We start from the raw sequence: 71,107 nt of genomic DNA, 5'->3' as shown, positions 1-71,107 counted from the left end.
TTCTGGTGCCTTTGGGGGTCTGCTTCTGGTGCGGTCTTCTAGTGCCTTTGGGGGGTCTGCTTCTGGTGTGGTCTTCTGGTGCCTTTGGGGGGTCTGCTTCTGGTGTGGTCTTCTGGTGCCTTTGGGGGTCTGCTTCTGGTGCAGTCTTTGGGGGTCTGCTTTTGGTGCGGTCTTCTAGTGCCTTTTGGGGTCGTCTTCTGGTGCGGTCTTTGGGGGTCTGCTTCTGGTGCCTTTGGGGGTCTGCTTCTGGTGCGGTCTTTTGGTACCTTTGGGGGGTCTGCTTCTGGTGCGGTCTTCTAGTGCCTTTGGGGGGTCTGCTTCTGGTGTGGTCTTCTGGTGCCTTTGGGGGGTCTGCTTCTGGTGTGGTTTTCTGGTGCCTTTGGGGGTCTGCTTCTGGTGCGGTCTTCTGGTGCCTTTGGTGGTCTGCTTCTGGTGCCTTTGGGGGGTCTGCTTCTGGTGCCTTTGGGGGTCTGCTTCTGGTGTGGTCTTCTGGTGCCTTTGGGGGTCTGCTTCTGGTGCAGTCTTTGGGGGTCTGCTTTTGGTGCGGTCTTCTAGTGCCTTTTGGGGTCGTCTTCTGGTGCGGTCTTTGGGGGTCTGCTTCTGGTGCCTTTGGGGGTCTGCTTCTGGTGCGGTCTTTTGGTACCTTTGGGGGGTCTGCTTCTGGTGCGGTCTTCTAGTGCCTTTGGGGGGTCTGCTTCTGGTGTGGTCTTCTGGTGCCTTTGGGGGGTCTGCTTCTGGTGTGGTTTTCTGGTGCCTTTGGGGGTCTGCTTCTGGTGCGGTCTTCTGGTGCCTTTGGTGGTCTGCTTCTGGTGCCTTTGGGGGGTCTGCTTCTGGTGCCTTTGGGGGTCTGCTTCTGGTGTGGTCTTCTGGTGCCTTTGGGGGTCTGCTTCTGGTGCAGTCTTTGGGGGGTCTGCTCCTGGTACGGTCTTCTGGTGCCTTTGGGGGTCTGCTTTTGGTGCGGTCTTCTAGTGCCTTTTGGGGTCGTCTTCTGGTGCAGTCTTTGGGGGTCTGCTTCTGGTGCCTTTGGGGGTCTGCTTCTGGTGCGGTCTTCTAGTGCCTTTGGGGGGTCTGCTTCTGGTGTGGTCTTCTGGTGCCTTTGGGGGGTCTGCTTCTGGTGTGGTTTTCTGGTGCCCTTGGGGGTCTGCTTCTGGTGCGGTCTTCTGGTGCCTCAAAAGTCCTTGCACCAGCCCTGCCACCACCAAATCTGCGGTGGAAGCGTCAGTTACTTCAAGAGTCCTTTTTACAATGAGAAAGACCTCCTCAGAGCAGTCTTTTGGGTGGGTGAATAACCCTTTGCTCTTGCTGTTCTTTAGGTTCTGGGGTTACAGGCACACTGGTTTCTTCTTCCTGCATATCAGCTTCAGTTTCCTCAATGAAGGATGGAAAGTCTTAGGGGTCTGTTGTCAGCAGGTAAGATTGAGCGTCTTCCAACTCTTCAAAAGGTGGACTTTAAGGTCCAAACTCAGGATCCTCTGGCCTGAGAGTCACCTCAATCACCTTGGGAGGAGAAGAAAAGGGGAGGTGGCAGGCCCTGACATTTGAGATGGCCACAGACAATCTTTCTCTTTATCCTCTGTTTTCATCTTCAGAAACGGGTAGAGAGTGAGATACAGTCACTGGCTGGGATCTTTGTGAGTCCATGGGTGTGAACTGTAAATCTGGCTCTGGTGGCACGTTGTGGAAAATGTTAGATGTATTTTTATATGTATTGTCATAAGAGTCCCCCTGCGTTCATTCTCCCCTAGCCCGCGCTAAAGAGCTGACTGGGGCAGACTGACACTGGTTGAGATCCGTTAGGTAACGCTAACACCACTTGATCCTACCGTATTTTTTTTTTTTTTTTTTTGCAAATCTGTTTATTGGAATTTAAACAGTGAACAAGCAACCAAAAGCAAAACAAAACAAACAAAAAACAAAAACACATACATTGGTCACGATTAGTGTTACAGGCGTGACGTGTATAGAGTTGCAATAAAAGACAGTGCGTTACATACAAAACATGTTGGAGAATTCAAGGCATCACACCGGCCATAAAGAGCCGTCTCCATGTGCAGTAGGACGACTCAGAACTAAACCATGCTACTCAAATATACAACATTTCCACTAGTGCATATTCCTATTTATCAACAAACGATAATGCGTTAAGTAGGCTGTGGGTCTGAGGCCGTGGAGGCATCCGCCAGCCAGCTGGACCAGACCTTGTTATATTTTTGCGGGCAACCCCTATTAACATAGCAGTCTTTGTAGAGAGGCAGGCTATCGTTCACCAATTTTTTCCACAGGGAGAGAGGAGGAGGAGTGGGCTTACGCCAGCTGAGTGCAATGGCCTTGCGGGCATAGAAGAGAAGTAGCCCAGCTAGGATGCGCTGCGCCACAGTGGGAATTAGATGGTCTAGCAGGCCCAGTATGCAAGTTTCTATAGAGAGTTGGAGCGATATGGAGGTGACCTGTGTAATGACCCCTAGTATCTCCTTCCAATAGTCGACAATGGCTGGGCAGGTCCAAAAAATATGAATGAAGTCCCCCGGTATTGTCCCACAACGCCAACATCCCGGGGGGAGGCGGGGTTCATTTTGTGCAATCTGTATGGGGTGAAATATGCTCGGTGGGCCATCTTAAACTGTATCAGCCGATCTCTTAGGGAGACCAGGGATCTGAAGGGGAAGTCCCACATGTCATCCCAATCATCATTATCAAAGGTGGGAATGTCTCGCACCCACTTATCTCTAAGTTTTCCCAAAGTAGGGAGGGAGGTCATTACCAAATGGGAGTAAAGTTTTGAGGTGGGCTTATTGTCACAGCTGGACCTGAGGAGGCCTTCCAGTGCGGATTGGACAACCAGGGGGGGAGAACTGGAGAACTGGCATCTGAAGGCATGGGAGAGTTGTAGATACCTAAAAAAATAACTCCGCGGGACGTTGAAATCAGAGATCAACTTGGGGAGCGGAGCCAGCGATTGGTCAGAAATCACCTGGTCCACTGTTCTAATATTGAACTTAGTCCAAGCATGGGGTTCAGGCAGTTTGTAAAACTGCTCCAGGGTGGGGTTTCGCCACAAGGGGGCAGCTGGAGAAAGTGCATTGGTAGGGTATTTTTCAATTTTAAGTCCTGCCCCCCATGCACGTAACGTGGTGCGCATGGAGGGGGTCAGTGGGTACGGGGCCTTTGGGCCACGATAGAGTAAAAATTTCAACGCCTCCAGCGACCCCCAACACCGCCGCTTCAACCAGGGTGGCAGGGTTTGTCTTATCAGGAGTGAGCCACCAAGCTGCTGTAACCAGCTGGGTGGCTAGAAAATATTTGTACAGGTCAGGGCATGCCAGTCCTCCCTGGGAGGACGGACGCGTAATTGTTGACCATCCATACCTGGGGGACTGGTTTCCCCAGATGAAGGAGGCAAAAAGACTATGCAGGTGGGAGAAAAAGGATTTGGGAATCCAATGTGGAGATTGGCGAAGTAGGTAGATAAATTTCGGTAGGATTATTTTTATTTTTATCAGGTTTATCCGCCCTAGCAATGATAGGGGTAGCGACTCCCATGCCTTCAGACGCAGCGGCGTCTCATGAACCACTGGGGATAGATTTAGGGGTACGAAGTCCGAAGCCTGCCTCGAGACCACAACCCCAAGGTATCTGAAGGTCTCCACCCACTGTAGGGGCACATCAGGGGGGGCAGTGTCGCGAGCTGCTGGGTCTATGGGGAACAGAAGTGACTTCGACCAGTTAACCTTAAGGCCCGTGATCGTGGAGAATGAGTCAAGAATTTGTAATGCCCCTCTGAGTGAGGAGTCCGCATCGTTGAGGAAGAGAAGGAGGTCGTCCGCATACAGGGCGACCCTCTCCTCCAGCCAGCCAACACGCAGGCCCCTGATATGCAGGGAGGTACGCAGGGCCTCCGCCAGTGGTTCCATTGCAATGGCGAATAGGGCCGGAGAAAGAGGGCAGCCCTGCCTCGTGCCCCTGGTCAAAGGGAAGGACCGTGAAAGACTCCCCCCCAACTTAATGGCTGACGTGGGGTGCCTATAGAGCGTCTGAAGCCACTTAATAAATACCAAGGGGAACCCCATTCTGCGGAGGACCTCCCAAAGAAAAGGCCACTCTACAGTGTCGAAGGCCTTCTCTATGTCTAGGGAGGCCACCACCCTGGAACCCTCAGTAAGGTGCTGAGCATGGATGTTAGTAAACAGGCGTCGTAGGTTGATGTCAGTGGCTCTATTAGCCATAAAACCAGTCTGGTCTGTCTCTATCACAGACGGCAGTAGGGGCTCTAGTCTCGTAGTGAGCAATTTGGTAAGAATTTTGAAGTCCGCATTTAGGAGGGCGATAGGCCTATATGAGGCGCAGGATGTGGGGTCCTTAGGGGCCTTGTGGATTAGTATTATGTGTGCATGGCTCATGGAGGTGGGAAGGGTGCCCTCCGCCAGACAGTGAGTATAGAGCTGGGCCAGCTGGGGGGCAAGCAGGTCCCCGTGGGTTTTGTAGAACTCCATAGGGAGGCCATCCGGACCCGGGGATTTCCCTGCGGGAAAGGAGCAAATGGCCCTCCGAACCTCCTCCGGGGTAATGGGCCTTACCAAATTTTCCCTCTCGGCGTCCGAGAGCCAGCCGAGTGCCAGGGGGTCCAGCCAAGGTGCCAGGTCCTGTGGCCTGAGATCCGAGGGCAGTACGGAGGTATAAAGGGAACTATAGTATTGCCTAAATGCATCCAATATGTCTGGAAGAGAGGAGACCGATTCACCCGAGGGGGACACCACACTAGGTATCACCGTCAGGGGCAGGTCGTGCTGAGCTAACATTGCCAGGAGACGACCGTTCCGGTCCCCTTGTTCAAAAAATCTTTGCTTGTTGCGGTAAAGATCCAGTCTGGCAAGTTCTGTGAGGTGGAGGTGTAAGTCTCGTTTCGTCGCATTAAGGGCCTCGAAACTAGAGTCAGTGGGGTCAGCTGCATAGGCCTCAGCCTGGGCATCTACCTTGCTCTGTAATTCAGTCGTGGTGGTGGCTTGTTCTCTATGGATCCCAGCTATGGAGGAGATATAATGACCTCTACTGAAGGCCTTTAATGCGTCCCAGGTAACCTCGGGGGAGGAGGACCCTGCATTAATTTGCCAGTATTCGGTAAGGTGGGGCGGGATAGTGTTGACCAAATCGGCATGGGAGAGCCAGTGGGTTCCCAGGCGCCAAAGGGCCGAGGTTCGGGAAGTGGGGGAACGGACCTTAAGGAGGAGGGGGCAGTGGTCCGACAGCCCGCTGGGCAAGTACGTGGCGTCTAACACGTCCGATAGCATGGCTGGATTGGCAAAAGCTAAGTCGATGCGTGAGGACGTTTTATAGGTGGTGGAAAAGCAGGAGTAGGCCCTAGTCGAGGGGTGTTTCCATCTCCAGGCCTCCGTCACTCCCATGGCTTGTGCCCAAATGGTTAGGTCAGGGGAGCATTGTTTGGGGGGGACCGGTCTGTCCAAGTCCGGGGCTAGAATGGCATTAAAGTCACCCATAAGTAGCAGCCTAGCGGGGCAGTACGGGGTAACCTTTTCCAGGATAGTGTATAAGGTGGATGCTGAAAAGGGAGGTGGCAAGTATACATTTACCACAATATATCTCATTCCCCAAACTGTGAAAACCACTATCACGTATTTGCCCTGAGGGTCGGTGTGAATCTGCTCCACTGCACATGGAAGGGATTTGCTAATCAGCACCGAGACCCCCCTGGCATAGGTAGAGTAGGAGGCATGAAAGGCTCTCTGGATCCATGGCTTCCTCAGTGCCAATAGTTTGCTGCCCATAAGGTGCGTCTCCTGAAGCAGTACTATATGGGGGGAGTGCAATTTCAGATATTTAAAGAGAACTGCCCTTTTAAATTTAGAATTGAGCCCCCGGACATTCCAGGATAGGATATTAAAAGAGGACATGTCACGCGTGGCCATCAGAAAGTGCCACTATTATGTCAAGGAGACACACCGGAGCGTCAACATCATGCACCAAGAGCCGCCTAGACCCAGAGAGCCCATTGTAGGAAGAATCGTGACCAGACAGTAACCATACAAACAAAAAAGTAAATACATTAACAAAAAACAAACATACCCTTGGTGACCGCGAGGGGTCAACCCTGCCCATAGCTGATGGCATCCCTGAAAACTGGGGAGCGATCAGATTGGGCCTATACCCAAAAAATAACAATTTAACCCCTTAAACTGTGCACGGTAGCAGTCCGATGCCGTGCGTGAGAACGTATAAAAATCCTCCAGGGGGCAGTCCGCTGCAGGTCAGCAACAACACTGCGTGCTAACCCGAGTGCCACAAGGGGAGAAAACAAAAAAAACGAAAAACAAAAATCCCCCCAAAACAGGGGGAAAATATAGCTTCCGCGGTGTATTCCAGCCGGGATGGAGAGGTATATCCCCGGCACAACTTCAAACTTCACCGAGGCAAGCCAGAAGGAGGGGGGAGCAACAACTTATCTTGTAGAGTTCCTTGTGGATAGCTCGCTCAAAATAGGATTTCGTAGACAGGTAAGGATGAAGGGCCGGTACTTGGGCCTGAAATGACATAAGAGATCAGAGTTTGCCCGTCAGTTACATTGCTGTCCCCCAGTGAGCCTCAGTCGACCCCCGGGCCTCACGATGGAACGGTGCACGCCACCTCAGCGCCGCCCAGTAAGCCAGGCATCCGCCTCGGCCGGCGTGTCGAAAAATTTGACAGTGCCCTCATGCTGGATTCGCAGGCGACTAGGATAGAGCATGCCGTATTTAATATTGCGGTCCCGTAGTCTGCGCCTAACATCAGTGAAAGTCTGCCGTTTTCTCTGTAGGTCCGGGGAGAAATCGGGGAACAGCATGATGCGTGCATTACCATATTGCAGATTCGGGTGCTTCCTGGCCTCGGCGAGTATACGATCTCGATCACGGTAGTTGAGGAAACGCACCAAGAAGGCACACGGGGGCGCGCCCGAGACAGGGCGACCCATCGGAACGCGATGTGCACGTTCTGCCACATACGTAGGAGGGACATCAGTCAATCCCAGTAAATCCTTGAAGAAGGCTTCCGCAAAGTCCGCAGGGCGGTCTCCCTCCGAGCCCTCAGGAAGGCCCAGTACCCGAACATTGTTACGTCTCATTCGGTTTTCGGCATCGTCTGACTTCGCCACTAAGGCTTTAAGTGTGTTGCGTATGTCCGTGAGTTGGTCGGCGTGCTGTCCCGTTCGATCCTCCACCTCCGAGATCCGGTGTTCAGATTCTGAGAGACGCCCCCGTATTTTATCCAGGTCATTACGGATAAGGTTGCACTCCTCTGCCAGGTGATCAATCCGTACCAATAGAGATGTCCTGCTGCTTTCAATCGCTGCTAAGATCATGCTGGTGTCACCTGTGGGAGGCTGGGGTGAGGAGGGCGTGGGAATGTCAGCTGGGGAACTGTCATCCATGTCGACCAACAAGGCCTGCAGCTTCTGGAGCAAGGCAGGGTCCCCGCGGGGGGGGTGGGGCTGCAGCCTGTGCCCTGGGCAGTTGCACAGGTTTCGGAGGCTTCTTTGAAGGCATCAGATGGCTCCCCGGCCGGAATAAAGCAAGAGATGGGAACTGCGGAGACGGGGGGGGGCCAGCAGGTGGCGTTATTGCTTAGTAGAATGGTCGCTATGTGCAATGCTGGCGGTGCGGACAGTTGTCAGGAGAGTCCGTAAGGTGGCAGGGCCTCAGATGTAGAGGTTGCGGGCGGCAGTTCCAGCCGAGGGGGCAGTTCAGGTGACAGGGAGCTACAGGAGGAGGAGTCAGGGGGACCAAAAATGTACTCAGGATGGCTGGGTGGAGCAGGAGAAACTCAGCACGTGGCACTGGAGGCAGGAAGGAAGGTCACAGTATGCCCGGGAGTGGAGGCTGATGCCCTACGCTGCTGGCAGGCCAGGGCGTCCGTAGAAGGGGTCCGGAGCAGGTACAGAGGGGTCAGGAGAGTTCCTGGGTGTAGCAAGATGGTCGCCAAGCACCACAGAGTACTATGCAGAGGAGCCACGGCACGGCTGCAGAAAATAATCAGCCAGTAGAGGGGTTATAGCACTGAGGGAGGCTGAGAACGGACCCAGGCTGTGCAGAAGGCTTGTAGCAGAGTGCAAGGCCGCAGCTGGGTGTACCAAGATGGCCGCCGTACTGGGAGCAGAGTCCAAGCCCAGGCCAGGCCCGACAGCACACTGGGCGCAGCAGGAGGATGGAGGGCTAGTAGGGCGGCCAGGGATGTCACCAGCGGCGTCCGTACGGCAGACGCCGGTCGCGGCGGCCGCCCGGCGGCGTAGGAAAGTGCGGTGGACTGGAGGCTGCACTAGGCCGCACTAGGCCGCACCGGGCCGCGGCCCCGACGGACGACACCGGGGGTCCCACAGGCCACCAGGCCCCACCGGAGGTGCAGGGGAGCCGGCCAGAGGACAAGGGAGGGCCCCTTACCACAGCGCTGGTCCAGGAGAGGGTCGATGGGCAGGAAGACGGCCGGGAAGATGGCGGCGGTCACCAGCGTGCAGGCTCCCAGCCGAACGTGGGCCAGAATCCGCACAATGGACCCGGCAGCAGCAGCAGGCAGTGGAGGGAAGCAAGTGGGTACGATGGATTCCGTTTTCAGGCTGTATATGCCAAGGATTGCAAAGGATGGGACCCAGGATGTCTGGAGCTCTCCACAGAGACGTCCTTCGCCGCTCACATCCGGACACGCCCCTCGATCCTACCGGATTTAACGAATATCTATTAGCCTGAATGATTTTTGGCCAGAAAATTTGATAAGGGGGGCTAACCCTTCCTTATGTACCACCTAATATCTCTATTTTGATGTGGAATATCTCTGAAATGATGTGAGATCAAACGTTAAAACCAATTGCTCTTCCCGGATCTAATGAATATCTATTTTTCAGGGCTGGTTTAGCCCTTACTTCTCTGGGTTGGCTGCTCAGCTGTCGGCTAATTGCCAGCTCTCATCTCTCTCCACAGTTACCAGCTGTTCCTTATCATGCTCGTCTGACCTGCCTACTTAAAGCTGTCCAGCTGACTTCATCTCTGCCTTCGCCTTGGTCACATCACAAGAAACCATCTCCTGCAGTTCTGTTTAAAGACTGGCTTGCTGACATCCCTTCTGGCTCCTTTTTCCGCTTGCTGCTGTTTCACTTGGATCCCTGACTTCTGGCCTGGCTGATTACCCGATCCGGTTATTGAACTCTGGCCTGGCTGACTACTTGATCGGGTTGCTGGAGTCTGGCTATGCTTTGACTACACTTTCTCTACTTACCTTTTTATTTTTATTTAATAAACAAGTGTGATTTAATTGTACTTCTGTCTCGGTCTGATTCATGGTTTCTGACACTATTAGCCTGAATGATTTTTGGGCAGAAAATTGCATGTGGGGGGGCTAACCCGTCCATATGTACCATGTAATATCTGTATTTTGATGTGTAATATCTCTGAAATGATGGGAGATCTAACATTAAAACTACTTGATCTTACCGGATCTAAGGAATATCTATTAGCCTGAATGGTTTTTGGGCAGAAAATTAAATAAGGGGGGCAACCCCCCTCATTATTCACTTAATAAGTCTCTAATTATGTGAGATTGAACGTCAAAACCACTTGATCTTACCGGATCTAATGAATATTTTTTTCTGGCCAAAATTGCATGTGGGGGGATAACCCGTCCATATGTACCACCTAATATCTCTATTTTGATGGGAAAGGAGATAAGGGGAGGGGGCAGCCCCCCTCATTAATCTCTTAATAAGTCTCTAATTATGTGAGATCTAACATTAAAACCACTTGATCTTACCGGATCTAACAAATATTTATCAGCCTGAATGATTTTTGGCCAGAAAATTTGATAAGGCGGGCTGATGACGGGTTAGCCCCCCCTGCAAATAACTGTTAATATTGCTTCTTCTGTATGAGATCTAACGCAAACAACAGTTGATCTAACCTGATCTAAAAAAGATCTAACAAACTGAATACAATTTTTTTTAAATACTGTACATTGTAATAAATCACAGCAGAGGGAGGCTAGAGGTTACAGAAAGGTCACTGTGCAATACAAACAACCAAACATTGAATACCAAAAATGGTCCTCAGTTACCAAAAAAAGCCCGGACCTTCTAGGCTAAATATTATCCTTGGAGGCCAAAAATGGGCCCCAGTGGAAAAAAACAGCACACCCAGCTATTTTTGGTCACCGACAGGGGCGGACTGACCAGTCGGTCACTCGGGTGCCGCCCGAGGTCATTAGGTGCCCGGCCCGGTCTCGGCCAGATGAGAGGCCACTTGAAGCGGATGTGCCGTATCACATGCCGCGATCATGCCGATTACAATACTGCAAACGTTACTTCTAACGGCACGCTGCTCCCCGCCGCCCCCTCCTTCCCTCCCGTCCGTCCCAGGTGATGTCACAACGCATACCGTACAAGCACCTGGGACGGACGGGAGGGGAGGAGGGGCCGGTGGGGAGCAGCGCACCGTTAGCAGTATTGCAATTGGCATGATCGCGGCATGTGATACGGGCACAGCAGAAGAGTGGAGGGGCCGGCAGGGAGCTGCGCCGTTATTATCGGCATCTGGTAAGTGAAGCCTGGGCCTGCCACAAGTGATGGGAGGCGGCAGTACAGAATGCATGTGGCTCCGGATCCCCCAAACCTACAGTGTCCCCCTCTGTGAGTGCCCCCCCGTTTGTGAGTGTCCCCCTGTGTGTTTGTCCCCCTGTGCCCCCGTGTGAGTGTGTCCCCCTGTGTTTGTGTCCCCATGTGTGTGTCCCCCTGTGTGAGTGTCCCCCTGTGTGTGTGAGTGTCCCCATGTGTGTGTGAGTGTCCCCCTGTGTGTGTGTCTGTCCCTGTGTATGTCCCCCTATGTGTGCGTCCCTGTGTGTGTCTCCCCGTGTGTGTGTGTCCCCGTGTGTGTGAGTGTCCCCGTGTGTGTGCGTCTCCCCGTGTGTGTGTCCCTGTATGTGTGTGTGTGAGAGTGTCCCCCTGTGTGGTGAGTGTGTGTCCATCTGTGTGTGTGTGTCCCCCTGTGTGTGTGTGTGTGTCCCCCTGTGTGTGTGTCCCCCTGTGTGAGTGTGTCCCCCTGTGTGAGTGAGTGGGCGTGTCCCCCTGTGTGTGAGTGTGTATCCCCCTGTGTGTGTGGTGTGAGTGTGTGTGTGTGCCCCTGTGTGTGGTGTGTGTGAGTGTCCCCGTGTGTGTGTGTCCCTGTTTGAGAGAGTGTCCCCTGTGTGTGTGTGTCCCCCTGTGTGTGTGTGTCTCCCCTTGTGTGTGTGTGAGAGAGTGTCCCCCTGTGTGTGTGTCCGTATGAGTGTGTGTGTGTCCCCATGTGATTGTGTGTGCCCCCCGTGTGAGTGTGCGTGTCCCCATGTGTGGTGTGAATGTGTGTGTCCCCCTGTGTGTGTGTGTGTGTTTCTTCCCCTGTGTGTGTGTCTCCCCCTGTGTGTGTATTTCTTCCCCTGTGTGTCTCTCCCCCTGTGTGTGTGTCTCTCTCCCCCTGTGTGTGTGTCCCCCTGTGTGTGTGTCCCACTGTGTGTGTCTTCCCCTGTGTGTGTGTGTGTGTGTCCCTGTGAGTGTGTGTCCCCCTGTGTGAGTGTTTTCCCCTTGTGTGAGTGTCCCCCTGTGTTTGTGTGTGTGTGTGTGTCCCTGTGCTTGTGTGTGTGTGAGAGTGTCCCCCTGTGTGAATGTCCCCCTGTGTGTGTCTCCCCGTGTGTGAGTGTCCCTGTATGTGTGTGTGTGTGAGAGAGTGTCCCCCTGTGTGGTGTGAGTGTGTGTCCACCTGTGTGTGTGCCCCCTGTGTGAGTGAGTGTGCGTGTGTATCCCCCTGTGTGTGTGTGTGTGAGAGTGTATCCCCCTGTGTGTGTGTGTGTGGTGTGAGTGTGTGTGTGTGTCCCCCTGTGTGCGGCGTGTGTGAGTGTCCCCGTGTGTGTGTGTCCCTGTGTGTGTGTGAGTGTCCCCCTGTGTGTGTGCCTCCCCTTGTGTGTGTCTTCCATCTTTGTGTGTGTGTGTGTCTCCCCCTGTGTGTGTGTGAGAGAGAGTGTCCCCCTGTGTGAGTGTGTGTCTCTGTGTGAGTGTGTCCCCCTGTGTGGTGTGTCCCCCCTGTGTGTGTGTGTCCCCCTGTGTGTGTGTGTGTCCGTGTGAGTGTATGTCCCCCCATGTGATTGTGTGTCCCCCCCGTGTGTGTGTGTGTGCTCCCCTGTGTGAGTGTGCTTGTCCCCCTGTGTGTGGTGTGAGTGTGTGTGTCCCCCTGTGTGTGTGTGTCTCCCCCTGTGCGTGTGTGTCTCCCCCTGTGTGTGTGTGTGTTTCTTCCCCTGTGTGTCTCTCCCCCTGTGTGTGTGTGTGTCTCTCCCCCTGTGTGTGAGTGTGACCCCCTGTGTGTGTCTCCCCCTGTGTGTGTGTCCCCCTGTGTGCGTCAGTGTGTCCCTGTGTGTGAGTGGTTCCCCCTGTGTGTGTAAGTGTGTCCCCCTGTGTGTGTGTGTGTGTGTGTGTGTGTGTGTGTCCCCCTGTGTGTGTGTGTCCCTGTGTGTGTGTGTCCCTGTGTGTGCGTGTGCGTTCTTCCTCCAGTTTCCCCCTGTGTGCTCCCCCCGTGTCTCCCTGTGCAGGTGTGGTGCCCAAGGGGGCCCCATGAGCTTCTATTGCCTGGGGGCCCCATTAGTTGTCAGTCCGCCCCTGGTCACCGAGGACCTTTTTGGCATTCAAAGGTCAGGAGTGTGCCTTTTTTAGTCACCAAGGACCATTTTGGGCATTTAATCACTTCAGCGCAGGACCATTTGGCTGGCCAAAGACCAGAGCACTTTTTGCGATTCGGCACTGCGTCGCTTTAACCACTTGCCGACCATTGCACTCTGATGTACGTCCCTACTTTGGGAACAAACAGAGGCATCTTTAGGGGGTGGCCGTAGTCTGGGACCAGTAGCCCAGAGTCTCGGTCCAGAATGCAGGGAACAGGGGCAGACTGAGCCTTGGTTGGCTCCAGCTCCAGCTTTAGCTCTGCCCCGCTTCCACCCGACTTTACTCTTGGTCACTGATTGCTATAGCCGCCTGGCGGCTAGCAACCATTAACGTCACTGCCCACTGTGCCCACACTGCCCAACATTCAAAGCAGAGGAGGATTGCACTTCCTCCTCCTCCGCGCTAGTGCTCGTGGGGCCTGGCCTACGACTTCTGGTCTGGATTGTCCCGTAGCTGTTATGGTAGCGTGGAGTGTAGAGCCCAGGAGGGAGAGAAAGGGAATGACGCCGCCACCCTGAGCAGCATTCGCAGCGGCTCCCTTAGCCTACACTCCTGCAATCTTAGTCCTCTCCCAGCTTGCTGTGCTGGAGCAGGAAGAAGGCAGAAATGACAATGCGGCGGCCGCACCACATCAATACCCACTTGGACGGGCGGCTCTCCTCTTCTCCTCTGGCTGCCTTGCACACCAGAACCACGGATGAGCTGCTGCTGTAGTACCTGAACACATGAAGTCTATCTCCTCCTGGTCAGGTAGGTCAATCAGAGTTTGTATGTCATGTCCCCCTATGTGTGTGTCCCTGTGTGTGTCCCCCCGTGTGTGTGTGTCCCCCGTGTGTGTGTGTCTCCCCGTGTGTGTGTCCCTGTATGTGTGTGTGTGAGAGTGTCCCCCTGTGTGGTGAGTGTGTGTCCCCCTGTGTGTGTGTGTCCCCCTGTGTGTGTGTGTGAGTGTGTATCCCCCTGTGTGTGTGGTGGGAGTGTGTGTGTCCCCGTGTGTGTGTGTGTGTCCCCCTGTTTGAGAGAGTGTGTCCCCTGTGTGTGTGCCTCCCCTTGTGTGTCTCCCCTTGTGTGTGTGTGTGTGTGTCTCCCCCTGTGTGTGTGTGTGTCCCCCTGTGTGTGTGTACGTGTGAGTGTGTGTGTCCCCCATGTGATTGTGTGTGCCCCCCGTGTGAGTGTGCGTGTCCCCATGTGTGGTGTGAGTGTGTGTGTCCCCCTGTGTGTGTGTCTCCCCCTGCGTGTGTGTGTGTGTGTGTATGTTTCTTCCCCTGTGTGTGTGTCTCCCCCTGTGTGTGTATTTCTTCCCCTGTGTGTCTCTCCCCCTGTGTGTGTGTGTCTCTCCCCCTGTGTGTGGTGTGTCCCCCTGTGTGTGTGTCCCCCTGTGTGTGTCTCCCACTGTGTGTGTGTCTTCCCCTGTGTGTGTGTGTCCCTGTGTGTGTGTGTGTCCCCCTGTGTGTGTGTGTGTGTGTGTCCCCCTGTGTGTGTCCCCCTGTGTGAGTGTTTTCACCTTGTGTGAGTGTCCCCCTGTGTGTGTGTCCCCCTGTGTGTGTGTGTGTCCCCCTGTGTTTGTGTGTGTGTGAGAGTGTCCCCCTGTGTGAGTGTCTCCCCGTGTGTGTCTCCCCGTGTGTGAGTGTCCCTGTATGTGTGTGAGAGTGTCCCCCTGTGTGAGAGTGGGCATTTAATCACTTCAGCGCAGGACCATTTGGCTGGCCAAAGACCAGAGCACTTTTTGCGATTCGGCACTGCGTCGCTTTAACCACTTGCCGACCATTGCACTCTGATGTACGTCCCTACTTTGGGAACAAACAGAGGCATCTTTAGGGGTGGCCGTAGTCTGGGACCAGTAGCCCAGAGTCTCGGTCCAGAATGCAGGGAACAGGGGCAGACTGAGCCATGGTTGGCTCCAGCTCCAGCTTTAGCTCTGCCCCGCTTCCACCAGACTTTACTCTTGGTCATTGATTGCTATAGCCGCCTGGCGGCTAGCAACCATTAACGTCACTGCCCACTGTGCCCACACTGCCCAACATTCAAAGCAGAGGAGGATTGCACTTCCTCCTCCTCCGCGCTAGTGCTCGTGGGGCCTGGCCTACGACTTCTGGTCTGGATTGTCCCGCAGCTGTTATGGTAGCGTGGAGTCTAGAGCCCAGGAGGGAGAGAAAGGGATGACGCCGCCACCCTGAGCAGCATTCGCAGCGGCTCCCTTAGCCTACACTCCTGCAATCTTAGTCCTCTCCCAGCTTGCTGTGCTGGAGCAGGAAGAAGGCAGAAATGACAATGCGGCGGCCGCACCACATCAATACCCACTTGGACGGGCGGCTCTCCTCTTCTCCTCTGGCTGCCTTGCACACCAGCACCACAGATGAGCTGCTGCTGTAGTACCTGAACACATGAAGTCTATCTCCTCCTGGTCAGGTAGGTCAATCAGAGTTTGTATGTCAGGGACCAGGTCAGTGTGTGTCAGGTAGGTCAGTGTATGTATGTCAGGTAGGTCAGCGTGTGTCAGGTAGGTCAGTGTGGGTCACGTAGTTCATCCTTTTTTCCCCACAAATAGAGAGGTTTTTTTTTTTTTTTAAGGTATTTGATTGCCTCTGCAATTTTTTTTTTTTTGCGATATAAACGGAAAAATCTAAAAAATATTGAAAGAAAATTATATTTTCTGCTTTTTGTTATAAGAAAAATCCAATAAACTCAATTTTATTCATACTTTTAGGTCAAAATGTATTCAGCCACATGTCTTTGGTAATGTTAATAAGTGTATATTTATTGGTTTGCGCAAATGTTATAGCGTCTGAAAACGATGGTACATTTTCTGGAATTTACGCATCTTTTAGTTTATGACTGCCTATCTCATTTCGTACAAGGTTGCTTCAGCTGTTGCTGTCCGAAAAGGGTCATCATACAGGCGTGCCATAGCCTTGAAGAACTGATCCAAGGTATTCACAGAAGGGCTGCATTGTTCCAGCAGGCCATGGGCCCACGTCTGGGGATCGTCCCTCAACAGTGAAATGGTGAACCCCACCTTGGTCGCTTCTGAAGAAAAGGTCTAAGGTTGCAGGGAGAAGTAAAGAAAACATGAGTTCTTGAAGGATCTGAATTTCCTTCGGTCCCCATAAAAGTGCTCTGGGGCTGGGACCCGTGGTTCTGGAGAGGTTGAAGTTGTAAAAACAGGAACTTGACCAGAGGAGGTGGGTGGTTCAAGAGTGCTGCAGGTGTTCCTTCAGCCAGAGATATCTTTCTTGGAGCTCCTGAATAGCTGGAGTAAGGGCCTTAACTTCTTGTAAAATGGCCTCCATTGGGGAGTCACCTCTGTCGGCCTCTGGCATGGCTGGATTATACTGTCACGATCAGGAGTGAGGCCGAGATGCTGAGAGGGCTCTCCTTGCGGCCGAGTGCAGCACAACCCTGAAGATGACACAGGGATGCAGTGCCCACAGTAGCACAGGTTGCCAGGTAGCAGCAGCAGAGGACAAGAGCCTGGGTAAACAAGTCTCTGGGGGCAACCGTGCTAGGAAGTCCAAGAGCGGAGCAGCAGAAGTCCAGAAGAGTAGTCAAGCCAAGCCGGGATCGGGTGCAGGGAGCAGACAAGGAACGTCGGGTACAAGCCAGGAGTAAGAGCCAGGAGAACAACAGGAGCAGGTCGAGCAAGCCGGGTCGGTACACAGGAGATCGGATAGCAGAAATCACGGGTACAGGTACACAGGGGAGCTGACAATAATCCAGCGGTGCAGCACTGTCAGGCGAACGTTTAAATAGGCGAGGTGCCCAGGTCACGTCGTGAGCGCGTTGAGGCGATCGTACGGCTACGTCGAGTACGTTGCGTGTTCGTATCAACACCGCGTATGCCCGCCTGGTTAGACGTAGCGGCCGTTCGTCTTGAAACTACCTTACGCTTCCGTAGGCGCTGACGCGCGTTAACACGAACCGACCTCGTGAGATTGCGCCTATTTCCCTGACAGTTGGTAATACGCTGAGAATAGAAAACATTGTCTATCAGCATAGAGGTTGCCCTGATAAATTTGAAAAACTATGGGGGCCGTGGCTGGATACTAGTTTTTTTTCTGGATAAAAAAAAAAGAAGGTCGACAACTTTATGTCAAACAAGGGGTCCGCTAGCAGGAGGAACAGACGCATTAGTCTTCCCAGGGGATCAGTTTTCACTGATCTATGCTTTTCCTCTAGTTCTGATACTTCCGCGCCTTGTCCGCAGGATTAAGCAGGAACAAGAAGAGGCGATTCTGGTGACCCCAGCCAGGTCCCAGAAGATCTTAATTTTTCAAGATCATAAAGATGGCAGTAGGAGTCCTTTGGACTCTGCCATTATAGCCAGACCTTTCTTGCACAAGGTCCGGTATTTCATCCAACTTTATGGACAAGGAGTTTATAAAAAGATAAAGATAAGACTCTATAAAAGATTGTGGGTGATCTCCTTCAGTAGTGTCTACTTTGACTAATGCCAGGAAGCCGGCTTCCACAATTACTTACTATAGAATCTGGAAGGCATAGGTTTCTTGGTATGGATCCAGGAGTTGGCACCCCAGGAAGTATGTCAATAGGCAGGATTCCTGCCTATGTGATCTGAAATGAAGCTGGCCTTGACTTTTATCAAAAGCCAGATCCAGGCCATGTCAATGTCTTTTCCTACGGCCTGTTGCTTCCTACTCTTGGTGCGTAGCTTATTCAGGGGGTAACACAGTTTATCCCCCATATCAAGGCACCTCTAAATACTTAGGATTTAAAATTGGTCTTGTCGGCTTTGTTAAATCAGCCGTTTGAACCTTACGAGAAATTCTCTTGGTTCTTTGACAAGTAGGATAATCTTTTTTTGCTTGCCATTTCTTCTACTAGAAGAGTATTGGAACTAACGACTCTGTCTTGTAAGAGCCATATTTCATCATGCATAAGGATGAGGTGGTTTGATGTCCTCATCCTGAATTCTTACCAAAGGTGGTAACAGGTTTTCATTTAAACCAAGATATTATTCTTCCCTTTTTCTCCCCAGAAGCCTTAATCTGGGGAAGAGAAAGCACTACAGTCACTTGATTACATCAAGTAAGAGCGATCAGAATCTATTTAAATGCGACCGCTGAGATTCGCAAAACACGGGTTTTGTTTGTACAGCCAGAGGGTCCAAGATATGGACAGGCAGCATCAAGAGCCACTATTTTCCAAATGGATTTGTCAAGTGATTGATCAAGCTTCAGCTTAAAGAAGAAAATTCTTCCTTCTCATATTAAGAGCACATTCATCCAGGGCGATTAGTGCCTCTTGGGTGGTGCATTATTAGGCCTCTATGGCTAAGATCTGTAAGACCGCAACTTGGTCTTTGGTTCAGACGTTTATCTGTTTTTTTCAAATCGATATTAAAGGTCATGAGGATATTGCCTTTGGGCACAGTATACACTGCAGACTGCAGTATGAGTCCTCTGGCCTGCTGTTTCCTTGATTCTGTCTCCCCCCTTCAGTTGCCATTGCTATGGGACATCCCACATAGTTATTACTATGGCTCTGTGTCCCCTGATGTAAGAAAAGAAAATAGGATTTTTAAAACAGCTTACCTGTACAATCATTTTCTTTGATGTACATCAGGGGACACAGAGGTCCCTCCCTTCTTCTTCTTATACACTTTGCTTGGCTACAAAACTGAGGACTCCCAATAATGGGAGGGGTTACATGGGGGAAGTTCACGCCTTAAGGGGCGTGCCAGTGTCCAGCACCTGATATGTCGATATAACCCACATACCCTGTTTCCCCGAAAATAAGACCTAGCATGATTTTCGGTGATGGCTGCTAACCTTCAATCCTGTGTCTGGGTTTTGCTGGAAACTTGCAGCCTCGAGTTCTCATCCCAGGAGTCAGGTGGGCTCCTATCAAGAGGTCAGAGTGTGTATCTGTGCAGTAAAGCTGAACGATTCTGGCTAAAATGAGAATCATGATTTTTTTTGCTTAAAATAAAGATCACGATTCTCGCTGCGTAACATCATCTTTTACAATATATAAAAAAATCGGGCTAGCGTCACTGTTTTTCTATTTATTTTTTATTTGTTGAAGTGTATTTTTTCCCAAAAAACTGTGCTTGAAAGACCCCTGCACAAATACAATGTGACATAAAATATTGCAACAACCGCCATTTTATTGTGTAGGCTCTGTTAAAAAAAATATATGTAATGTTTGGAAGTTCTAAGTAATTTTCTAGCAAAAAATACTGATTTTAACTTGTAAGCAACAAGTGTCAGAAAAAGGTTTAATCTTTAAGTGGTTAAACTGACCTCATTTACACAAAGTTCATCCCTTTCATCTCTAAAAGTACTAAATGTTACAATGTTTATAGTTATCTCCCAGCAGCTGACAATTTTGTGAAAAATGTGGCAAGCTACCTGTTTTTTTGACAGCTGAGTGAGCAGAGAACTTTCTGCACTTGTTACGGGAATGAATCAGGGAAATGCGCATAGAGATCGGGAGGGGGGGTTGAATCAAGATCACAATTTTTGAACGAATAATTGTGCAGCTCTACTGTGCAGCAAGGTGCAGCAATCTTCAAGGCTAAGCGAGTCTGAACAGCCGCTGGTCTGAGGGACTGGTATGCATAGCAGCAGGACTATGGAAGCATAGCCAGGTTGGCTAGCATTTTCTCCAGTTCATGTTTTGATGTTGAAGAACTCTTGTATGGGAACCTATATTCATGGACATTTTTAACACTAGGGCGGTGCTGGCGTCGGCGGTAAAGTGCTGCTATTTTTAGCGGGGCTTTACCGTCGTTTTAGCGACGGTATGCGGCCACTAGTGCTGCAGTTTTAACCCCCGCTAGCGGCCAAAAAAGGGTTAAAACCGCCCACAAAGCACCGCTGCAACTGCGCTTTGCCGGCAGTATAGCCGCACTGCCCCATTGATTTCAATGGGTAGGAGCGGTGAATAAACCGCTCCAAAGATGTGGCTAGAAGGACTTTTTTCACTGCCCTGCTAGCGCACCACTCCAGTGTGAAAGCGGCTGTTTTTTTCAGGCGCTACATAAGTGCTATTTTTAGCGCTGTAGCGCCTGAAAACCACCCCAGTGTGAAGGGGGCCTTAGGCTCGATTCACATCTATGCATGTTGCATTTGAGCGTTTTTGCAGTGCTTGTTGCGTTTTTGGACATGCGTTTTTGCCGCGTTTATTTTTTTTTTCTTCACTGTGGTTGCTTGCCAACCAGCTATATACAGTGAAAAAAACAAAACAAAACTGCAAATCGCAGTAAAAATGCAGTGCTTGCGTTTTTTGATGCAGCTCCATTGACTTCTATTAATGAAAAAACGCTGCATTTTTGCATGAAAAAAATGCCCCGCCCTTTCCAAAAATGCAGAGGCACAAAAATGCATTGATGTGAACATGTTCCATAGGAACCCATGTTAAAAAAAATGTCCCTGCATCTCTGCAAAATGCATCAAAAAACGCGTTAGTGTGAATCCAGCCTTAAAATCCATTATATTTTATTTAGAAATTTCCTCTAAATGACTCTAGATGCAGCCGTCAAGGCCAGTGTAAATGAGGCCTAATAGTCAATAGTCTGGTGTAAAATGCATAAAAAAGCACACCTATGCTTTCTTTTTTTTTTTTTTTTGTGCATTTTCAGTTTTGCATAAACACCCTACAGTCCATTTAACATGGTTTCCTATGGATGTAGTTCACATCTGTGCATTTTTTGGAAAGGGCCAGGGATTTTCTGTTTTTTGGTTACATTAGATGGTTTAAATGGTCTAAAGATGTGCATTGAAAAATGCTAAATACGCCTGCAATATGCAAACTGCAAAAGTGTGAATCAGACCTTGGACAGATTTAGAAGCTGCAGTGTGCATGGGCACTTAGGCTGGATTCACGCCTGTGCATTTTGGAGATTTGTACTACAGAATGTGTTCCATATGAAAACATGTTAAGTGGGCTGTAGTGAAAATCTGCAGAATGCAAAAATCACAAAAAATGCATGGGTGTGAATCAAGCCTTATAGCTTATGAAGAAAAAACTATCCAAGGAAAAACCCTTACCTTTTTTTTATGTATAGGTTTTGCTTGCAAAAGCTTTCTTCTGTCTCCCAGGATGCCAGTTTTTCAGACAAGAGATTGGCAGCATTTTTTTTAAATTTGGAGCACTGGCCTTTGCTTGTGACCAGACAGTGAACCCTAACTTGTTACAATGTTGTATCCTCCTATCAGGACATGTTTTGGACTTTTAAACCCAGGTGACTCTGTGCTGTTTCTTCCTTTGCATTTTGGATTTTATCTAGAGTGGATTGAATTTATCAGAGTCTGTGACCAGATCATCCAGTGCGTTGGAAGAAGTGAATATCAAGTCACATTCAGGTATGTACACCACTTTCATGTTGTGAAGTTTGTCAGTCACTAGAGAGATGACATGTGGGCTTATTTTTGAAGTGCAGTTTGCCGCTTTTGTAAACTTGCGTGATGCTGTCTATTGGTGAATGAGGGATTTATCTGGAAAGTTGGTTTGCAGGGTTTCTTCTTCCTTTTTTATTTTTCAATGTTATATACTTAGAATGCAAGGGTAGAGCATACTGCCGTATACTCTATATTGTGTAGTATGTGATATGTAATGCAAACATCTTGCATTCTGTAGTTTTTCTGTATTGTAAGCACATTTAAGCTTGCCATATCTTGCATTCTGTAGTTTTTCTGTATTGTAAGCACATTTAAGCTTGCCATACACTGTACAATGTGATTTTACAACCTTCTTTAGAACTACCAGAAACTATACGGTGCAAGTGACTGTCCATTTGTGTTCTTTCGCATAGTTTTATTCAAGCCATACACATGGTGGTTTTTAGGGTTTTTTTTTTTTACTTTAACATGCAGGTTGAAGGAGGGAAAAGCGGATCCCCCCCCCCCCCCCCCCCCCATTCACACATTTCTCTTTGGATGGGGTAATCTTTCCTACTGTGGCATTGCAGTATGACAGTGGGCTGTTTTCAAATTACTAGTGTTGTCAGCTATCCACACTGATCATTGGGGAAAATTGTCTGGTTGTACACAAGTCATCCAATAGATCAACTTCTGTACAACCAGCCAGCCTGTACATGGATCAAAATTCAGCCATTCCTGCTAAACAAGCAAAATTTTTTGACTCCATGTACAGCCAGGCTAACTCTAAAGCACAACCTCTGTACAATCAGATTGTCTCTTGTATGGCCAGCTGAAAATGCAAAAGATTTTAGTGTCTCTTGTCAATAACAGTCCAGGTGATAGAGGGGCTTATTTTGAAGTGCAGATACCCAAGTGTATCTTTCAGTTTAATGTAAGTTGGCGATTATGTTCTATTTGTGAATGAAGCATGAGGGAAATTGATTTGCTGTGTTCCTTATGTTTACTGTATTAAAGCGGTAGTAAACCCGCTATTTTTTTTAACACCTGCAAATCAAAAGGCATAATGAGCTAGTATGCACCGCATACTAGCTCATTATGAAATACTTACCTTAGAACGAGGCCCCGACATCTGGCCCGATCCACGCCGAGGGAGCTGACATGCTCCCTCTGTGTATCTTCTGGGTATCGCGGCTCCGGCGCTGTGAGTGGGCGGAGCCGCGGAGATTTCATTCCGGCCGGTCGGCCACTGCCGGATTTTCAGACCGAGAATCCCCTTGTGCGCATGCGCCGCTGCAGTCAGCGGCGCATACCGAGGGGAATATGTCCTAAACCGTACAGGTTTAGGAGATATTTTTTTTACCTACAGGTAAGCCTTATTATAGGCTTTCCTGTAGGTAAAAGTTAAAAAAATGAATATACAACCACTTTAAAGGGGTTGTAAAGTAAAATTTTTTATTTTTTTAAAATAACAAACATGTCATACTTACCTCCACTGTGCAGCTCGTTTTGCACAGAGTGGCCCCGAACCTGCTCTTCTGGGGTCCCTCGGCGGCTGTCTCTGCTTCCTCCCGCAGGTGCTTCTCACGTTAATGCGAGCTCCCTCGCATTGGTGAGAAGCACTGCGGGCGCGCTCCCGTGATACAGCCGGCGGCTATAGCCGCTCGCTGTATCACAAGGCCCCGCCCCCCGGCGGGCTGCATCATTGGATGTGATTGACAGCAGCGCGAGCCAATGGCTGCGCTGCTTTCAATCCATCCACTCCAGCCAATCAGCGGCCAGGCTGAGCGGCGAAGAGGAAGTCGGGGGCGAGCGCAGGATTTTCGAGGGGTCAGGTAAGTAAAACGGGGGGACTGGGGGCGCCAGCAGTGTGAGATGTTTTTTCACCTTAATGCATAGAATGCATTAAGGTGAAAAAACATTTACCTTTACAACCCCTTTAAGACACTACAGATTAGGGAATATGCCAGGGACTTGTATCCTATTTGAGATCTTGACTTCAACCATAACAAAAAACGCATTGCATAGACCTAGTTTTTCTGTCTTGTTATGCACATTTAGGGTGGTCATACACTATACAATCTCCTTAAGACCCCTTTCACACTGAGGCAGTTTTCAGACATTTTAGCACTAGAAATGGCCTCTAAAAAGTGCCTGGAAACTGCCTCCCATTCTGTGCATTGTGTGTTTTCACACTGGGGCAGTGCACTTTCGGGATGTTAGAAAAATTCCTCCAAGCAGCATTTTTTGAGGGGCTTGGAAGCACTGTATTTAGCGCTTTCAAAATGCCCCTGCCCATTGAGTTTTACTTTTTCTACCTTTCCATTTTTAAATGCAACGCATAAACAGAGTGATCATTGCTGAGCTGGCAGTCTGTCAAAATGGACATGTCATGTGTGAAATGCACCTAACATTAACCACTTGCTTACTGTGCACTTAAACACCCTTCCTGCCAAGACCAATTTTCAGCTTTCGGTGCTCTCACACTTTGAATGACAATTACTCAGTCATGCAACACTGTACCCAAATGAATTTTTTGTCCTTTTTTTTCCCAGAAATAGAGCTTTCTTTTGGTGGTATTTGATCATCTCTGGGGTTTTTATTTTTTGCGCTATAAATGAAAAAAGACCGAAAATTTTGAAAAAAAAACGCATATTTCTTTGTTTCTGTGACAGAATTATGCAAATTATTAATTTTTCTTAATAAATTTTGGCCACAATTTATACTGCTACATATCTTTGGTAAAAAATACCCCAAATTAGTGGATATTATTTGGTCTTTGTGAAAGTACTGGTGGCCTATCTTGCTTCTTGTGACCCGAACAAGCCAGGGAAGTACAAATAACCCCCAAATGACCCCTTTTTGGAAAGTAGACATCCCAAGGTATTTAGTAAGAGGCATAGTGAGCTTTTTGATGTTGTCATTTTTTTCCCACAATTCTTTGCAAAATTAAGATTTTTAATTTTTTTAATTTTTCTCCACAAAATTGTCATTGTAATAGGTTATTTCTCTCACATGGCATGTGTATACCACAAATGACACCCCCAAAAAAATTCTGCTACTCCTCTTGAGTATTACAATACCACATGTGTGGGACTTTTTCACAGCCTGGCCACATAGAGAGGCCCAACATGCAGGGAGCGCCATTAGGTGTTCTAGGAGCATAAATTACACATCTAACTTGTTGACTACTTATTACACTTTTGAAGGCCCTGGAGCACCAGGACAATGACACGTAACACTGATGACAGATGGCACTGATACGTGGCAATGATGACACTTATACGTGGCACTGATGACACGTGGCACTGATGACAGATGGCACTAATATATGGCACTAATGACAGATGGCACTAATATGTGGCACTAATGACAGATGGCACTAATATGTGGCACTGAAGACACGTGGCACTAATACGTGGCACTGATGACAGATGGCACCAATACGTGGCACTAATACGTGCCACCGATGACAGATGGCACTAATACGTGGCACCGATGACGCGTGACACTGATGATAGATGGCACTGATAAATGGCATTGATGACACGTGACACTGACAACAGATGGCACGTGACACTGACAGGTGGCACTGATGACAAATGGCACTGATATGTGGCACTGATGACAGATGGCACTAATATGTGGCACTGATGACAGATGGCACTATGTGGCACTGATGACACGTGGCACTGATGACAGATGGCACTGATACGTGGCACTGGGGACAAATGGCACTGACAACAGGTGGCACTGGGGACAGATAGCACTGACAACAGATGGCACTGGGGGCAGGTAGCACTGGGGTGGATGGCACTGGAGTGGATGGCACTAGATTTTGTTTTTGTGGGGAATGCTGGTATTTATGTGTTTGTTGTCATTCTTGTTGTCTGTGTTTTGCTCTTTCTTGCAGGTTTCGGTGATGAGGGTCATCATAGCAGCTGTAGCGGTGGTGTCTTTTGGTCTTTGCTGGGGCAAAAGAAAACAGATGATGGAAATGTGGGGGGAGCTCATAGCGATATGGGCCCCCTTTTGGTGTATCCCAGCGGAAGGGTAGGCTGGAATACGGGATTTGGTGGCACTGCGGGAAAGGTGGTTGTCACCGGGCTGATAAACAGGTGTTTAAAAGGTGGAAAGTGGTACCGTCAAAGACCAACTGACTGGGAGTTCTTTCAAATTGCCGTTACTAAACAGTGGTTATATATATATTTAATAAAGTTATTTAAGTTATTGGTTTGAAGAGTTGTTAATAAAGGCTGCTATGGCCATTTATACTCCAAAACTCCTGTGTGGCCTGATTATTGGGATAGAGGGGGAGTTATATAGAGTAAAAGGTAATAAGAAATATATGAAAGGTGAAGGGAAAGGTTAAAGCCAAGGGTAAAAGTTCCTGTACTACTTCAATCTAGGGTTGCCACCTTTTCTTCAAGCCAAACCTAAACATTTTCACGGCGCATGGCAATTTTTTTGTAGTACACGCTATAGGATTGTAAAATACCTTGGGTTACCCAAAATGAGTAGTAAGGAAGTGTGCTACAGTGAACAGTTGCTATAGCCAAATTGCATTAAAAGTGGGGGGACTTAAAGGGGCATGATTAAATAAAACAAAAGCATTTAGTGTACCCATAAAATATGATATGATTAATAAAAGAAATGTCAGTGAAAATAGCCTACCTTAAAAGTGGACACTGTCAGCCAGTAGAGCAGAGGACGGTGTCAGTAGGGCAGTGGACGGTGTCAATAGAGCAGTAAATGGTGTCAGTAGGGCAGTGGACAGTGTCAGTAGGGCAGGCAGTAGACAGTGTCAGTAGGGCAGGCAGTAGACAGTGTCAGTAAAGCAATGGATGGTGTCAGTAGGGGCAGTAGACAGTGTAAGTAGAGCAGTGGACGGTGTCAGTAGAGCAGTGGACGGTGTCAGTAGAGCAGTGGACGGTGTCAGTAGAGCAGCGGACAGTGTCAGTAGGGCAGGCAGTAGACAGTGTCAGTAGGGCAATAAAGGGTGTCAGTAGAGCAGCGGACGGTGTCAGTAGAGCAGCGGACAGTGTCAGTAGAGCAGCGGACAGTGTCAGTAGAGCAGCGGACAGTGTCAGTAGGGCAGGCAGTAGACAGTGTCAGTGGGGCAGTAAATGGTGTCAGTAGAGCAGTGGACGGTGTCAATAGAGAAGTGGACGGTGCCAGTAGAGCAGTGGATGGTGTCAGTAGAGCAGCGGACGGTGTCAGTAGGGCAGGCAGTAGACAGTGTCAGTAGGGCAGTAAATGGTGTCAGTAGGGCAGTAAATGGTGTCAGTAGAGCAGCGGACGGTGTCAGTAGGGCAGGCAGTAGACAGTGTCAGTAGGGCAGTAAATGGTGTCAGTAGAGCAGTGGACGGTGTCAATAGAGCAGTGGGCGGTGTCAATAGAGCAGTAAATGGTGTCAGTAGAGCAGTAAATGGTGTCAGTAGAGCAGAGGATGGTGTCAGTAGAGAAGTTAATGGTGTCAGTATAGCAGTGGACGGTGTCAGTAGAGCATTGGACAATGTCAGTAGGGCAGGCAGTAGACAATGTCAGTAAGGCAGTAAATGGTGTCAGAGCAGTGGACGGTGTCAGTAGGGCAGTAAATGGTGTCAGTAGAGCAGTGGACGGTGTCAGTAGTGCAGTGGAGCAGTAAATGGTGTCAGTGGAGCAGTAAATGGTGTCAGTAGAGCAGTGGACGGTGTCAGTAGAGCAGTGGACGGTGTCAGTAGAGCAGTGGACGGTGTCAGTAGAAAAGTGTAAATGGTGTCAGTAGAGCAGTGGACGGTGTCAGTAGGTCAGTAAATGGTGTCAGTAGGGCAGTAAATGGTGTCAGTAGACCAGAGGACGGTGTCAGTAGAGCAGTAAATGGTGTCAGTAGAGAAGTGGACAGTGTCAGTAGAGCAGCGGACAGTGTCAGTAGAGCAGCGGACAGTGTCAGTAGAGCAGGCAGTAAATGGTGTCAATAGAGCAGTGGACGGTGTCAGTAGAGCAGTGGACGGCGTCAGTAGAGCAGTGGACGGCGTCAATAGAGCAGTGGACAGTGTCAGTAGGGCAGTGGACAGTGTCAGTAGGGCAGGCAGTAGACAATGTCAGTAAGGCAGTAAATGGTGTCAGTAGAGCAGTGGACGGGGTCAGTAGAGCAGTGGAGCAGTAAATGGTGTCAGTAGAGCAGTAAATGGTGTCAGTAGAGCAGTGGACGGTGTCAGTAGAGCAGTGGACGGTGTCAGTAGAGCAGTGGACGGTGTCAGTAGAGAAGTAAATGGTGTCAGTAGAGCAGTAAATGGTGTCAGTAGGGCAGTGGACGGTGTCAGTAGAGCAGTGGATGGTGTCAGTAGAGCAGTGGACGGTGTCAGTAGAGCAGTAAGTGGTGTCAGTAGACCAGAGGACGGTGTCAGTAGAGCAGTAAATGGTGTCAATAGGACAGTGGACGGTGTCAGTAGGGCAGAGGACGGTGTCACCCGGTGAGAACTGTATATATGGATGCTGTCTGGGGAGTGGAGAACAGTATATATGGGGGGACTGTATATATGGATAGTGTATGGAGGGGGGGTGTTTGCATAGTGTATGGTGGGGGGAGGGGTGTGTAAATGGTGTCAGTAGAGCAGTAAACGGTGCCAGTAGGGCAGTGGACGGTGTCAGTAGGGCAGTGGACGGTGTCAGTAGGGCAGAGGACGGTGTCAGTAGGGCAGAGGACGGTGTCAGTAGAGCAGTAAACAGTGTCAGTAGGGCAGTAAAAGGTGTCAGTAGACCAGAGGACGGTGTCAGTAGAGCAGTAAATGATGTCAGTAGGACAGTGGACAGTGTCAGTAGGGCAGAAGACGGCGTCAGTAGGGCAGAGGACGGCGTCAGTAGAGCAGAGGACGGTGTCAGCAGAGCAGGAGGACGGTGTCAGCAGAGCAGGAGGACGGTGTCAGCAGGGCAGGAGGACGGTGTCAGCAGGGCAGGAGGACGGTGTCAGCAGGGCAGGAGGACGGTGTCAGCAGGGCAGGAGGGCGGTGTCAGTAGGGCAGAGGGGTGTGTGTATAGTGTATGGTGGGGGGAGGGGGGTGTATGTATAATGTATGGTGGGGGGTGTATGGTGGGGGAGAGGGTGTATGTATATTTTTAGATTGTGAGCTCTAGCGAGCAGGGCCCTCTGATTCCTCTTGTACCAAATTGTAATGTAAATGTGATGTCTGCCCTCATGTTGGCGCTATATAAAACCTGTATAATAATAATAATGTATGGTGGAGGAAGGGGGTGTATGGTGGGGGAGGGGTGTTTGTATAGTGTATGGTGGGGGGAGGGGGGTGTATGTATAATGTATGGTGGGGGGAGGGGGGTGTATGTATAATGTATGGTGGGGGGAGGGGGGGTGTATGGTGGCGGAGGGGTGCATGTATAGTGTACGGAGGGGGAAGGGGTGTATGTATAGTGTATGGTGGGGGGAGGGGGGTATGTATAATGTATGGTGGGGGAGGGGGGTGTATGGTGGGGGAGGGGGTGTATGTATAGTGTATGTTGGGGGAGGGGGTGTGTGGTGTGGGAGGGGGGTGTATGTATAATGTATGGTGGGGGGAGGGGGTGTATGTATAATGTATGGTGGGGGGAGGGGTGTGTATGGTGGGGGGAGGGGTGTATGTATAGTGTATGGTGGGGGGAGGGGGGTGTATGGTGGGGGGAGGGGTGTATGTATAGTGTATGGTGGGGGGAGGGGGGTGTATGGTGGGGGGCGGGGTGTATGTATAGTGTATGGTGGGGGGAGGGAGGTGTATGTATAGTGTATGGTGGGGGGAGGGGGTGTATGTATAATGTATGGTGGGGGAGGGGGGTGTATGTATAGTGTATGGTGGGGAGAGGGGGAATGAGAGGTGAGAGTACTTTGAAAACCTGACAATGAAAAAACGTACCTTACATGCTTGGCTGCAGTCCAGCGCGATCTCTGCACACATTCCAGAGCAGCAGGGAATGGGGAGGCTCCGCCCACGTCCTTGTCCCTTCTACAGCCAGCCAGAGGATTGGAGGAGAGCACCATGGAGGCTCCGCCCACCTCCTTGTCCCTTCTGCAGCCAGCCAGGGGATTGGAGGAGAGCACCATGGAGGCTCCGCCTCTGCCTCCCGCCTCACGTTCTGTACTCAGAGTCTCAGACAGCTAAACAGGAGCAGAAATTAATAAGCGCTACGCCGCTGCGGACCCCGAAATTGAGGAGACACGGCCGCGCAGGAAGGGAGCCACTGACGGGTCTGAAAGGAATAATGTGCCCGGGTCTCAGGTGGTCAGAGACCCGGGCACATGTTTCAAAACCCGTACTGTCTGGGTTCATCTTGGACAGGTGGCAACTACTTCAATCTGACTTCTAGGCAACTTGTACCCATTGATTTCAATAGAAGTTGCCTCCAAGTCTGATCCCCTGTCTTAACTGAAGTAACTTTCCAGGAAGTAAAAATAGGCAAACCCCTCCCTCCCACAGAGCTGATTATTATGTGATTGACCACTGGTAAAGTCCCCTGTCCTGGAAGCAACTTCAAGTTGCCTTATAAGTTGCCTCAAGTCGTGCTGTGATTCATACTCAAGTCGTGTCCAAGTTGCCTCCCAAAGTCTCGCTCGAAGTCATGTTGCCCCTGTGTGAATGGACTATAACTGGACCCCTGCTGCAAGCCACATCTGTCTACCAAGCCTTAAGCCTCGTACACATGATTGGATTTTTGGCCAACAAAACGTCAGACTTTTGTCCGAAAGGCGTGTGCTGTAAACTTGTCCTGCATACAAGATTATACACAATTGTAGGCCAACAAACACGAATGCAGTGATGTACTACGTGGAATTTCAGCTCTTGGGCGCCACCCTTTGGGCACCTTCTGCTAATGTCGTGTTTGGTGAGCATTTATTCCGCTCATGCGTGCTTGTACTTTGGACTTTTGTGCAACAAGCTTGTGTACATACGATGCAAAAATCTGACAACAGACCGTTGTCTGCCAAAAATGTACTAGCATGTCATCTAACATTTGTTGTGATTGGACACAGCTGATCATGTGGTAAAGAACCTATGTGTGAACCGTGTGTATACAACAGTTTCGGACAAAATCCGTCGGACAAAATCTGACGGATTTCGTTGTCGGAATCTCCGACCGTGTGTACAAGGGCTTAGAGTTGCCCTCTCATCCCTTTAAAACCAAACACATGTGAATTTCACGGGTTCTGTGGCTGATTCAGGTGGTAATTAAACTCACTTGGTGCCTTATCTGCATTAAATTGGTTTCAGAACCTGTGCAATTCATATGTGTTTGGGTTTAAAGGGATGAGGTGGCAACTCTAGGTCCAGTGAGGCCAAATTTTTGGTGCCTTTTGGGGGGTCTGCTTCTGGTGCGGTCTTCTGGTGCCTTTGGGGGGTCTGCTTCTTGTGCGGTCTTCTGGTGCCTTTGGGGGGTCTGCTTCTGGTGCGGTCTTCTGGTGCCTTTGGGGGTCTGCTTCTGGTGCCTTTGGGGGGTCTGCTTCTGGTGTGGTCTTCTGGTGCCTTTGGGGGTCTGCTTCTGGTGCGGTCTTTGGGGGTCTGCTTCTGGTGCGGTCTTTGGGGGTCTGCTTCTGGTGCCTTTGGGGGTCTGCTTCTGGTGTGGTCTTCTGGTGCCTTTGGGGGTCTGCTTCTGTTTCGGTCTTCTGGTGCCTTCTTTGGGGTTCTGCTTCTGTTTCGGTCTTCTGGTGCTTTTGGGGGGTCTGCCTCTGGTGCCTTTGGGGGTCTGCTTTTGGTGTGGTCTTCTGGTGCCTTTGGGGCGTCTGCTTCTGGTGCCTTTGGGGGGTCTGCTTCTGGTGCAGTCTTCTGGTGCCTTTGGGGGGTCTGCTTCTGTTGTGGTCTTCTGATGCCTTTGGGGGGTCTGCTTCTGGTGTGGTCTTCTGGTGCCTTTGGGGGGTCTGCTTCTGTTGCAGTCTTTGGGGGTCTGCTTCTGGTGTGGTCTTCTGGTGCCTTTGGGGGTCTGCTTCTGGTGCGGTCTTCTGGTGCCTTTGGGGGGTCTGCTTCTGGTGCGGTCTTCTAGTGCCTTTGGGGGGTCTGCTTCTGGTGTGGTCTTCTGGTGCCTTTGGGGGTCTGCTTCTGGTGCGGTCTTCTGGTGCCTTTGGGGGTCTGCTTCTGGTGCGGTCTTCTGGTGCCTTTGGGGGTCTTCTTCTGGTGCGGTCTTTGGGGGTCTGCTTCTGGTGCGGTCTTCTGGTGCCTTTGGGGGGGTCTGCTTCTGGTGCGGTCTTCTGGTACCTTTGGGGGGGTCTGCTTCTGGTGTGGTCTTCTGGTGCCTTTGGGGGTCTGCTTCTGTTTCAGTCTTCTGGTGCCTTCTTTGGGGGTCTGCTTCTGTTTCGGTCTTCTGGTGCTTTTGGGGGGTCTGCTTCTGGTGCCTTTGGGGGTCTGCTTCTGGTGTGGTCTTCTGGTGCCTTTGGGGGGTCTACTTCTTGTGCGATCTTCTGGTGCCTTTGGGGGTCTGCTTCTGGTGCGGTCTTCTAGTGCCTTTGGGGGTCTTCTTCTGGTGCGGTCTTGGGGGGTCTGCTTCTGGTGCCTTTGGGGGTCTGCTTCTGGTGCGGTCTTTTGGTACCTTTGGGGGGGGTCTGCTTCTGGTGTGATCGTGGTTATCTGGTGCCTTTGGGGGGTCTGCTTCTGGCGTGGTCTTCTGGTGCCTTTGGGGGTCTGCTTCTGGAGCGGTCTTCTGGTGCCTTTGGGGGTCTGCTTCTGGATTGGTCTTCTGGAGCCTTTGGGGGTCTGCTTCTGGTGTGGTCGTCTGGTGCCTTTGGGGGTCTGCTTCTGTTTCGGTCTTCTGGTGCCTTCTTTGGGGGCCTGCTTCTGTTTCGGTCTTCTGGTGCTTTTGGGGGGTCTGCTTCTGGTGCCTTTGGGGGTCTGCTTTTGGTGTGGTCTTCTGGTGCCTTTGGGGGGTCTGCCTCTTGTGCGGTCTTCTGGTGCCTTTGGGGGTCTGCTTCTGTTGCTGTCTTTGGGGGTCTGCTTCTGGTGCAGTCTTCTGGTGCCTTTGGGGGGTCTGCTTCTGTTGTGGTCTTCTGGTGCCTTTGGGGGGTCTGCTTCTGGTGTGGTCTTCTGGTGCCTTTGGGGGGTCTGCTTCTTGTGCGGTCTTCTGGTGCCTTTGGGGGGTCTGCTTCTTGTGCGGTCTTCTGGTGCCTTTGGGGGTCTGCTTCTTGTGCGGTCTTCTGGTGCCTTTGGGGGGTTTGCTTCTGTTTCGGTCTTTGGGGGTCTGCTTCTGGTGCGGTCTTCTGGTGCCTTTGGTGGTCTGCTTCTGGTGCCTTTGGGGGGTCTGCTTCTGGTGCCTTTGGGGGTCTGCTTCTGGTGTGGTCTTCTGGTGCCTTTGGGGGTCTGCTTCTGGTGCAGTCTTTGGGGGGTCTGCTCCTGGTACGGTCTTCTGGTGCCTTTGGGGGTCTGCTTTTGGTGCGGTCTTCTAGTGCCTTTTGGGGTCGTCGTCTGGTGCGGTCTTTGGGGGTCTGCTTCTGGTGCCTTTGGGGGTCTGCTTCTGGTGCGGTCTTTTGGTACCTTTGGGGGGTCTGCTTCTGGTGCGGTCTTCTAGTGCCTTTGGGGGGTCTGCTTCTGGTGTGGTCTTCTGGTGCCTTTGGGGGGTCTGCTTCTGGTGTGGTTTTCTGGTGCCTTTGGGGGTCTGCTTCTGGTGCGGTCTTCTGGTGCCTCAAAAGTCCTTGCACCAGCCCTGCCACCACCAAATCTGCGGTGGAAGCGTCAGTTACTTCAAGAGTCCTTTTTACAATGAGAAAGACCTCCTCAGAGCAGTCTTTTGGGTGGGTGAATAACCCTTTGCTCTTGCTGTTCTTTAGGTTCTGGGGTTACAGGCACACTGGTTTCTTCTTCCTGCATATCAGCTTCAGTTTCCTCAATGAAGGATGGAAAGTCTTAGGGGTCTGTTGTCAGCAGGTAAGATTGAGCGTCTTCCAACTCTTCAAAAGGTGGACTTTAAGGTCCAAACTCAGGATCCTCTGGCCTGAGAGTCACCTCAATCACCTTGGGAGGAGAAGAAAAGGGGAGGTGGCAGGCCCTGACATTTGAGATGGCCACAGACAATCTTTCTCTTTATACTCTGTTTTCATCTTCAGAAACGGGTAGAGAGTGAGATACAGTCACTGGCTGGGATCTTTGTGAGTCCATGGGTGTGAACTGTAAATCTGGCTCTGGTGGCACGTTGTGGAAAATGTTAGATGTATTTTTATATGTATTGTCATAAGAGTCCCCCTGCGTTCATTCTCCCCTAGCCCGCGCTAAAGAGCTGACTGGGGCAGACTGACACTGGTTGAGATCCGTTAGGTAACGTTAACACCACTTGATCTTACCGGATTTAACGAATATCTATTAGCCTGAATGATTTTTGGCCAGAAAATTTGATAAGGGGGGCTAACCCTTCCTTATGTACCACCTAATATCTCTATTGTGATGTGGAATATCTCTGAAATGATGTGAGATCAAACGTTAAAACCAATTGCTCTTCCCGGATCTAATGAATATCTATTTTTCAGGGCTGGTTTAGCCCTTACTTCTCTGGGTTGGCTGCTCAGCTGTCGGCTAATTGCCAGCTCTCATCTCTCTCCACAGTTACCAGCTGTTCCTTATCATGCTCGTCTGACCTGCCTACTTAAAGCTGTCCAGCTGACTTCATCTCTGCCTTCGCCTTGGTCACATCACAAGAAACCATCTCCTGCAGTTCTGTTTAAAGACTGGCTTGCTGACATCCCTTCTGGCTCCTTTTTCCGCTTGCTGCTGTTTCACTTGGATCCCTGACTTCTGGCCTGGCTGATTACCCGATCTGGTTATTGAACTCTGGCCTGGCTGACTACTCGATCGGGTTGCTGGAGTCTGGCTATGCTTTGACTACACTTTCTCTACTCACCTTTTTATTTAATAAACAAGTGTGATTTAATTGTACTTCTATCTCGGTCTGATTCATGGTTTCTGACACTATTAGCCTGAATGATTTTTGGGCAGAAAATTGCATGTGGGGGGGCTAACCCGTCCATATGTACCACGTAATATCTGTATTTTGATGTGTAATATCTCTGAAATGATGGGAGATCTAACATTAAAACTACTTAAGATCTTACCGGATCTAAGGAATATCTATTAGCCTGAATGGTTTTTGGGCAGAAAATTAAATAAGGGGGGGCAACCCCCCTCATTATTCACTTAATAAGTCTCTAATTATGAGAGATTGAACGTCAAAACCACTTGATCTTACCGGATCTAATGAATATTTTTTTATGGCCAAAATTGCATGTGGGGGGATAACCCGTCCATATGTACCACCTAATATCTCTATTTTGATGGGAAAGGAGATAAGGGGAGGGGGCAGCCCCCCTCATTAATCTCTTAATAAGTCTCTAATTATGTGAGATCTAACATTAAAACCACTTGATCTTACCGGATCTAACAAATATTTATCAGCCTGAATGATTTTTGGCCAGAAAATTTGATAAGGCGGGCTGATGATGGGTTAGCCCCCCCTGCAAATAACTGTTAATATTGCTTCTTCTGTATGAGATCTAACGCAAACAACAGTTGATCTAACCTGATCTAAAAAAGATCTAACAAACTGAATACGATTTTTTTTTAAATACTGCACATTGTAATAAATCACAGCAGAGGGAGACTAGAGGTTACAGAAAGGTCACTGTGCAATACAAACAACCAAACATTGAATACCAAAAATGGTCCTCAGTTACCAAAAAAAGCCCGGACCTTCTAGGCTAAATATTATCCTTGGAGGCCAAAAATGGGCCCCAGTGAAAAAAAACAGCACACCCAGCTATTTTTGGTCACCGACAGGGGCGGACTGACCAGTCGGTCACTCGGGTGCCGCCCGAGGTCATTAGGTGCCCGGCCCGGTCTCGGCCAGATGAGAGGCCACTTGAAGCAGATGTGCCGTATCACATGCCGCGATCATGCCGATTACAATACTGCAAACGATACTTCTAACTGCACGCTGCTCCCCGCCGCCCCCTCCTTCCCTCCCGTCCGTCCCAGGTGATGTCACAACGCATACCGTACAAGCACCTGGGACGGACGGGAGGGGAGGAGGGGTCGGTGGGGAGCAGCGCACCGTTAGCAGTATTGTAATTGGCATGATCGCGGCATGTGATACGGGCACAGCAGAAGAGTGGAGGGGCCGGCAGGGAGCTGCGCCGTTATTATCGGCATCCGGTAAGTGAAGCCTGGGCCTGCCACAAGTGATGGGAGGCGGCAGTACAGAATGCATGTGGCCCTGGATCCCCCCAACCTACAGTGTCCCCCTCTGTGAGTGCCCCCCCGTTTGTGAGTGTCCCCCTGTGTGTTTGTCCCCCTGTGCCCCCGTGTGAGTGTGTCCCCCTGTGTTTGTGTCCCCATGTGTGTGTCCCCCTGTGTGAGTGTCCCCCTGTGTGTGTGAGTGTCCCCATGTGTGTGTGAGTGTCCCCCTGTGTGTGTGTGTGTGTGTGTCCCTGTGTATGTCCCCCTATGTGTGCGTCCCTGTGTGTGTCTCCCCGTGTGTGTTCCCCCGTGTGTGTGAGTGTCCCCGTGTGTGTGCGTCTCCCCGTGTGTGTGTCCCTGTATGTGTGTGTGTGAGAGTGTCCCCCTGTGTGGTGAGTGTGTGTCCATCTGTGTGTGTGTCCCCCTGTGTGTGTGTGTGTCCCCCTGTGTGTGTCCCCCTGTGTGAGTGAGTGGGCGTGTCCCCCTGTGTGTGAGTGTGTATCCCCCTGTGTGTGTGGTGTGAGTGTGTGTGTGTCCCCCTGTGTGTGGTGTGTGTGAGTGTCCCCGTGTGTGTGTGTCCCTGTTTGAGAGAGTGTCCCCTGTGTGTGTGTGTGTCCCCCTGTGTGTGTGTCTCCCCTTGTGTGTGTGTCCGAATGAGTGTGTGTCCCCATGTGATTGCGTGTGCCCCCCGTGTGAGTGTGCGTGTCCCCATGTGTGGTGTGAATGTGTGTCCCCCCCTGTGTGTGTGTGTGTGTGTTTCTTCCCCTGTGTGTGTGTCTCCCCCTGTGTGTGTATTTCTTCCCCTGTGTGTCTCTCCCCCTGTGTGTGTGTCTCTCCCCCTGTGTGTGTGTCCCCCTGTGTGTGTGTCCCCCTGTGTGTGTCTTCCCCTGTGTGTGTGTGTGTGTCCCTGTGAGTGTGTGTCCCCCTGTGTGAGTGTTTTCCCCTTGTGTGAGTGTCCCCCTGTGTTTGTGTGTGTGTGTGTGTCCCTGTGCTTGTGTGTGTGTGAGAGTGTCCCCCTGTGTGAATGTCCCCCTGTGTGTGTCTCACCGTGTGTGAGTGTCCCTGTATGTGTGTGTGTGAGAGAGAGTGTCCCCCTGTGTGGTGTGAGTGTGTGTCCACCTGTGTGTGTGCCCCCTGTGTGAGTGAGTGTGCGTGTGTATCCCCCTGTGTGTGTGTGTGTGAGAGTGTATCCCCCTGTGTGTGTGTGTGGTGTGAGTGTGTGTCCCCCTGTGTGCGGCGTGTGTGAGTGTCCCCGTGTGTGTGTGTCCCCCTGTGTGTGTGTGAGTGTCCCCCTGTGTGTGTGCCTCCCCTTGTGTGTGTCTTCCCTCTTTGTGTGTGTGTGTGTCTCCCCCTGTGTGTGTGAGAGAGAGTGTCCCCCTGTGTGAGTGTGTGTCTCTGTGTGAGTGTGTCCCCCTGTGTGGTGTGTCCCCCCTGTGTGTGTGTGTCCCCCTGTGTGTGTGTGTGTGTCCGTGTGAGTGTATGTCCCCCCATGTGATTGTGTGTCCCCCCCGTGTGAGTGTGTGTGCTCCCCTGTGTGAGTGTGCGTGTCCCCCTATGTGTGGTGTGAGTGCGTGTGTCCCCCTGTGTGTGTGTGTCTCCCCCTGTGTGTGTGTGTCTCCCCCTATGTGTGTGTGTGTTTCTTCCCCTGTGTGTCTCTCCCCCTGTGTGTGTGTGTGTGTGTGTGTGTCTCTCCCCCTGTGTGTGAGTGTGACCCCCTGTGTGTGTGTCCCCCTGTGTGTGTGTCCCCCTGTGTGCGTCAGTGTGTCCCTGTGTGTGAGTGGTTCCCCCTGTGTGTGTAAGTGTGTCCCCCTGTGTGTGTGTGTGTGTGTGAGTGTGTCCCCCTGTGTGTGTGTGTCCCTGTGTGTGTGTGTCCCTGTGTGTGTGTGTCCCTGTGTGTGCGTGTGCGTTCTTCCTCCAGTTTCCCCCTGTGTGCTCCCCCCGTGTCTCCCTGTGCAGGTGTGGTGCCCAAGGGGGCCCCATGAGCTTCTATTGCCTGGGGGCCCCATTAGTTGTCAGTCCGCCCCTGGTCACCGAGGACCTTTTTGGCATTCAAAGGTCAGGAGTGTGCCTTTTTTAGTCACCAAGGACCATTTTGGGCATTTAATCACTTCAGCGCAGGACCATTTGGCTGGCCAAAGACCAGAGCACTTTTTGCGATTCGGCACTGCGTCTCTTTAACCACTTGCCGACCATTGCACTCTGATGTACGTCCCTACTTTGGGAACAAACAGAGGCATCTTTAGGGGGTGGCCGTAGTCTGGGACCAGTAGCCCAGAGTCTCGGTCCAGAATGCAGGGAACAGGGGCAGACTGAGCCTTGGTTGGCTCCAGCTCCAGCTTTAGCTCTGCCCCGCTTCCACCCGACTTTACTTTTGGTCACTGATTGCTATAGCCGCCTGGCGGCTAGCAACCATTAACGTCACTGCCCACTGTGCCCACACTGCCCAACATTCAAAGCAGAGGAAGATTGCACTTCCTCCTCCGCGCTAGTGCTCGTGGGGCCTGGCCTACGACTTCTGGTCTGGATTGTCCCGCAGCTGTTATGGTAGCGTGGAGTGTAGAGCCCAGGAGGGAGAGAAAGGGATGACGCCGCCACCCTGAGCAGCATTCGCAGCGGCTCCCTTAGCCTACACTCCTGCAATCTTAGTCCTCTCCCAGCTTGCTGTGCTGGAGCAGGAAGAAGGCAGAAATAACAATGCGGCGGCCACACCACATCAATACCCACTTGGACGGGCGGCTCTCCTCTTCTCCTCTGGCTGCCTTGCACACCAGCACCACGGATGAGCTGCTGCTGTAGTACCTGAACACATGAAGTCTATCTCCTCCTGGTCAGGTAGGTCAATCAGAGTTTGTATGTCATGTCCCCCTATGTGTGTGTCCCTGTGTGTGTCCCCCCGTGTGTGTGTGTCCCCCGTGTGTGTGAGTGTCCCCGTGTGTGTGTGTCTCCCCGTGTGTGTGTCCCTGTATGTGTGTGTGAGAGTGTCCCCCTGTGTGGTGAGTGTGTGTCCCCCTGTGTGTGTGTGTCCCCCTGTGTGTGTGTGTGAGTGTGTATCCCCCTGTGTGTGTGGTGGGAGTGTGTGTGTCCCCGTGTGTGTGTGTGTCCCCCTGTTTGAGAGAGTGTGTCCCCTGTGTGTGTGCCTCCCCTTGTGTGTGTCTCCCCTTGTGTGTGTGTGTGTGTCTCCCCCTGTGTGTGTGTGTGTGTGTACGTGTGAGTGTGTGTGTCCCCCCATGTGATTGTGTGTGCCCCCCGTGTGAGTGTGCGTGTCCCCATGTGTGGTGTGAGTGTGTGTGTCCCCCTGTGTGTGTGTCTCCCCCTGCGTGTGTGTGTATGTTTCTTCCCCTGTGTGTGTGTCTCCCCCTGTGTGTGTATTTCTTCACCTGTGTGTCTCTCCCCCTGTGTGTGGTGTGTCCCCCTGTGTGTGTGTCCCCCTGTGTGTGTCTCCCACTGTGTGTGTGTCTTCCCCTGTGTGTGTGTGTCCCTGTGTGTGTGTGTGTCCCCCTGTGTGTGTGTGTGTGTGTGTGTGTCCCCCTGTGTGAGTGTTTTCACCTTGTGTGAGTGTCCCCCTGTGTGTGTGTCCCCCTGTGTTTGTGTGTGTGTGTGTCCCCCTGTGTTTGTGTGTGTGTGAGAGTGTCCCCCTGCGTGAGTGTCTCCCCGTGTGTGTCTCCCCGTGTGTGAGTGTCCCTGTATGTGTGTGAGAGTGTCCCCCTGTGTGAGAGTGGGCATTTAATCACTTCAGAGCAGGACCATTTGGCTGGCCAAAGACCAGAGCACTTTTTGCGATTCGGCACTGCGTCGCTTCAACCACTTGCCGACCATTGCACTCTGATGTACGTCCCTACTTTGGGAACAAACAGAGGCATCTTTAGGGGGTGGCCGTAGTCTGGGACCAGTAGCCCAGAGTCTCGGTCCAGAATGCAGGGAACAGGGGCAGACTGAGCCATGGTTGGCTCCAGCTCCAGCTTTAGCTCTGCCCCGCTTCCACCCGACTTTACTCTTGGTCACTGATTGCTATAGCCGCCTGGCGGCTAGCAACCCTTAACGTCACTGCCCACTGTGCCCACACTGCCCAACATTCAAAGCAGAGGAGGATTGCACTTCCTCCTCCTCCGCGCTAGTGCTCGTGGGGCCTGGCCTACGACTTCTGGTCTGGATTGTCCCGCAGCTGTTATGGTAGCGTGGAGTGTAGAGCCCAGGAGGGAGAGAAAGGGATGACGCCACCACCCTGAGCAGCATTCGCAGCGGCTCCCTTAGCCTACACTCCTGCAATCTTAGTCCTCTCCCAGCTTGCTGTGCTGGAGCAGGAAGAAGGCAGAAATGACAATGCGGCGGCCGCACCACATCAATACCCACTTGGACGGGCGGCTCTCCTCTTCTCCTCTGGCTGCCTTGCACACCAGCACCACGGATGAGCTGCTGCTGTAGTACCTGAACACATGAAGTCTATCTCCTCCTGGTCAGGTAGGTCAATCAGAGTTTGTATGTCAGGGACCAGGTCAGTGTGTGTCAGGTAGGTCAGTGTATGTATGTCAGGTAGGTCAGTGTGGGTCACGTAGTTCATCCTTTTTTCCCCACAAATAGAGAGGTTTTTTTTTTTTGAAGGTATTTGATTGCCTCTGCAATTTTTTTTTTTTTTTTTTTTTTTTTTGCGATATAAACGGAAAAATCTAAAAAATATTGAAAGAAAATTATATTTTCTGCTTTTTGTTATAAGAAAAATCCAATAAACTCAATTTTATACTTTTAGGTCAAAATGTATTCAGCCACATGTCTTTGGTAATGTTAATAAGTGTATATTTATTGGTTTGCGCAAATGTTATAGCGTCTGAAAACGATGGTACATTTTCTGGAATTTACGCATCTTTTAGTTTATGACTGCCTATCTCATTTCTTGAGGTGCTAATATGGCATAGTTGACTTCTTTTTTTCCCTTGTTTCCCAAGGTGACCATCTTGGTGTTTGTCAAGAGGGTTGAGGGTGCCAAAAGTGAGTGCCTATGGCAACATCACCCTGAAAGCATCTGATACTAAGCAGGGACGGGCCTGGTTAGTACCTAGATGGGAGACCGCCTGGGAATACCCTCTTGAGAAATGCCAAGATGGTCACCTTGGGGAACCACAAAAAAAGGCGGTCTCCCATCCAGGTACTAAGCAGGCCCATCTCTGCTTAGTCTTCAAGACCAGATGAGATCGGGTGCTTTCAGAGTGGAGTGGCCATAGGCAATCTCTTCTGGCACCCAAAACCCTCTTGAGAAATGCCAAGAAGGTCATCTTCGGAAACCAGAAATAAAAAACAGGTCAACTAATGCAGGTACTAACCAGGCCCGACTCTGCTTAGCCTCCAAGATCAGGTGCTTTCAGGGTGATGTGGCTGTAGGCAATCTCTTTGGGCACACTCCACCCTCTTGACAAACGACAAGATGGTCATCTTGGGAAACAAGGGAAAAAAAAAACAAGTTAACGGCAAAAAAAAAAAGATGCCTATGGCACATGCTATTCTCAGGCGGTCTCCCATCCAGGTACTGACCAGGCCTGACCCTGTTTAGCCTCCGAGATTAGGGCTTTGAGGGTGATGTGGCCATAGGCAATCTCTTTGGGCACCGTCAACCCTCTTGACAAACCTCAAGATGGTCACCTTGGGAAACAAGGGAAAAAAACAAGTCGACGCAAAAAAAAAAAGAAAAAGAAGACTGCAGCTCCTGGTATTCCCAGGCGGTCTCCCCTCCAGATGCTAATCAGGCCCGACCCTGCTTAGCCTCCAAGATAAGACGAGATTTTGAGCTTTCAGGGTGATGAGGCCAAAGACAATCTCTTTGGGCACCCTAAACCTCCTTCACAAATGCCAAGATAGTCACCATGGAAAACAAGGAAAAATAAGTCAACGGCAAAAAAAAATAAAAGAAGCCTATGCTACCTGGTATTCCCAGGCAGTCTCCCATCCAGGTACTAACCAGGCCTAAGCCTGCTTAGCCTCCGAGATTAGAAGAGATTGGTCGCTTTCAAGGTGATGTGGCCATAGGAAATCTCTTTGGGTGCCCTCAACCGTCTTGACAAACGCCAAGATAATAACCTTGGGAAACAAGGGAAAAAAATAAGTCAACGCCCCCCCCCCAAAAAGAGAAGCCTACATCACCTTGTATTACCAGGCGGTTTCCCATTCAGGTACTAACCAGGCCCTACCCTGCCCATAGGCAATCTCTTTGGGCACCCTCATCCCTCTTGACAAATGCAAAGATGGTCACTAAGCCCGACCCTGCTTAGCCTCCGAGATCAGACGAGATTGGGCGCTTTCACGGTGATATGGCCGTAGGCAATCTCTTTCGGCACCCTCAACCCTCTTGACAAACGCCAAGATGGTCACCTTAATTGAAAAAAAAACAAGTCAACATCAAAAAAAAAAAAAAGAAACCTACGGCACTTGGTATTCCCAGGGGGTCTCCCATCCAGGTTTTAACCAGGCCCAACTCTGCTAAGCCTCCAAGATCAGATGAGATTGGTTGCTTTCAGGGAGATGTGGCCGTAGGCAATCGCTTTGGGGACTCTCAACCCTCTTGAAAAATCCCAAGATGGTCACCTTGGTAAACAAGGGAAATTAACAAGTCAACTCCCAAAAAAAAAAAAAAGTCTATGCCACCTGGTATTCCCAGGCAGTCTCCCATCCAGGTACTAACCAGGCCCGACCCTGCTTAACATCCGAGATCAGAGGAGATCAGGCGCATTCAGGGTGATGTAGCCGTAGACCATCGTGCTGGCCACTCTAAACCCTCTTGACAAACGGCAAGATGGTCACCTCTGCAAACAAGCAAAAAAATTAAAACAGGTCTTCAACGCCAACAACATATAAAAAAAAAAGCCTACGGCACCTGGTATTCCCAGGGGGTCTCCCATCCAGGTTCTAACCAGGCGCGACCCTGCTAAGCCTCCGAGATCAGATGAGATTTGTTGCTTTCAGGGAGATATGGCCGTATTCAATTGCTTTGGGCACTCTCAACCCTCATAAAAAACGCAAAGATGGTCACCTTAGTAAACAAGGGAAAATAACAAGTCAACACCCAAAAAAAAAAAAAAGTCTATGCCACCTGGTATTCCCAGGCAGTCTCCCATCCAGGTACTAACCAGGTCTGACCCTGCTTATCCTCTGAGATTAGACGAGATTGGTCGCTTTCAAAGTGTTTTGGCCATAGGAAATTTCTTTGGGCGCCCTCAACCGTCTTGACAAACGCCAAGATAATCACCTTGGGAAACAAGTCAACGCCAAAAAAAAAAGAAAAAAAGAAGCCCGTGGCACTGGGTATTCCCAGGAGGTCTCCCATTTGTTACTAACCAGGCCAAATGCTGCTCAACCTCCGGGATCAGACAAGATCAGGAGCTTTCAGGGTGATGTGGCCATAGGCAATCTCTTTCGGCACCCTCAACCCTCTTGACAAACGCCAAGATGGTCACCTTGGGAAACAACGGAAAAAAACAAGTCAACAACAAAAAAAAAAGAAACCTACAGCACTTGGTATTCCTAGGGGGTCTCCCATCCAGGTTCTAACCAGGCCCAACCCTTCTAAGCATCAGAGATCAGATGAGATCAGTTGCTTTCAGGGAGATGTGGCTGTAGGCAATTGCTTTGGGCACCCTGAACCCTCTTGAAAAAAAAGCCCAAAAAAGAAAAAAAGAGAAGCCTATGGCACCTGGTATTCCCAGGCAGTCTCTCATCCAGGTACTAACCAGGCCTGATCATGCTTAGCCTCCGAGATTAGTCACTTTCAGGGCAATGTGGCCATAGGCAATTTCTTCGGACACCCTCAACCATCTTGACAAACGCCAATATAGTCACCTTGGGAAACAAGGGAAAAAAACAAGTAAACGCAAAAAAATAAATAAGCCTACGGCACCTGGCCATCCAGGTATTAACCAGGCTCAGCCCCTGCTTAGCCTCCGAGGTGAGACAAGATGGGGCGCTTTTCAAGGTGATGTGGCCGTAGCCAATCTTTTTGGGCACCGTCAACCCCCTTGACAAATGCCAAAATACACTTTGGGAAACAAGGGAAAAAACAAGTCAACGCCCCAAATGAAAAAAAAAAGGAAGCCTATTCCTAGGTGGTCTCCCATCCAGGTACTTACCAGGCCCGACCCTACCCATGGGCAATCTCTATGGGCACCCTCATCCCTCTTGACAAACGCAAAGATGGCCACTAGGCCTGACCATGCTTAGCCTCCAAGATCAGATGAGATTGGGCGCTTTCACGGTGATATGGCTGTAGGCAATCCCTTTGGGTATCCTCAACCCTTTTTGACAAACGCCAAGATGGTCACCTTGAGAAACAAGGGAAAAAAACAAGTCAATGCCAAAAAAAAAAAAAAAAAAAAAAAAAAAAAGAAGCCTATAGCACCTGATATTCCCAGGTGGTCTCCCATCCAAGTACTAACCAGGCCCGCCACTGCTTAGTCTCCGAGATCAGATGAGATGGTTCGCTTTCAGGGTGATGTGGCCGTAGGCAAGCTCTTTATGAAACTTCAACCCTCTTGACACTCATCAAGAGTTCTGCGGTTTGAGTTGGAACAGCAGCATTTCCAGTTCGTAGCCCTGCCCTTTGGGCTAGCCACAGCACCCCAGGTGTTCACTAAAGTGCTGGGTCCACCTCTAGCCAGATTAAGGGCACATGGCATAAGTCGTAGCATACCTAGACAATCTGTTACTAATCAGTTGGCTCATTTAGAGCAAAGCATACGCACTACAACCATCTGAAGAGTTCGGATTCTAAACCTAGAGAAATCTTCCTTAACACTGCTAAAAAAGCTGGAGTACTTGGGTCTGATCGTAGACAGAGCCCACGAAAAAGGTGCTCTTGCCTCGGGCAAAGATCAACTCCATAAGAGTTGGTGCGGATGGTCAGGTCAAATGGCCTAATCTCGGAGGCTAAGCAGGGTCAGGCCTGGCTAGTACCTGGATGGGAGACTGCCTGGGAATACCATGTGGCATAGGCTTCTTTTTTTTTTTTTTGCCGTTGACTTGTTAAGTGTTTAATTAAGGTTAGATATACCACTACATATCTAACATATCCAAACTATATATTAACCTCCCATATCAATAGTGTTTTATTAACCCTAAATTAACATAACCAACCCCAATGTGTATATTTAATAATCTTGTTAACAAATTCATTATTACTATTAAGGCCTGTGACATATCAAATATAATACATCCATACAATTTAGTGACTCTTTCTTGCCTTTTCGACTTACTTCCTTTTACCCATTACCATTATACCCCCCTACATCCCCTCCCTCCCAACACCCAACGCTGTTAGCTGTGCTTTTTAGGCTTCAAAGAGAAAAGCGCCCCCCCCCCCCCCCCCCTGAGCTTTCAGCGGTATCGCCTTGTTCAAGATTGCTTCTCCTTTTACTTTTTTACTTTATTTACTTCTTTTTACTTTATTTCCTTACTAACCTTGAACAGTGTCCATAGAGTGGTGGTCAGCATCATATTTTGCTTGTTCAGCTTTACTTTCTCCTGTCACCTTTCACCATCCTTTCACCATCCAGCTCTGTTCTTTTTCGTACCCCCTCGGAGGTTCACGAGCTCTCCCGAGGTTCCCCGAAATCTTTCCGGGATCTCCCGATCTCTGCCGTCCTCTGCCCGACTCCTCTGTGACACTTCCGAGGCTTCCGAAGGGAGGATCACATCTGTCGGCTCCGTCTCTCAAGCCTTAGACACGGACCGGCGTTCGGATCCACTCCCTCCCCCAGCCTCTCTCAGCTTCAGATCTGGCGGCGCAGGGACCGGCACTCCACGGGGTCCTCCAATCCACCGGACGTACGGCTCCAAAGAACGGCGTTCCACGGGCTCTCCACCTCCTCACAGTGATCACGCCAGGCACTCCATCCACTTAGCCACAGGTGAGGGGGTGAAAGGGATATCCCTTATGCAGCTTGGAAATTTGCTGTGTTAGCAATCCCTGAGTGAGTCCTTCCAGGGAGATTTCATATGCGGCTCAGAGTCTCCATAACGTAGCTTAACTTCTGTGCAGATATTAATATGTAGGCTCCATAATCTCTTTATGCCACAGCACAGGCACCAGCAGCAGCAGCAGCTTCCTACACCAGCGTGTCAGCATGCCGACCTCATGGAGCTCACCTAGTCAGCAGCTCCTCCCCCCTCCATCAGGTGTCTGGTGCCTTTGGAGGTCTGCTTCTGGTGCCTTTGGGGGTCTGCTTCTGGTGCCTTTGGGGGGTCTGCTTCTGGAGCGGTCTTCTGGTGCCTTTGGGGGTCTGCTTCTGGTGTGGTCTTCTGGTGCCTTTAGGGGTCTGCTTCTTTTTCGGTCTTCTGGTGCCTTCTTTGGGGGTCTGCTTCTGTTTCGGTCTTCTGGTGCTTTTAGGGGGGTCTGCTTCTGGTGCCTTTGGGGGTCTGCTTCTGGTGTGGTCTTCTGAGTTTAGGATTTCACTATCTACAAATGATTAGGGAGGCCGGTAGGCTATCTTTGTCATTCTGTCTTGGTCGAGGCCCTTTATCTCCCCTGCTGTTTGCCCTGGCAATAGAACCACTGGCCATTAGGATCAGGGAGCACAGAGGCATCACAGTTTTCTGCTATGGGGATAGACAGGAAAAGGTGATGCTTTATGCAGATGATACTATGATTTTGCTGGGGGACTCAGCACAGTCTCTGGATAACACATTAGATACAGTGACCCGCTTTGGGGAGTTCTCTGGTCTTAGGATAAACTGGTCCAAATCCGCACTTATGCCTATAGATGAGCCACAACCACAGCAGGGGGGACAAGTGGGAGAGATCCCTAACGCCCTCCAGTTTAAATATCTGGGGATACAGGTGACACCGCAAATCAGAGACTATGTTGCGTTAAACATTGCACCGCTGCTGACCAGGTTTCGCTCCAGGACTAAGACTTGGAATTTGCTGTGTATGTTGGCTGCAGGCAAGGTGAACCTTATTAAAATGATCCTAATGCCCCAACTGTTATACATGTTGCACAACTCTCCTGTGGTGATCCCGCTGAAGACTTTTAGGATAGTGAACTCCATCTTTCGTGAGCTAATATGGAAAGGCCGACCCCCTAGGATTAAATTAGAGCATCTCCAACACCCAAAGTGGGACGGGGGGCTTGCGCTGCCGAACCCCTGGCTGTACTATTTAGCCTCTCAACTACAACATTTAATAGGCACTATGGCCCCTGAGAGTGACCCCACTGGCAGAGTCCCTAGCGCTTCTGAGGCCATCATGTTGTACACGGTGGGCGGGGGATCTGTTCAGACTGCCCTGGAGGCTCAGGCCTTCGGCAAACCCCCCCAAAAAAGTTTCCCCACATATAACTTAATACAGAAAGTATGGAACAAAACCAAATATTTGCAGGGAGCTACGAGTATTAGTGAATACAGCCCTATCTGGGCTAAAGAGTCATATCCTGAATTAGCAAAGCTGCAGCATAAGGAAAGGTGGCAGAGGAGGGGAGTGTTTTATCTAACGCAGATAATCAGTAATGGTCAACTGTTATCCTTTGATACTCTGAGAGCGAGATATCAACTCCCGGCACATATGTACTTTTATTATATGCAACTTAGGCACGCCTTTCTGGCCCAATCAAAGGTTTCGGACTGGCAGCTGGAGGGATTGCCTCTTGTGTCCCAGCTTAAATCAGCTGCCAACGCAAAAGGATTTATCTCGCAGAGCTATGCTACCCTTTTAAGCAGGTTCTTGTTGAAACACCCCCTGCGGTTAAAAGGAAATGGGAATTAGATGTGGGACCCCTGGAAGATGAGCAGTGGGAAGAGGTGTTGCAATCGGTGGCAATCTGCTCGCTGAATGTGACGCATAGACTTACCCAACTGTACACCATACTGAGAATTTACTATACTCCCCGTAGGCTACACTCTATGGGCCTTACACCGACACCGGTGTGTACCAGATGTAAAAAGGGATCACGGTGACTTACTACACATGCTGTGGCGATGCCCCAAACTTCATGTCTATTGGAGGGGGGTGAGGGGCACCCTGAGCACGGTGTTTCGGGTGTCAGTCCCCTGGGATCCTCGGTGTTGCATTCTGAACTTGCTGGATGAGTTGGACTGGGAATGGCATACTAGAGAGGCTCTGACCAGGGCGCTCTTTATTGCCCGCAAGTTGATAATGCTCCACTGGAAATCGGACTCCATCGGTCCGGTAGTGGACCACCACTGTTAGTAATACGCTGAGAATAGACAAAATTGTCTATCAGCATAGAGGTTGCCCTGATAAATTTGAAAAACTATGGGGGCCGTGGCTGGATACTAGTTTTTTTTCTGGATAAAAAAAAAAAGAAGGTCGACAACTTTATGTCAAACAAGGGGTCCGCTAGCAGGAGGAACAGACGCATTAGTCTTCCCAGGGGATCAGTTTTCACTGATCTATGCTTTTCCTCCAGTTCTGCTACTTCCGCGCCTTGTCCGCAGGATTAAGCAGGAACAAGAAGAGGCGATTCTGGTGACCCCAGCCAGGTCCCAGAAGATCTTAATTTTTCAAGATCATAAAGATGGCAGTAGGAGTCCTTTGGACTCTGCCATTATAGCCAGACCTTTCTTGCACAAGGTCCGGTATTTCATCCAACTTTATGGATAAGGAGTATATAAAAAGATAAAGATAAGACTCTATAAAAGATCGTGGGTGATTTCCTTCAGTAGTGTCTACTTTGACTAATGCCAGGAAGCCGGCTTCCACAATTACTTACTATAGAATCTGGAAGGCATAGGTTTCTTGGTATGGATCCAGGAGTTGGCACCCCAGGAAGTATGTCAATAGGCAGGATTCCTGCCTATGTGATCTGAAATGAAGCTGGCCTTGACTTTTATCAAGAGCCAGATCCAGGCCATGTCAATGTCTTTTCCTACGGCCTGTTGCTTCCTACTCTTGGTGCGTAGCTTATTCAGGGGGTAACACAGTTTATCCCCCATATCAAGGCACCTCTAAATACTTAGGATTTAAAATTGGTCTTGTCGGCTTTGTTAAATCAGCCGTTTGAACCTTACGAGAAATTCTCTTGGTTCTTTGACAAGTAAGATAATCTTTTTTTGCTTGCCATTTCTTCTACTAGAAGAGTATTGGAACTAACGACTCTGTCTTGTAAGAGCCATATTTCATCATGCATAAGGATGAGGTGGTTTGATGTCCTCATCCTGAATTCTTACCAAAGGTGGTAACAGGTTTTCATTTAAACCAAGATATTATTCTTCCTTTTTTCTCCCCAGAAGCCTTAATCTGGGGAAGAGAAAGCACTACAGTCACTTGATGTAGTAAGAGCGATCAGAATCTATTTAAAGGCGACCGCTCAGATTCGCAAAACACAGGTTTTGTTTGTACAGCCAGAGGGTCCAAGATATGGACAGGCAGCATCCATAGCCACTATTTTCCAAATGGATTTGTCAAGTGATTGATCAAGCTTCAGCTTAAAGAAGAAAATTCTTCCTTCTCATATTAAGAGCACATTCATCCAGGGCGATTAGTGCCTCTTGGGTGGTGCATTATTAGGCCTCTATGGCTAAGATCTGTAAGACCGCAACTTGGTCTTTGGTTCAGACGTTTATCTGTTTTTTTCAAATCGATATTAAAGGTCATGAGGATATTGCCTTTGGGCACAGTATACACTGCAGACTGCAGTATGAGTCCTCTGGCCTGCTGTTTCCTTGATTCTGTCTCCCCCCTTCAGTTGCCATTGCTATGGGACATCCCACATAGTTATTACTATGGCTCTGTGTCCCCTGATGTAAGAAAAGAAAATAGGATTTTTAAAACAGCTTACCTGTAAAATCCTTTTCTTTGATGTACATCAGGGGACACAGAGGTCCCTCCCTTCTTCTTCTTATACACTTTGATTGCTTGGCTACAAAACTGAGGACTCCCAATAATGGGAGGGGTTACATGGGGGAAGTTCACGCCTTAAGGGGCGTGCCAGTGTCCAGCACCTGATATGTCGATATAACCCACATACCCTGTTTCCCCGAAAATAAGACCTAGCATGATTTTCGGTGATGGCTGCTAACCTTCAATCCTGTGTCTGGGTTTTGCTGGAAACTTGCAGCCTTGAGTTCTCATCCCAGGAGTCAGGTGGGCTCCTATCAAGAGGGCAGAGTGTGTATCTGTGCAGTAAAGCTGAACGATTCTGGCTAAAATGAGAATCATGATTTTTTTTTGCTTAAAATAAAGATCACGATTCTCGCTGCGTAACATCATCTTTTACAATATATAAAAAAATCGGGCTAACGTCACTGTTTTTTTATTTATTTTTTATTTGTTGAAGTGTATTTTTTCCCAAAAAACTGTGCTTGAAAGACCCCTGCACAAATACAATGTGACATAAAATATTGCAACAACCGCCATTTTATTGTCTAGGCTCTGTTAAAAAAATATATGTAATGTTTGGAAGTTCTAAGTAATTTTCTAGCAAAAAATACTGATTTTACCTTGTAAGCAACAAGTGTCAGAAAAAGGTTTAATCTTTAAGTGGTTAAACTGACCTCATTTACACAAAGTTCATCCCTTTCATCTCTAAAAGTACTAAATGTTACGATGTTTATAGTTATCTCCCAGCGCTGACAATTTTGTGAAAAATGTGGCAAGCTACCTGTTTTTTTGACAGCTGAGTGAGCAGAGAACTTTCTGCACTTGTTACGGGAATGAATCAGGGAAATGCGCATAGAGATCGGGAGGGGGGGTTGAATCAAGATCACAATTTTTGAACGAATAATTGTGCAGCTCTACTGTGCAGCAAGGTGCAGCAATCTTCAAGGCTAAGCGAGTCTGAACAGCCGCTGGTCTGAGGGACTGGTATGCATAGCAGCAGGACTATGGAAGCATAGCCAGGTTGGCTAGCATTTTCTCCAGTTCATGTTTTGATGTTGAAGAACTCTTGTATGGGAACCTATATTCATGGACTTTTTTAACACTAGGGCGGTGCTGGCGTCGGCGGTAAAGTGCTGCTATTTTTAGCGGGGCTTTACCGTCGTTTTAGCGACGGTATGCGGCCACTAGTGCTGCAGTTTTAACCCCCGCTAGCAGCCAAAAAAGGGTTAAAACCGCCCACAAAGCACCGCTGCAACGGAGCTTTGCCGGCAGTATAGCTGCACTGCCTTATTGATTTCAATGGGTATGTTAGGTGTGACCTCAACAAGTCACCTATTTGTCAGGTTATGTTACCGTTTCCCAATTGTTAGTTAGAGTTCTTATCTAAGCAAAGAGACACGGAGGTATTCAGTATTTCTGCTCAGAAGTCCGTCGTAACTCTGACTCTGACTCTGAGCTCTTTATTACTTCTCTTTTATAGACAGAAAAGAGCAAACATCAGCAAATGTAAAAAAACAACATTTTTGCAAAGGAAAGACAATTCTCCGGGTGTTATCAGCTGATAAGACAATCTTCTGGGTGTAGACTGCTTTTTAGGGCTGATGCGGCCTCTCCTTATGCGTACGTGACTAAAGATGACGAGTCCTTATTTCACAGAGAAGGATAGAGAAATACAAGTATTTAGTAAGACATACGGTCAACCATATTTTGTTTAGACACCCCTTAATCCTTACATTTCCCCCTTTGACATCACCCCTCCCTCTTGCCCTGGGTCCACCTGAACAAGTTCTAGTCGGCCTATATCTAGAGTACTCTCCCTGACCGCGAGTTGTCAGAGGGGTATACACCCATCCCCCTGGACAGTACCAACATCTAAAATTCAGGAAGAGTGGCTTTTCTGACAGATGGGTGATGTCAAGGATCTAAATCTACCTATCTTCACAAAAGTTCCATCTTTTCCGCATCATTTACCTTGGCTTTCTTGCAAAAGCACATGAACAACTTAAAGCATGCATAAAAGAAAAATACGAATAAGAGCACCACTATAATCGTCATTGCTGCCTTCTTAACCCAAGAGAATAACCCTGAGAAACTAAAAGTTCCACCAAACGGATCCCAGTCGCGACCAATATTTCGGGCCTTCTCTTGTAAATTCTTTACTTCCGTACGGTGTTGTGCAATGATGTCATAATAGTCAGGTACCTCAATGCTGGTGTTATGTATCCAAGTACAGCACTCATAGTCCTCAGTAGTTTCACAGAGTCCTGTCAGTGCTGCACTCATACTTTCAATTGCTAATTCATGTAATTCTAATTGTTGTCTGATGGCTCTGGTCTCCAGATTTAACTTAGTAATGTCATCAGAGTTTTTCTCCAAAACATCATTAATAATTCCTGTATAGTTATTTAGTCTTTTCATTAAGTCTATACCCCATCCTGTCCAGGACGGGAACCAAGCCCATGCCATGTCCTTCTTCAGGAATATTTCTCTTTTACTACGATACCTGAGGGGATATCTAGGATGCATGCTAGCTTCTAATAGGTGATCACCTCGTTCATCACCTACTACTCCCATTACTGGTACTAAACTTGCGAGGTAGCACCATCCCTGAGCTCTTCTAGGTATCCAAGTATAACATTTATCCTCACAACAGATGTATATATTGTTTCCTAGAGCTACTGATCTTGAACTGATATCATTTCTATAATGAGAGGTGTATCCATAGAGGGATAAGTTGGATACTAACCACCTAACATTATTATCCACAATGTTAGTGAGGAAGTCAGATAATGTCTGGTGTGTGCTGGAATTACTGGGATAGAAGCTTCCATTTAATACGACAATGGACAAATTAAACTTGCTGTCTTGGCATTCTCCATTTCCTCCCGTTGTGTTCCCTAAGTTGAAACACCAGGCAGGGGAAAAGGCGAGACCATTTGACTTAAACATTACTGTCTCGCTGGTATTTGTTCTAATTATGTTAATGCTACTGTTAGCAAGATCAGTATAGTTTATAGGAACTGCCATCAGTGGTATACTTGCTGTGCTGGGGTGTAATTTGCTACAAATCCAACATTTCTCATATCCTGACTTCTGGGCATAAGCATATTTAAACTTCAGTAATAACATTTTTTTAGAAAATCCTTCATCCTTGTGTATTTTATTCTGTGAGGTAACCAAACTATTAGCCAGAATTACTGAAACAATAAAAAGATACATGTTGTCATTTGCCAACTGGCTCCTTTTTACAGTGAGAAGCGTGGATCCAGGTAGGTTTCCCTTCCAATTTCACTGAGGTTGCTGTAATCAATAGCACCTGGAAAGGACCTTCAAACCTTGGTTCCAGTGTCTTTCTGGTATGTTTCTTTACATACACATAGTCTCCTGGTTGTAGATCGTGAGTACCTGTGACAGAATTAGGGTCTGGAAGAGAAGAATACACACTCTTGTGGATTTTAGTCAGACGCTGTTGCAACTGTATTACATACGTAGTTAAACTATCACATTGTAATTGCATACTTTGAGGAAAATATAAACCTAATCTAGGTGCACTTCCAAACAGTATTTCATATGGGGATAACCCGGTTTTTCCTGTTGGGGTGTACCTAATAGAGAACAAAGCTAAGGGTAGGCACTCAGGCTATGGTTTGTTCAACTCCTGCATGGCCTTTTGTATTTTCAGCTTGATTGTACCATTTACTCTTTCTACTGATCCTGAACTCTGTGGGTGGTAAGGAGTATGAAAACTTTGTTGAACCCCTAACATTGCCATCACATTTTGCATTATTTCTCCCGTGAAATGTGTCCCCCTATCTGATTCTATTGTTTCTGGGAGACCAAACCTAGGTATCAGCTCAGTAATCAGTTTCTTGGCGGTGGCTTTTGCCGTAGCTGATTTCACAGGATAACTTTCGGGCCAGCCTGAAAATAGGCAGATGCACACGAGAACAAATTCAAAGGGGCCGCTCTTAGGCATTTGTATGTAGTCAATCTGCAGTCTCTGAAAGGGATATTGGGCCCGGACCTGATGTTTACGTGGGGTTTTCACTCTCTGTCCTGGGTTATTAATCAGACAGATTTGGCATGCAGCACAGTAGTTCCTTGCAGTACTACTGAATCCAGGGGCTAGCCATCCTTGGCTTACAATCCTATACATAGAATTGGAGCTGACATGAGTGGGTAAGTGGACAGCCGCTGCCATTGCGGGGTATAGAGAAGCGGGTAGACATATTTTGTCTCCTTCTCTCCATACATTGTCAAGGCCTGGTGCAGCTCCCTCCTTAACCCAACGGTCCTTCTCAATAGCCCCTGCTTGTTCCTGTAGTTCCATTAGCTGCTGCCATGTGGTTTCGGGCATACTCACCTGTACCGTGGCTAAGGTCTCAGGGCTTACTTCCCCTAGAGCTGCCTTCTTTGCAGTTAAATCTGCAAATGCGTTTCCTTTTGCCTCAGTTGTTTTTGCGCTCGTGTGTGCCGCTATCTTCATGATGGCTACTCTTATAACCTTTTGAAGATTGTTCAGGACTCTTTTGATTCCTTCACCATGTTTAACAGGTGTGCCTGCTGCTGTAAGGTAACCTCTAGCTTTCCATATGTGGCCATAATCATGTGCCACACCGTAGGCGTATGCGGAATCAGTGTAAATGTTCCCTTCTTGTCCCTCCAAGTGTTCTAGGGCTTTCTCTAGAGCGGTTAGTTCCGCTTCTTGTGCCGACATGTGTGCTGGTAGTGACTTTGCCTCAATTACCTGTGTGTCCGTTACCACAGCATAACCTGTGTGATATTTACCTTTGTCATCGGCAAATCTACTACCATCTATGTACAGTGTGTGTTCTGCATTTGCAATGGGTATGTCTGTGACATGTGGGAACCCCGTGGTTTCTTGTTCCATAAGTTGAAAACAATCGTGTTCATCAGATGTTATGTCTTGAAACGAAAGTGTGTCAGAATCCTGAGTATCTTGTGCTGTGTCTACACCATTATCATCATTACTCCCCCCTGTCAAATCTGTCTGTAATGGTAAAAGCTGTGCTAAGTTAAAAGAAGTGCATCGCTGAAAGGTAACATTGGGGGGTAGGAGCAAAGTGCATTGTAGACGCAGCTGCCTTGCCATTGATATGTGTTTTGGCTGGACCTGTGACAAGATGGCGTGTATGTCATGTGTGGTATGTACCACTACAGGATTGTCTAAGACAATTTCTGAGGATTTGTCAATGATAATTGACACTGCTGCAACTGCTCGTACACAGGACGGTGATCCTCTAGAGACAGGATCGAGAGCCGCCGAGAAGTATGCTACCGGCCTTTGTTTGATGTGTTGTTGTGTCAACACCCCTGTTGCGTGTCCCGTGATTTCAGCAATGTACAAATGAAATGTTTTGGTATAATCAGGGATCCCGATCGCAGGTGCCGAAATTAGTAACCTTTTTAAGGTGCTAAAAGATTCATGACCTGCTTCTGTGAGTACATAGGGTACTATTTTCAAGCAATCATATAATGGCTGCATCAGAGAACTGGCATGTGGTATCCATTGTCTACAATATGATACCATTCCCAGAAACATACGAAGTTGCTTAAAGTTGCGTGAGATATTCATTTGTCTTATGGCCTGGACTCGGTCTTCAGTGAGGTGTCGAGTACCCTGGGATATACAGTGGCCCAAAAAGACAACCTTTTTCTGACATACCTGTAACTTAGTTCTATTCACCTTGCACCCTTTTTCAGCCAGGAATTGTAACAATGATAGAGTGGCTTTTAAACAAGTATCGTTATCCGGACAACATAACAATAGGTCATCTACATATTGCAACAATACACAAGTGTCAGGCGGTAGCCATTCTCCTAACACTGTCTGCAGGGCTTGTGAGTATAGAGTTGGCGAATGCGCTATTCCTTGAGGTAGGCGTGTCCAGGTTAGCTGACGGTTTCGAAGGCGGAACGCGAACCATGGTTGACATTCCTCCGCCAGGGGTACAGAAAAGAAAGCATTTGCCAAGTCTACAACTGTAAATGAGGAGCTATCTGATGGTATTTCTGACAGTAAGGTATGCGGGTTCAGTACTAATGGCGTTATTGGGGCCAATATTTTGTTTATTGCCCTTAAGTCCTGTACCATCCTATACCTTATTGGGCCATCCCCCAATGTCTTTTTCTTAACTGGATACAATGGGGTATTGGCTGGTGATTGTATTTCTTTTAATGCTCCACTTTTAAGTAGAGCCTCCACTTGTAGTTCTATAGCTGCTTCCTGGGGCGCACTGAGTGGGTACTGTTTCTGCTGAGGGAGAACTGCTCCTGGAATCAGCTGTAGAGTAACCGGGGGTATGGGCAGAAGCCCAACGTCTGCTGGATGTGTTTCCCATAACCCTTCCGGAAGGCTAGACAGAATTTGGTCTATTTCCGGTGAGGGCGTATTGGACGGTTCTGGTTCTTCTTCCAAGCATTGTATTTTACTACAGATTTCTATACCCTCTGGGTCATCTCCTATTGCTAGGGTGACCATGCCATCTGGGTGATAAGTAATGTTCGCTCCTATTTTCTGAAGAATGTCTGCTCCTAATAAATTAGTGGGACCTCCTCTGGAAATCAAAAAGCGTGACAAAAACATGTGATTTCCTATCTTTACTTTTAAAGGTTTAGTCAGCGGGGCATCAGTCAGGAGTCCGTCATAACCACTTATGGGTATGGTGTCACGGGACGTCATGTGTGGAGGGACTACTGAATCAGACAACAGACTGCGTGACGCTCCTGTGTCAACCAAACAAGGAATATGTTTACCTTCCACCTTCATCAACATGTGGAGCATTTTGTTCTCTGATTCAGCTAGGACTGGGGCAAGTCATGCGGTCGGATCGTCCCTATCATTGGTACGCCTCTGTCTGTAGTCCCTCGTGCCTCTGTCCGTGTTTCCTTCCTGTTCGTCTTTTATCCTTTTCCTACAGTCTCTTTTTATATGTCCCACCTTGTTGCAGTAATAACAGGTAAGAGGTTTACGGGAGGAATTCCCTCCTTCATTGACCCGGGCAGCAGTGTTAACTCCCGGTGTCCTTCTGGGTTTAGTTTCTGCTAAATCAGCCTCTATGCCTTGTGCTTTCTGCAACAATGTTCCTCTGTCCCGTATGGCTCTCCATTCGGGAGTACATGCCTTCAGTTTGTCACCTACTTGGGGTACTAGTCCTTCCATAAACTGTCGATTGAAAGCCCTAATGGTGACGGGTAAGGCTAAATCTAGACCTTCGTCAGCCATCATGCTTTCCATGTTGAGGTAAAATTCTGTAACAGTCTGACCTGGGGCCTGTTTTATGGGCGCTGTCGAACCCCTTTCCTGCTGTTTCCCTTGGCAAAATTCTCGTAACTGAGCAATAAACAGGGGTCTAGAGTCTATATGACGGGGATGTACTCCTGGCGGATCTGCCGCTGGATCCCCTTGTGGTCTATGTGGAGCAATTTCATTCATAAATTGATTAAACATCGTTAGTGTCATTTTATGTCTACACAAATCTTCCCCATCTTGCCAAGTTGCTTCATGTGTGTCTAGTAATTGTGTCACGAATCTACAGAATGCGGCAGGTTTTGCTACGGGATCAGGAGCATTCTGTATTAATGCCATAAGAGTGTCAGCCGACCAAGGTGTCCATGTCCTCAGAACGACTTGTCGGGTCACTGTAGGTGGCTGTCCTGCTTGACCCGCATTTGGATTATTTACTTGTATTACCCTAGTCCGACTATGGACTGGAGCTACGGGCTCTGGTCTTTGAGCGCCGCAATGCACACATTCCTGTGCCCAGTCTGGGTTCTGGATACCGCATACTCGGCATACCCACCCTCTTCCTCTTAAGGAAGGATAAAGTTTTGGTCTTTCATTACCTGGTGTGGTGGTGTTATAAGGAGGTGGAGTATCTCCCGTATTTACCCTATCGCCGGGAGCAGAAGGAAGACTTTTGTGTCGGACCTTCATATCCCATCCACCCTTTTCCTGACAATACTTCCATCCCTCCTCTTCAGCCCTGTTGGAAACCTTAATTAAACATTGTATTTGTGATACCCATCTGTTCTGCAATATCTCTCCCTGTCTGTCTTTCTTTATTTCTTCCCAACCTTCTACACTTAATCCATTTTCTCCATCCATCCCCAATTTCTTGAGAATCCTATTCGTGCCCTGTGCCTTATCCTTCCCATACAACATTGTAATTATGTCTTTAACAGCATAACATTTCTGAGATTCCTCCTGGGGTTTACCATGTGTCTGGCCCATTTTGACAGTCCTGCCTAGGTGGCGTTTGGATCACTTACTAAGTGTCTCGTTGCCTTCTCCTCCTAGGGTGCCAAAATATTAAAAACCTCTCCTGGATGAGATCGAATTACTTTATATGCTAGCCAACTGACAAATATTATGACCAGACTGACGGCTACAACATATACAAGCATTCCCTTTTGGTGGCCAAACACATATGACTAGGTCTCCGGGACTTTGTGGAGACCTTATTTCCGTCCCATTACCATGGAATCTCTCAGCATTCGTTTCTTATTCCTGCTTTATTGAGGCAGTCAGGACTTATACTTTCAACCCGTTTTTAGGCTCATGAATCAAAAAGCGTATATCAAACTTAAGTGTCGGACCCCCAAAGTACTCTTACGAGTTAAGGGCGCATTCCGTTACCCATTGGGATGATATATGTTTCAATTCACACCATACAAACAGGGCTTATTTCATTCACAACAGACAGATGACAAGTAGACAGACAAGAAACAACGGTAACATAAGCCAAAATATTAAGTTCAAGACCCGCTTACTACAGAGGTTGGTGTTTACCTGAAGAACAATTCAGACAGATCAGGTGGGCACAAATCTAAGAAGCACAGAGTTTATAAGAAAATAAAGCTTTTCTTACCTGCGCAGGATTTGTCTGTGGTTCTTGATGTCCCCAGCCTCTTTGTTCCGTCCTTATGTTCGTTCGCCTCTTGTAGTTTCTTTCTGAGGTCCCTTGTTCGCGGCGCCAGAAATGTTAGGTGTGACCTCAACAAGTCACCTATTTGTCAGGTTATGTTACCGTTTCCCAATTGTTAGTTAGAGTTCTTATCTAAGCAAAGAGACACGGAGGTATTCAGTATTTCTGCTCAGAAGTCCGTCGTAACTCTGACTCTGACTCTGAGCTCTTTATTACTTCTCTTTTATAGACAGAAAAGAGCAAACATCAGCAAATGTAAAAAAACAACATTTTTGCAAAGGAAAGACAATTCTCCGGGTGTTATCAGCTGATAAGACAATCTTCTGGGCGTAGACTGCTTTTTAGGGCTGATGCGGCCTCTCCTTATGCGTACGTGACTAAAGATGACGAGTCCTTATTTCACAGAGAAGGATAGAGAAATACAAGTATTTAGTAAGACATACGGTCAACCATATTTTGTTTAGACACCCCTTAATCCTTACAGGTAGGAGCGGTGAATAAACCGCTCCAAAGATGTGGCTAGCAGGACTTTTTTCACTGCCCTGCTAGCGCACCACTCCAGTGTGAAAGCCTTCCGGCTTTCACACTGGAGTGAAAGGGGCTGTTTTTTTCAGGCGCTACATAAGTGCTATTTTTAGCGCTGTAGCGCCTGAAAACCACCCCAGTGTGAAGGGGGCCTTAGGCTCGATTCACATCTATGCATGTTGCTTTTGAGCGTTTTTGCAGTTCTTGTTGCGTTTTTGGACATGCATTTTTGCCACGTTTTTTTTTTTTTTTCTTCACTGTGGTTGCTTGCCAACCAGCTATATACAGTGAAAAAAAAAACTGCAAATCGCAGTAAAAATGCAGTGCTTGCGTTTTTTGATGCAGCTCCATTGACTTCTATTACATGAAAAAACGCTGCATTTTTGCATGAAAAAAATGCCCCGCCCTTTCCAAAAATGCAGAGGCACAAAAATGCATTGATGTGAACATGTTCCATAGGAACCCATGTTAAAAAAAATGTCCCTGCATCTCTGCAAAATGCATCAAAAAACGCGTTAGTGTGAATCCAGCCTTAAAATCCATTATATTTTATTTAGAAATTTCCTCTAAATGACTATAGATGCAGCCGTCAAGGCCAGTGTAAATGAGGCCTAATAGTCAATAGTCTGGTGTAAAATGCATAAAAAAGCACACCTATGCTTTTTTTTTTTTGTGCATTTTCAGTTTTGCATAAACACCCTACAGTCCATTTAACATGGTTTCCTATGGATGTAGTTCACATCTGTGCATTTTTTGGAAAGGGCCAGGGATTTTCTGTTTTTTGGTTACATTAGATGGTTTAAATGGTCTAAAGATGTGCATTGAAAAATGCTAAATACACCTGCAATATGCAAACTGCACAAGTGTGAATCAGACCTTGGACAGATTTAGAAGCTGCAGTGTGCATGGGCACTTAGGCTGGATTCACGCCTGTGCATTTTGGAGATTTGTACTACAGAATGTGTTCCATATGAAAACATGTTAAGTGGGCTGTAGTGAAAATCTGCAGAATGCAAAAATCACAAAAAATGCATGGGTGTGAATCAAGCCTTATAGCTTATGAAGAAAAAACTATCCAAGGAAAAACCCCTACCTTTTTTTATGTATAGGTTTTGCTTGCAAAAGCTTTCTTCTGTCTCCCAGGATGCCAGTTTTTCAGACAAGAGATTGGCAGCATTTTTTTAAAATTTGGAGCACTGGCCTTTGCTTGTGACCAGACAGTGAACCCTAAGGCCGCGTACACACGGGCGGACTGTCTGACGGACTTGGTCCGCTGAAACGTGTTTCAGCGGACAGTCCGCTCGTGTGTGGGCTTCAGCGGACTTTTTCAGCGGACAGTCTGGCGGACTAAGTCTTTCGGAATTTCCGTAATATTGTCCGTCCAAACTTGGTTTCAGCGGACAGTCCGCTCGTGAGTAGGCAAGTTGGACGGACTAAGTATGGCACATGCTCAGAAAGGATTTACACGGCCGAAGGTTGCATTGCAGTGTATTGGACGTCGTATTTCTAGTCCCGTCGTACATGCTGTACACGTCATCGCGCAAGCTTTCAGCGGACTGTCTGTTCATCGTGTGTGGTCAAGTCCGTTCATTCAAAAGTAGGACGGACTGTCTGTCGGATTGTCTGACGGACTTAGTTGGACGGATAGTCCGCCCGTGTGTACGCGGCCTAACTTGTTACAATGTTGTATCCTCCTATCAGGACATGTTTTGGACTTTTAAACTCAGGTGACTCTGTGCTGTTTCTTCCTTTGCATTTTGGATTTTATCTAGAGTGGATTGAATTTATCAGAGTCTGTGACCAGATCATCCAGTGCGTTGGAAGAAGTGAATATCAAGTCACATTCAGGTATGTACACCACTTTCATGTTGTGAAGTTTGTCAGTCACTAGAGAGATGACATATGGGCTTATTTTTGAAGTGCAGTTTGCCGCTTTTGTAAACTTGCGTGATGCTGTCTATTGGTGAATGAGGGATTTATCTGGAAAGTTGGTTTGCAGGGTTTCTTCTTCCTTTTTTATTTTTCAATGTTATATGCTTAGAATGCAAGGGTAGAGCATACTGCTGTATACTCTATATTGTGTAGTATGTGATATGTAATGCAAACATCTTGCATTCTGTAGTTTTTCTGTATTGTAAGCACATTTAAGCTTGCCATACACTGTACAATGTGATTTTACAACCTTCTTTAGAACTACCAGAAACTATACGGTGCAAGTGACTGTCCATTTGTGTTCTTTCGCATAGTTTTATTCAAGCCATACACATGGTGGTTTTTAGTTTTTTATTTTTTTTATTTACTTTAACATGCAGGTTGAAGGAGAGTGTGTATCTGTGCAGTAAAGCTGAACGATTCTGGCTAAAATGCGAATCATGATTTTTTTTTGCTTAAAATAAAGATCACGATTCTCGCTGCGTAACATCATCTTTTACAATATATAAAAAAATCGGGCTAACGTCACTGTTTTTTTATTTATTTTTTATTTGTTGAAGTGTATTTTTTCCCAAAAAACTGTGCTTGAAAGACCCCTGCACAAATACAATGTGACATAAAATATTGCAACAACCGCCATTTTATTGTCTAGGCTCTGTTAAAAAAAATATATGTAATGTTTGGAAGTTCTAAGTAATTTTCTAGCAAAAAATACTGATTTTAACTTGTAAGCAACAAGTGTCAGAAAAAGGTTTAATCTTTAAGGCCTCATGCACACGAGACGCAGATGAAACCTCTGTTAAAAAAAAGCTGAAACGCGCGTTTAGAAACGCGCGTTTTGCCGCGTTTGCATGCCGCGTTTAGACGCGTTTGCGTTTAAACGCGTTTATAAAGATAACATCATGTAGACCCTCCCCAAGCTCTCAAAGCATTTTTTTTAACTATTTCTGCTATTTTGATCAGAGTGAGCAGCAGCAGCATAGAGAGCAGTTGTACACTTGCATTTGCCGTGTCACTTGCCACGGCACCTGCCACAAGTTGTGGATTGTCCACTTGCCACGTCACTTGCCACAAGTTGGGGATTGTCCACTTGCCACATCACCTGCCACGTCACCTGCCACAAATTGTGGATTGTCCACTTGCCACGTCACTTGCCACATCACCTGCCACGTCACTTGCCACGAGATGTGGATTGTCCACTTTCCACGTCATCTGCCATGCCACCTGCCACAAGCTGTGGATTGTCCACTTGCCACGTCACCAGCCACATCACCTGCCACAAGTTGTGGATTGTCCACTTGCCACGTGACTTGCCACATCACCTGCCACGTCACTTGCCACATCACCTGCCACAAGTTGTGGATTGTCTACTTGCCGCGTCACTTGCCACATCACCTGCCACGTCACTTGCCACGTCACCTGCCACAAGTTGTGGATTGTTCACTTGCCACATCACCTGCCACGTCACCTGCCACAAGTTGTGGATTGTCCACTTGCCACGTCACTTGCCACAAGCTGTGGATTGTCCACTTGCCACATCACTTGCCACGTCACCTGCCACGTCACTTGCCACGTCACCTGCCACAAGTTGTGGATTGTCCACTTGCCACGTCACTTGCCACAAGCTGTGGATTGTCCACTTGCCACATCACTTGCCACGTCACCTGCCACAAGTTTTGGATTGTCCACTTGCCACGTCACTTGCCACGTCAGCTGCCACGTCACTTGCCACGAGATGTGGATTGTCCACTTTCCACGTCATCTGCCATGCCACCTGCCACAAGCTGTGGATTGTCCACTTGTCACGTCACCAGCCACATCACCTGCCACAAGTTGTGGATTGTCCACTTGCCACGTGACTTGCCACATCACCTGCCACGTCACTTGCCACATCACCTGCCACAAGTTGTGGATTGTCTACTTGCCGCGTCACTTGCCACTTCACCTGCCACGTCACTTGCCACGTCACCTGCCACAAGTTGTGGATTGTTCACTTGCCACGTCACCTGCCACGTCACCTGCCACAAGTTGTGGATTGTCCACTTGCCACATCACTTGCCACAAGCTGTGGATTGTCCACTTGCCACATCACTTGCCACGTCACCTGCCACGTCACTTGCCACGTCACCTGCCACAAGTTTTGGATTGTCCACTTGCCACGTCACTTGCCACGTCAGCTGCCACGTCACTTGCCACATCACCTGCCACGTCACCTGCCACAAGTTGTGGATTGTCCACTTGCCACGTCACTTGCCACATCACCTGCCACGTCACTTGCCACGAGATGTGGATTGTCCACTTGCCATGTCACTTGCCACGTCACCTGCCACGTCACTTGCCACGTCAGCTGCCACGTCACTTGCCACAAGATGTGGATTGTCCACTTGTCACATCACCTGCCACATCACTTGCCACATCACCTGCCACGTCACCTGCCACAAGTTGTGGATTGTCCACTTGCCACGTCACTTGCCACATCACCTGCCACGTCACTTGCCACAAGATGGGGATTGTCCACTTTCCACGTCACCTGCCATGCCATCTGCCACAAGTTGTGGATTGTCCACTTACCACGTCACCAGCCACATCACCTGCCACAAGTTGTGGATTGTCCACTTGCCACACCACTTTCCACGTCACCTGCCACGTCACTTGCCACAAGATGTGGATTGTCCACTTGCCACGTCACCAGCCACATCACCTGCCACAAGTTGTGGATTGTCCACTTGCCACGTCCCTTGCCACGTCCCCTGCCACGTCACCTGCCACAAGTGGATTGTCCACTTGCCACATCACTTGCCACATCACCTGCCACAAGTTGTGGATTGCCCACTTGCCACGTCACCTGACACAAGTTGTGGATTGTCCACTCGCCACGTCACTTGCCATATCCCCTGCCACAAGTGGATTGTCCACTTGCCACATCACTTGCCCCATCACCTGCCACAAGTTGTGGATTGTCCACTTGCCACGTCACCTGACACAAGTTGTGGATTGTCCACTCGCCACGTCACTTGCCACATCACCTGCCACAAGTGGATTGTCCACTTGCCACGTCATTTGCCACATCCCCTGCCACAAGTGGATTGTCCACTTGCCACGTCACTTGCCACATCACCTGCCACAAGTTATGGATTGTCCACTTGCCACGTCACATGCCAGTCACCTGCCACAAGTTGTTGATTTTCCACTTGCCACGTCACCTGCCAAGTCACTTGCCGCGTCACCTGCCAGGTCACTTGCCACGTCACCTGCCACAAGTTGTGGATTGTCCACTTTCCACGTCACTTGCCACTTCACCTGCCACGTCACTTGCCACATCACCTGCCACAAGTTGTGGATTGTCTACTTGCCGCGTCACTTGCCACTTCACCTGCCACGTCACTTGCCACGTCACCTGCCACAAGTTGTGGATTGTTCACTTGCCACGTCACCTGCCACGTCACCTGCCACAAGTTGTGGATTGTCCACTTGCCACATCACTTGCCACAAGCTGTGGATTGTCCACTTGCCACATCACTTGCCACGTCACCTGCCACGTCACTTGCCACGTCACCTGCCACAAGTTTTGGATTGTCCACTTGCCACGTCACTTGCCACGTCAGCTGCCACGTCACTTGCCACATCACCTGCCACGTCACCTGCCACAAGTTGTGGATTGTCCACTTGCCACGTCACTTGCCACATCACCTGCCACGTCACTTGCCACGAGATGTGGATTGTCCACTTGCCATGTCACTTGCCACGTCACCTGCCACGTCACTTGCCACGTCAGCTGCCACGTCACTTGCCACAAGATGTGGATTGTCCACTTGTCACATCACCTGCCACATCACTTGCCACATCACCTGCCACGTCACCTGCCACAAGTTGTGGATTGTCCACTTGCCACGTCACTTGCCACATCACCTGCCACGTCACTTGCCACAAGATGGGGATTGTCCACTTTCCACGTCACCTGCCATGCCATCTGCCACAAGTTGTGGATTGTCCACTTACCACGTCACCAGCCACATCACCTGCCACAAGTTGTGGATTGTCCACTTGCCACACCACTTTCCACGTCACCTGCCACGTCACCTGCCACAAGATGTGGATTGTCCACTTGCCACGTCACCAGCCACATCACCTGCCACAAGTTGTGGATTGTCCACTTGCCACGTCCCTTGCCACGTCCCCTGCCACGTCACCTGCCACAAGTGGATTGTCCACTTGCCACATCACTTGCCACATCACCTGCCACAAGTTGTGGATTGCCCACTTGCCACGTCACCTGACACAAGTTGTGGATTGTCCACTCGCCACGTCACTTGCCATATCCCCTGCCACAAGTGGATTGTCCACTTGCCACATCACTTGCCCCATCACCTGCCACAAGTTGTGGATTGTCCACTTGCCACGTCACCTGACACAAGTTGTGGATTGTCCACTCGCCACGTCACTTGCCACATCACCTGCCACAAGTGGATTGTCCACTTGCCACGTCACTTGCCACATCCCCTGCCACAAGTGGATTGTCCACTTGCCACGTCACTTGCCACGTCACCTGCCACAAGTTATGGATTGTCCACTTGCCACGTCACATGCCAGTCACCTGCCACAAGTTGTTGATTTTCCACTTGCCACGTCACCTGCCAAGTCACTTGCCGCGTCACCTGCCAGGTCACTTGCCACGTCACCTGCCACAAGTTGTGGATTGTCCACTTTCCACGTCACTTGCCACTTCACCTGCCACGTCACTTGCCACAAGTTGTGGATTGTCCACTTGCCACCTGCCATGTCACTTGCCACAAGTTGTGGATTGTCCACTTGCCACGTCACTTGCCACAAGTTGTGGATTGTCCACTTGCAATTGCAATTGTTTAAAATATTTTTCTAATGGTTTTTCATCATTTGCAATCATTTTTGAGATTTTTAATGTAAAAAAAAAGGTCACCTTTAAAAACGCATATAAACGCAAACGCGGCTAAACGCGGGTGCCGCGTTTAGCCGCGTTTAGCCGCGTTTTGCGTCTGAAATGCAGAAATTTTTGTTTCTGAACGCATTTTTTTGCTTCTGGAAAAACGAGATTAAACGCAACTGCATATAAACGGAAAAAAACGAGACTGTGTGCATGGACACATAGGATAACATTGAATGAGTTCAGGTGCAGTTGAAAAAACTGTCCAACTGCATCTGAACGCGCGTTTAACTGCGTCTCGTGTGCATGAGGCCTAAGTGGTTAAACTGACCTCATTTACACAAAGTTCATCCCTTTCATCTCTAAAAGTACTAAATGTTACAATGTTTATAGTTATCTCCCAGCGCTGACAATTTTGTGAAAAATGTGGCAAGCTACCTGTTTTTTTGACAGCTGAGTGAGCAGAGAACTTTCTGCACTTGTTACGGGAATGAATCAGGGAAATGCGCATAGAGATCGGGAGGGGGGGTTGAATCAAGATCACAATTTTTGAACGAATAATTGTGCAGCTCTATTGTGCAGCAAGGTGCAGCAATCTTCAAGGCTAAGCGAGTCTGAACAGCCGCTGGTCTGAGGGACTGGTATGCATAGCAGCAGGACTATGGAAGCATAGCCAGGTTGGCTAGCATTTTCTCCAGTTCATGTTTTGATGTTGAAGAACTCTTGTATGGGAACCTATATTCATGGACTTTTTTAACACTAGGGCGGTGCTGGCGTCGGCGGTAAAGTGCTGCTATTTTTAGCGGGGCTTTACCGTCGTTTTAGCGACGGTATGCGGCCACTAGTGCTGCAGTTTTAACCCCCGCTAGCGGCCAAAAAAGGGTTAAAACCGCCCACAAAGCACCGCTGCAACGGAGCTTTGCCGGCAGTATAGCCGCACTGCCTTATTGATTTCAATGGGTAGGAGCGGTGAATAAACCGCTCCAAAGATGTGGCTAGCAGGACTTTTTTCACTGCCCTGCTAGCGCACCACTCCAGTGTGAAAGCCTTCCTGCTTTCACACTGGAGTGAAAGGGGCTGTTTTTTTCAGGCGCTACATAAGTGCTATTTTTAGCGCTGTAGCGCCTGAAAACCACCCCAGTGTGAAGGGGGCCTTAGGCTCGATTCACATCTATGCATGTTGCTTTTGAGCGTTTTTGCAGCTCTTTTTGCGTTTTTGGACATGCATTTTTGCCACGTTTTTTTTTTTTTTTCTTCACTGTGGTTGCTTACCAACCAGCATATACAGTGAAAAAAAAAAAAAACTGCAAATCGCAGTAAAAATGCAGTGCTTGCGTTTTTCGATGCAGCTCCATTGACTTCTATTACATGAAAAAACGCTGCATTTTTGCATGGAAAAAATGCCCCGCCCTTTCCAAAAATGCAGAGGCACAAAAATGCATTGATGTGAACATGTTCCATAGGAACCCATGTTAAAAAAAATGTCCCTGCATCTCTGCAAAATGCATCAAAAAACGCGTTAGTGTGAATCCAGCCTTAAAATCCATTATATTTTATTTAGAAATTTCCTCTAAATGACTCTAGATGCAGCCGTCAAGGCCAGTGTAAATGAGGCCTAATAGTCGATAGTCTGGTGTAAAATGCATAAAAAAGCACACCTATGCTTTCTTTTTTTTTTTTTTTTGTGCATTTTCAGTTTTGCATAAACACCCTACAGTCCATTTAACATGGTTTCCTATGTATGTAGTTCACATCTGTGCATTTTTTGGAAAGGGCCAGGGATTTTCTGTTTTTTGGTTACATTAGATGGTTTAAATGGTCTAAAGATGTGCATTGAAAAATGCTAAATACACCTGCAATATGCAAACTGCACAAGTGTGAATCAGACCTTGGACAGATTTAGAAGCTGCAGTGTGCATGGGCACTTAGGCTGGATTCACGCCTGTGCATTTTGGAGATTTGTACTACAGAATGTGTTCCATATGAAAACATGTTAAGTGGGCTGTAGTGAAAATCTGCAGAATGCAAAAATCACAAAAAATGCATGGGTGTGAATCAAGCCTTATAGCTTATGAAGAAAAAACTATCCAAGGAAAAACCCTTACCTTTTTTTATGTATAGGTTTTGCTTGCAAAAGCTTTCTTCTGTCTCCCAGGATGCCAGTTTTTCAGACAAGAGATTGGCAGCATTTTTTTAAAATTTGGAGCACTGGCCTTTGCTTGTGACCAGACAGTGAACCCTAAGGCCGCGTACACACGGGCGGACTGTCTGACGGACTTGGTCCGCTGAAACGTGTTTCAGCGGACAGTCCGCTCGTGTGTGGGCTTCAGCGGACTTTTTCAGCGGACAGTCTGGCGGACTAAGTCTTTCGGAATTTCCGTAATATTGTCCGTCCAAACTTGGTTTCAGCGGACAGTCCGCTCGTGAGTAGGCAAGTTGGACGGACTAAGTATGGCGCATGCTCAGAAAGGATTTACACGGCCGAAGGTTGCATTGCAGTGTATTGGACGTCGTATTTCTAGTCCCGTCGTACGTGCTGTACACGTCATCGCGCAAGCTTTCAGCGGACTGTCTGTTTATCGTGTGTGGTCAAGTCCGTTCATTCAAAAGTAGGACGGACTGTCTGTCGGATTGTCTGACGTACTTAGTTGGACGGATAGTCCGCCCGTGTGTACGCGGCCTAACTTGTTACAATGTTGTATCCTCCTATCAGGACATGTTTTGGACTTTTAAACTCAGGTGACTCTGTGCTGTTTCTTCCTTTGCATTTTGGATTTTATCTAGAGTGGATTGAATTTATCAGAGTCTGTGACCAGATCATCCAGTGCGTTGGAAGAAGTGAATATCAAGTCACATTCAGGTATGTACACCACTTTCATGTTGTGAAGTTTGTCAGTCACTAGAGAGGTGACATATGGGCTTATTTTTGAAGTGCAGTTTGCCGCTTTTGTAAACTTGCGTGATGCTGTCTATTGGTGAATGAGGGATTTATCTGGAAAGTTGGTTTGCAGGGTTTCTTCTTCCTTTTTTATTTTTCAATGTTATATACTTAGAATGCAAGGGTAGAGCATACTGCTGTATACTCTATATTGTGTAGTATGTGATATGTAATGCAAACATCTTGCATTCTGTAGTTTTTCTGTATTGTAAGCACATTTAAGCTTGCCATACACTGTACAATGTGATTTTACAACCTTCTTTAGAACTACCAGAAACTATACGGTGCAAGTGACTGTCCATTTGTGTTCTTTCGCATAGTTTTATTCAAGCCATACACATGGTGGTTTTTAGTTTTTTACTTTTTTTATTTACTTTAACATGCAGGTTGAAGGAGAGTGTGTATCTGTGCAGTAAAGCTGAACGATTCTGGCTAAAATGAGAATCATGATTTTTTTTTGCTTAAAATAAAGATCACGATTCTCGCTGCGTAACATAATCTTTTACAATATATAAAAAAATCGGGCTAACGTCACTGTTTTTTTATTTATTTTTTATTTGTTGAAGTGTATTTTTTCCCAAAAAACTGTGCTTGAAAGACCCCTGCACAAATACAATGTGACATAAAATATTGCAACAACCGCCATTTTATTGTCTAGGCTCTGTTAAAAAAAATATATGTAATGTTTGGAAGTTCTAAGTAATTTTCTAGCAAAAAATACTGATTTTAACTTGTAAGCAACAAGTGTCAGAAAAAGGTTTAATCTTTAAGTGGTTAAACTGACCTCATTTACACAAAGTTCATCCCTTTCATCTCTAAAAGTACTAAATGTTACAATGTTTATAGTTATCTCCCAGCGCTGACAATTTTGTGAAAAATGTGGCAAGCTACCTGTTTTTTTGACAGCTGAGTGAGCAGAGAACTTTCTGCACTTGTTAGGGGAATGAATCAGGGAAATGCGCATAGAGATCGGGAGGGGGGGTTGAATCAAGATCACAATTTTTGAACGAATAATTGTGCAGCTCTACTGTGCAGCAAGGTGCAGCAATCTTCAAGGCTAAGCGAGTCTGAACAGCCGCTGGTCTGAGGGACTGGTATGCATAGCAGCAGGACTATGGAAGCATAGCCAGGTTGGCTAGCATTTTCTCCAGTTCATGTTTTGATGTTGAAGAACTCTTGTATGGGAACCTATATTCATGGACTTTTTTAACACTAGGGCGGTGCTGGCGTCGGCGGTAAAGTGCTGCTATTTTTAGCGGGGCTTTACCGTCGTTTTAGCGACGGTATGCGGCCACTAGTGCTGCAGTTTTAACCCCCGCTAGCGGCCAAAAAAGGGTTAAAACCGCCTACAAAGCACCGCTGCAACGGAGCTTTGCCGGCAGTATAGCCGCACTGCCTTATTGATTTCAATGGGTAGGAGCGGTGAATAAACCGCTCCAAAGATGTGGCTAGCAGGACTTTTTTCACTGCCCTGCTAGCGCACCACTCCAGTGTGAAAGCCTTCCGGCTTTCACACTGGAGTGAAAGGGGCTGTTTTTTTCAGGCGCTACATAAGTGCTATTTTTAGCGCTGTAGTGCCTGAAAACCACCCCAGTGTGAAGGGGGCCTTAGGCTCGATTCACATCTATGCATGTTGCTTTTGAGCGTTTTTGCAGCTCTTGTTGCGTTTTTGGACATGCATTTTTGCCACGTTTTTTTTTTTTTTCTTCACTGTGGTTGCTTGCCAACCAGCTATATACAGTGAAAAAAAAAAAAAACTGCAAATCGCAGTAAAAATGCAGTGCTTGCGTTTTTCGATGCAGCTCCATTCACTTCTATTACATGAAAAAACGCTGCATTTTTGCATGGAAAAAATGCCCCGCCCTTTCCAAAAATGCAGAGGCACAAAAATGCATTGATGTGAACATGTTCCATAGGAACCCATGTTAAAAAAAATGTCCCTGCATCTCTGCAAAATGCATCAAAAAACGCGTTAGTGTGAATCCAGCCTTAAAATCCATTATATTTTATTTAGAAATTTCCTCTAAATTACTATAGATGCAGCCGTCAAGGCCAGTGTAAATGAGGCCTAATAGTCAATAGTCTGGTGTAAAATGCATAAAAAAGCACACCTATGCTTTTTTTTTTTTTTTGTGCATTTTCAGTTTTGCATAAACACCCTACAGTCCATTTAACATGGTTTCCTATGGATGTAGTTCACATCTGTGCATTTTTTGGAAAGGGCCAGGGATTTTCTGTTTTTTGGTTACATTAGATGGTTTAAATGGTCTAAAGATGTGCATTGAAAAATGCTAAATACACCTGCAATATGCAAACTGCACAAGTGTGAATCAGACCTTGGACAGATTTAGAAGCTGCAGTGTGCATGGGCACTTAGGCTGGATTCACGCCTGTGCATTTTGGAGATTTGTACTACAGAATGTGTTCCATATGAAAACATGTTAAGTGGGCTGTAGTGAAAATCTGCAGAATGCAAAAATCACAAAAAATGCATGGGTGTGAATCAAGCCTTATAGCTTATGAAGAAAAAACTATCCAAGGAAAAACCCTTACCTTTTTTTATGTATAGGTTTTGCTTGCAAAAGCTTTCTTCTGTCTCCCAGGATGCCAGTTTTTCAGACAAGAGATTGGCAGCATTTTTTTAAAATTTGGAGCACTGGCCTTTGCTTGTGACCAGACAGTGAACCCTAAGGCTGCGTACACACGGGCGGACTGTCTGACGGACTTGGTCCGCTGAAACGTGTTTCAGCGGACAGTCCGCTCGTGTGTGGGCTTCAGCGGACTTTTTCAGCGGACAGTCTGGCGGACTAAGTCTTTCGGAATTTCCGTAAT

At 48.4% G+C, this 71,107-nt stretch overlaps 5 pseudogenes; all 5 read right to left on the bottom strand.

The window, feature by feature from the left end:
* Nucleotides 1-41,621: 41,621 nt before the first annotated feature.
* LOC143931578 (5S ribosomal RNA) lies at nucleotides 41,622-41,740 on the bottom strand (annotated as a pseudogene).
* A 97-nt stretch (nucleotides 41,741-41,837) lies between these two features.
* LOC143932175 (5S ribosomal RNA) lies at nucleotides 41,838-41,956 on the bottom strand (annotated as a pseudogene).
* A 110-nt stretch (nucleotides 41,957-42,066) lies between these two features.
* LOC143931643 (5S ribosomal RNA) lies at nucleotides 42,067-42,185 on the bottom strand (annotated as a pseudogene).
* Nucleotides 42,186-42,704: 519 nt separating this feature from the next.
* On the bottom strand, nucleotides 42,705-42,823 carry LOC143931729 (5S ribosomal RNA; annotated as a pseudogene).
* Nucleotides 42,824-43,584: 761 nt separating this feature from the next.
* Nucleotides 43,585-43,703, bottom strand: LOC143931714 (5S ribosomal RNA; annotated as a pseudogene).
* Nucleotides 43,704-71,107: the final 27,404 nt, after the last annotated feature.

This window comes from Lithobates pipiens, unplaced genomic scaffold, assembly GCF_037356315.1.
Source record: "Lithobates pipiens isolate NorthernLeopardFrog02 unplaced genomic scaffold, aLitPip1_a1.2 Scaffold_25, whole genome shotgun sequence".
NCBI lineage: Eukaryota > Metazoa > Chordata > Amphibia > Anura > Ranidae > Lithobates > Lithobates pipiens.
Note: the sequence above shows the minus strand (reverse complement) of the source record. Positions and strands in the feature narration are given on the sequence as shown.